The sequence below is a fragment of the Oryza brachyantha genome, chromosome 4 (assembly GCF_000231095.2).
Source record: "Oryza brachyantha chromosome 4, ObraRS2, whole genome shotgun sequence".
NCBI classification, from domain to species: Eukaryota; Viridiplantae; Streptophyta; class Magnoliopsida; order Poales; family Poaceae; genus Oryza; species Oryza brachyantha.
Window position 1 is genome coordinate 4576880 of NC_023166.2, and position 52273 is coordinate 4629152.

The 52273-nt window shown below is 48.6% G+C and overlaps 1 protein-coding gene and 1 pseudogene across 1 annotated transcript; one reads left to right on the plus strand and one right to left on the minus strand.

Annotated features, from left to right (window-relative positions):
• Positions 1–35500: 35500 nt before the first annotated feature.
• LOC102708327 (E3 ubiquitin-protein ligase RHA2A-like) lies at positions 35501–36417 on the minus strand. The gene has a single exon (XM_006652070.3). It carries the CDS (start codon positions 36281–36283, stop codon positions 35939–35941), a length of 345 nt encoding a protein of 114 aa, XP_006652133.1. The 5' UTR covers positions 36284–36417; the 3' UTR covers positions 35501–35938.
• A 510-nt stretch (positions 36418–36927) lies between these two features.
• LOC102719380 lies at positions 36928–43388 on the plus strand (annotated as a pseudogene).
• The last annotated feature ends 8885 nt before the right edge of the window (positions 43389–52273 follow it).

Sequence of the window (52273 nt, forward strand, 5' to 3'; positions counted from 1 at the left end):
AGCATGGCTAAGCATTTCCTAATCCTAATTCTAGTCAAATTAACACTGGGATGACAATAATGATAAATGGGAATTCAACGGATATAAAGGTAATAGCCCAATAGATAAATAAAATAAATAGACTAAAACAATGCATGTTTGAGTGTAAAGCAGGGATTTTATAATCCTAGGATCAATATGATCAAAGAAGGGTGCCACTTGCCTTGCTCAGACCCACGAGGAACTTCCGCGACGACTTCGAGAATGAACAGCGCTGCAACGGGGTCAAAACCTAAGACAAACAGAACAAAACAAGCAAAAGCAGACTATAAAACTATTGAAACAGAGAAAGAAACTATTAAAATAGTTTCTTGACATTTTTCTGGATTTAATGAAATTTGAATGGGCCTAAACGGAGACTAGATGAATTACTTATGAATTTTAGAAGATTAACTGTGTTTTTAAACTAAATAGAAAACCTTATTGAGTTATTGCGCAATTAATTGGAGGGATGATATCAGCAAAGAGGGACACACACTGACAGAGGGGACCCACTTAGCAGTGGGGCAAAGAGAATGACAAAGGGGGACCATGGGCAGGGAGGGATGGCTAACGGGGTGGGGCCCGCGTGTCAGTGGCAGAGATGAGAGGGGGAGGGGCGGCGGCTGACGCGTGGACCCCACGGGTCGAAGAGAGGAGGGGAGGAGCTGACGGGCCAGGCCCGCTGTCCAGGGAGGCAAAACAGAGAGGGGAGGGGGAGCTCAGCTCCGGCCGAAACAAAGCGGCGATGGCGGTGATGGTGCTTGGCCGAGCAGCGGCACGGCGGCGAGGCGAGCGACTGGCGCGATGGCGGAGCGGTGGTCGGCGGTCGGTGGAGGCGGCACGAGCGGCCAAGGGTCGACGGCGGCGGCCGATGGGGAGGCGGTCGGCGGCGGACTCGGGGAAGCGATGGCGACGGTGTGGCATGAAACGGTGACGGCGAGACGAAGGTGGTGGCGGGTGGAGGGGCAGTGACGACGACCGGAGCACGCACGTGGTGCCAGGAGGGCGTCGGCATGGCAGTGGTGCCAGGAGGGTAAGAGGTGGAAAAGGATGGTTGCGGCTCACCGGCGACAAAAATGACGGCGGCGAGTCGGCGTGGAGGAGGCGGAGGTGGCGACGGAGTTGCGTGGCTCGGAGCGGCGACGAGCGGTGGGATCGGGTGGCGACAACAGCCGAGGAAGAGAGAGGCGGTGGCATGGGGATGGTGCCCGATGGCGGCGGCGACAACGTTGGGCGGCGAGGAGGTGGAGTGATGAGGGCGGTGCTCGGCCGCGGCGATTGGCGGCGTGGCGGGCACGCGAGGGGACAGCGAGCGGAGGGACAGAGGGAGGAGGAAAGGGGAAGGAGAGCGGAAGCCCACCGGGAGGACGATGATGGCGGTGAGGGCACGAGGACGACGACGCACGGGCGGCGATTGGCGATGTCCCGAGGCGGCGACGACGGCGCATGGTGGGCGGTGCGAAGAGGAGCGGCACCCGGCGGGAATCGGCGTCCGACGACGGACGGCGACGAGGAGCATCGATGAGGGCAGCGGCGGCTCGAGAGGGCGAAGGGGGAGCAGTAGCGGCCGGGGGGTTTATAGGTGGAGGCCGGCACGTGGGACACGGAGGAGGCGGGGAGGTTGTTAAGGCGGCGGTGTGCGGATGGGGCCAGCAGTTACGTGTGGCGGTTGGCGGCACGGGAAGAGCGGCAGCCGGTGCACGCGACGGTTAGGCAACGCGAACACGGTGCGGTGAGGCGAGGCGGCGCGGCACAACGCGGCGAGGCAAGGGCGGCCGGCGCGGTGGCGGAGCACCGCGATAGGGAGGCGAGGGCGCGACAGTGCTAGTGCGAATGAGGTGGTGGCGTGATCTGGTAGTGACGGCGAGACGGCTCGACGCGTGCAAGGAGGTGACGCAGCTTGGTGCCAGTGCACGGCGCGACAGAGGCGGCGCGTGACGCGGTGGCGACGCGACGGAGACGGAGGCGGGGAGGATGCGTAGGGCGGCGGCTCCGACAGGTGGGCCCTACCTATCAGTGGTCGAGGGAGAGGGGGAGGTGAGCTAAACCTTGGGCACGGGTGATTGGGCTGGCTTGGCTCGTGTCACGCCCAGAAATTCCTCACCAGAATTTCTGAACTTAATTGTGTATTAATTCCCTGTCCAGGACCAGCCAGGGTACACAAAAAGACAATGTTGATTACATAACCATCGTTCTTAGAAACAACTGAAAATTACACTTATTCTAGCGGAAATGCAGCGGAAAGAAAAACAAAGGGGTAGACTAGCTCCAGCGGGTACGGCTCCAGTCCACAGGCAACACTTCGACGGCGGAACAGCTCATTCCTGAGAGGCACCTCCATCGGACTCTGCTTCTAGCTCTGAGTTGGGAAAGTTAAGCAAGGCTGAGTACAAACCACCGTACTCAACAAGTAACACGGACAAGGGGGAAATAAATGATGCATAAGGATTAACAAGGACAGGCTAGGGTTAGTTGCAATAAAGCAGCAGTTTAAACAAATAACAGAGCTTCAAGAATAAAGGTAATTTAGAACGGTAAAGCATAAATAAAATAAGCAGTTGTAAAGTACCACAACACTGTCCAACGTTACACCACGTTGCAACAGGCCCAACCACTACTCAACGTTACACCACGTTGCAGTAGTCCCGAGTGATAACCGATTTATTCAAGTTATTACGGTTCACTAATCACAGTGAAGCTGGGAGCTCGCCCGTAACCGTGGGCACGGCTATTCGAATAGTTTATACTCTGATCAGAGGTGTACTACTGTACCCACAAGACACGACTCCACTACACTTGAACGTGCGCCGACATACCACCACGGCATACCGGAAAGGAGACCGTGATAGGACCCGTTACACAACCCTCCCTATTTAATCGCACCACACTTCAGGTTTCACCCCCTCCTTTACACCAAGTCGGGCAGTCCCCTCCTGTGCCTTGGTAGATCCGGAAGCAGGAGAAGCTTTCGTTACACCACGATTGCCCGTCCATACTCCATCACGCCTACCCTTGCCTAGGTACGTCAAATAGTTCGAAGTCATGCTCCAAATCCCACCTTACCCATTTCGGCATGTGGTTAGCACTTATTTACTTCCAGGGTTTCCCGTGAACCGGTCCTTCATTACCATGGGTGCGACTCTCAAAACCATGCACCCACAGCCCACCATTATCAATATTTTAGTTGACATTAACCCGTACCGGGTAGTGAATCATTATCTCGGCTATTCAGAACTAAGCATAATTAAATGTGATCCCATGAGCTATTTGTTCTAAGCATGGCTAAGCATTAACCTAGGCCTGACTCTAATCAAGTTACCCCTGGTCCAGCAATGAATAAAGTTGGATAAACAACGGCATAATAATAAGGTTTACCCGAAAATAATATAAAGTAAGTACTTTAATTAAAACAATGGATATTTGAAGTAATAAAGCGGGGAATTTGCAATAATGGGTTCAATATGTTCAAGGATGAGTGTCACTTGCCTTGCTCTGGCCCCTGGGAACTTCGGCGACGATCTCGAAGTAAACCGGCTCTTCGGCGGGGTCCGAATCTAAGCGACAAAGCAGAAAAATAAATAAAACAGGCAGAAACTCTACTGAAACAGCAAAAGAAACTATTTTTAATGGATTTTTGATAATTTTATGAATTTAATGAAATTTGAATGGGCCTAAACGGAGACTAGATGAATTACTTATGAATTTTAGAAGTTTTCTGGGTTTTTTAACTAAACAGAAAAGTCCTAAATCAATTATTGCGCAATTAATGGGGCTGCTGACGTCAGCGAGGAGAGAGGAAACTGACGGCTGACAGGTGGGGACCACCTGTCGGTGAGAGAAGGGGAGAGGGAGAGACTGACACGCGGGCCCGGGGAGGAGAGAGGAGGCGGGCGTGGGGAACGACTGACGAGTGGGGCCCACTCGTCAGCGGGAGGGGAACAGAGAGGAGCAGAGCGCGCGGGCTCGGGCGGACGGCGGCGATCGACGGGAGCGGCGGGCGACGCGGCGGCGGCGGCGCACGGCGACGGCGTGACGGCGACGACGGCCGAGGCGGCGACGTACGCGGCGCAACCCAGCAGAGCAGCGGCGACGGCGACTGGCGAGCGGCGACGGCGCGGCACGCACGGGCGCAAGCGACGGCGGCTAGACGTCGGCGACGCGAAGGCGACGACGACCGTGGCGGCCGGCGGGAGGGGCGAGCTTCGCACTCGTCCGGCGACGGCGCGCGACTCGGCGGCGGTCGGCCAGAAAGGGGGAGAGAGAGGGGAGGAGGGTGCGGGTGCTCACCGGCGGCGGCGAGAGCGCGGTCCGGTCGGCGAGGTCGAGGCGGAGGTGGCGACGCGGGTGGGAGCGGGAGATCGGCAACGGCGGCGGAGATCGACGGGTGACGGCGACGGGCGAGACGCGGTGGCGGAGAGGTTGGAGGAGCCGCGACGGGCGCGAGACGTCCACCGGCAACGACGAGAGCCCGGGAAAGGTCAGCGACACCGAGGCGGAGACGATGACGCGGCTAGGCGGCGACGACCGGCGACTGGTGGCAAGATTGCGCGGCGGCGGCGAGAGGCAGCAGCGCGGCGGCGACACGAGCAACGGCGGAAAGTGGGCGACGGCACGCGGCGGCTCGGGATTTATAGGGTGGCGGCACCGGCTAGGGCGGGCGGAGGTTGGAGACCGAGTCGGGGACGACGCGGTCTCGGCGGCGGCCGTTGCGGCGGCGGCACGGAGTCAGACTCGGCCGGCGCGGCGAGGGCGCGAGCTGGCGTGGGGCGGCGAAACGGTCACTGACAGGTGGGCCCCACCTGTCAGTGGCGCGAGAGAGGAGGGAGCGGCGATGGACTTCGCGGCGCGGGCGAGCGGGCGAGCTGGGCCGGAGCCGCGGCCCAGGTGGGGGCGCGCGCGAAGAGGGGAGGGCGGCCAGTCGGCTGGGCCGGCCGAGGGGGAGGCGGTGGGCCGGCTCGGCTTGGCCGGCCCAGGAAGAAAAAGAAAAAGAAAAGGAAAAGGAAAAAGAAAGAGGGAGGAAAATTGGACTTTGGCCCAATTTGAGAAGGGGAAAAAGAAAAGAAAAAGGAGGGAAAACGGAAAACCCCACTTTTGCCGAGTTTTAAATTAATTTGTTTGGCCAAATTTTATACTTCTGCAATTTGAATTTAAATCCAGTTAGTCGATTTGCGAGCCTCAATTTAGTTGAATTAATTCCTTTTAGAGGGATTTTTCCTGAGTTAATTAAGCCAATTGTTACTTACGAATTTCTTTTTACAATTTAGGCTTAGGACGAAACTCCGGGTGTGTCACACCCGGAGTTTCGTCCTAAGCCTAAATCGTAAAAAAAGAAATCCGTAAATAACAATTGGCTTAATTAACTCAGGAAAGATCCCTCTAAAAGGAATTAATTCACTTAAATCGAGGCTCGCAAATCGACTAATAGGATTTAAATTCAAATTGCAGAAGTATAAAATTTGGCCAAACAAATTAATTTAAAACTCGGCAAAAGTGGGGTTTTTCTTTTTCCCTCCTTTTTCCTTTCTTTTTCCCTTCCTTCTCAAATTGGGCCGAAGTCCAATTTTCCTCCCTCTCTCTTTTTCCTTTTCTTTTTCTTTTTCTTTTTCCTTCCCGGGCCGGCCCAGCCGAGCCGGCCCGTCTTCCCGCTCGGCCGGCCCAGCCGCGCCGGCCGTTTCCCTCCACGCGCGCTCCCGCCCGGGCCGCGGCTCCGGCCCAGCTCGCCCGTCGCCCGTCGCCCGCGCCGCGAAGTCCATCGCCGCTCCCTCCCCTCTCGCGCCACTGACAGGTGGGGCCCACCTGTCAGTGACTGCTCCGCCGCTCGCCCGCGCCGCGCCGCGTCCGCGCCCGCGCCGCTCGCCACCTTCGCCTCGCTCTCGCCGACCCGTCCGCGCTCTCGCCACCGCCGGTGAGCCTCCGCACCCTCCTCCCCTCTTTCTCCCCCTTTCCGGCCGACCGCCGCCGAGTCGCGCGCCGTCGCCGGACGAGGCCGTCGCCCGCCGCTCCCGTTGGCCACCGTGGTCGTCGTCGCCTCCGTGTCGCCGACGTCTGGTCGCCGTCTCTTGCGCCCGCGCGTGCCGCGCTGCCGCCGCTCGCAAGTCGCCGTCGTCGCTGTTCTGCCGGGTTGCGCTCGTGCGTCGCCGCCCCGGCCGTCGTCGCCGTCGCGCCGTCGCCGCTCGCCGGTCGTCGCCGTCGCGCCGTCGCCGTCGCGTCGCCGTCGCCGTGCGCTGCCACCGCCGCGTCGCCCGCCGCTCCCGCCGGTCACCGCCGTCCGCCGAGCCGCGCGTCGGTCCCCTTCTCTCTGTTCCCTCTCGCTGACGAGTGGGTCCCACTCATCAGTCGCTCCCCGCGCCCGCCTTCTCTCTCTCCTCCCGGGCCCGCATGTTAGTCTCTCCCTCCCTCTCTCTCTCACCGACAGGTGGTCCCCACCTGTCAGCCGTCAGCTCCCTCTCTCCTCGCTGACGTCAGCAGCCCCATTAATTGCGCAATAATTGATTTAGGACTTTTCTGTTTAGTTAAAAACCCAGAAAACTTCTAAAATTCATAAGTAATTCATCTAGTCTCCGTTTAGGTCCATTCAAATTTCATTAAATTCATAAAATTATCAATAATCCACTAAAAATAGTTTCTTTTGCTATTTCAGTGGAGTTTGTGCCTGTTTTATTTATTTTTGTGCTTTGTCGCTTAGATTCGGACCCCGCCGAAGAGCCGGTTTACTTCGAGTTCGTCGCCGAAGTTCCCCAAGGGCCAGAGCAAGGCAAGTGACACTCATCCTTGAACATATTGAACCCATTATTGCAAATTCCCCGCTTATTTATTTCAAATGTGCATTGTTTTAATTAAAGTACTTACTTTATGCTATTTTCGGGTAAACCTTATTGTTATGCCGTTGTTTATCCAACTTTGTTCATTGCTGGACCAGGGGTAACTTGATTAGAGTCAGGCCTAGGTTAATGCTTAGCCATGCCTAGAACAAGTAGCTCATGGGATCACATTTAATTATGCTTAGTTCTGAATAGCCGAGATAATGATTCACTACCCGGTTCGGGTTAATGTCAACTAAAATATTGATAATGGTGGGCTATGGGTGCATGGTTTTGAGAGTCACACCCATGGCGATTAAGGACCGGTTCACGGGAAACCCTGGAAGTCGTTAAGTGCTAACCACATGCCGAAATGGGTAAGGTGGGATTTGGAGCATGACTTCGAACTATTTGACGTACCCAGGCAAGGGTAGGCGTGATGGAGTATGGACGGGCAATCGTGGTGTAACGAAAGCTTCTCCTGCTTCCGGATCTACCGAGGCACAAGAGGGGACTGCCCGACTTGGTGTAAAGGAGGGGGTGAAACCTGAAGTGTGGTGCGATTAAATAGGGAGGGTTGTGTAACGGGTCCTATCACGGTCTCCTTTCCGGTATGCCGTGGTGGTATGTCGGCGCACGTTCAAGTGTAGTGGAGTCGTGTCTTGTGGGTACAGTAGTACACCTCTGATCAGAGTATAAACTATTCGAATAGCCGTGCCCACGGTTACGGGCGAACTCCCAGCTTCACTGTGATTAGTGAACCCTAATAACTTGAGAAGAATCTGTTATCACTTGGGACTACTGCAACGTGGTGTAACGTTGAGTAGTGGTTGGGCCTGTTGCAACGTGGTGTAACGTTGGACAGTGTTGTGGTACTTTACAACTGTTTATTTATTTATGCTTTACTGTATTTAAATTACCTTTATTCTTTCAATCTCTGTTATTTATTTAAACTGCTGCTTTATCGCAACTAACCCGAGCCTGTCCTTGTTAATCCCTATGCATCATTTACTTTTTCCCCTTGTCCGTGTTACTTGTTGAGTACGGTGGTTTGTACTCAGCCTTGCTTAACTTTCCCAACCCAGAGCTAGAAGCAGAGTCCGATGGAGGTGCCTCTCAGGAGTGAGCTGTTCCGCCGTCGAAGTGTTGCCTGTGGACTGGAGCCGTACCCGCTGGAGCTAGTCTACCCTTTGTTTTTCTTTCCGCTGCATTTCCGCTAGAATAAGTGTAATTTTCAGTTGTTTCTAAGAACGATGGTTATGTAATCAACATTGTCTTTTTGTGTACCCTGGCTGGTCCTGGACAGGGGTTTAATACACAATTAAGTTTAGAAATTCAGGTGAGGAATTTCTGGGCGTGACAGGGTGTGACAAACCTACCCCCCTTAAACGGAATCTCGACCCCGAGATTCGGACGCACTGGCGAAGAGGTGCGGATGGGCGGCCTTGAGCTCATCTTCTCTTTCCCATGTTGCTTCTTCTTCTGAGTGGTGACTCCACTGAACTCTGCAGAATCTGATCACACGGTTCCGAGTTTTCCTCTCACTGGTTTCTAGAATCCGTGCTGGCTTCTCCACATAAGTTAGATCTTCCTGCAGGTCGATGTGCTCGGAGTTGGTCTGTTCTTCAGGCACACGTAGGCACTTCTTGAGCTGCGACACATGGAACACGTCATGGATTCCGGCCATGTTAGCGGGGAGTTCCAACTAATACGCAACTTCTCCGCTGCGTTCCACTATCCGGTATGGTCCCACAAAACGTGGTGCCAATTTTCCTTTGGTCTGAAACCGGTGTACTCCTCGCAAAGGTGTGACGCGGAGGTACACATAGTCTCCTGCTTCGAAGGCTAAGTCCCTTCGACGATTATCTGCATAACTCTTCTATCTGGTTTGAGCTGTTTTCAACCTTTCACGGATTATTCTGACCTTCTCTTCGGCCTGGCTTAGAACTTCAGTCCCAAAAACTTGACGTTCTCCTGTTTGATCCCAGAAGAGGGGTGTACGACACTTTCGCCCATACAATGCTTCAAAAGGTGCCATCTGCAGACTGGCTTGATAGCTGTTGTTGTATGAGAACTCTGCATACGGTAGGTTCTTATCCCAAGTTCCACCAAAGTCGAGAGCGCAAGCTCTGAGCATATCTTCAAGAATCTGATTTACCCTCTCGGTCTGACCATCTGTCTGGGGATGATAAGCCGTACTGAAATTCAGTCGGGTTCCCAATTCTTCCTGCAGCTTTTGCCAAAACTTCGAGGTAAACTGATTTCCTCGGTCAGAAACGATCTTCTTCGGTACTCCATGTAGACACATGATCCTAGCCAAGTAAATCTCAGCTAGTCTTTTCCCCGAGTAGGTAGTTGTCACGCCCAGAAATTTACACCAAATTTCTGAACAATAGCATGTATTAAATCTCGGTCCAGGCATCAGCCCGAGTACACACTATGACAAATTAATACACGGTTCCACGTCTTAAAAACAAATAAAAACAAGTATCTATCGAAATGCAGCGGAAAGAGGAAGACAAAACTAGACCATCTAATCTTCAGCTTCAGCTGGCGAAGACGGCTCCACACCACAGGCACTCTCGACGGCGGACTGAACCTTACCTCAACCTTCGGAACAACCTTCTTCTGACACAGGCTCTGGCACTTGCTCTGGTGGGGGAAAAAGTAAGCAAGGCTGAGTACAAACCACCGTACTCAACAAGTAACACCCAAGAGAGGGAGAATAATGAATGCAATAGGGTAACAAGGATAGGCTAAGGTTAAATTGCACAAAAGCTGCAGTAATTTAGCAAAACAGTAAATAAAATAGACTGAAATAAAAGTGAAGTAAACATTTAAAATAATCATCCACTGTCCAACGTTACACCACGTTGCAACAGGCCCAGACCGCTGTCGAACGTTACACCACGTAGCGACAGGGTCAACCCTCTGTCCAACGTTAAACCACGTTGCGACAGACCCAAACCACTGCCAACGTTACACCACATTGCGCAGGGTCAAACCAGTTCCAAGATTAATAAAATTATTAAAGGGGTTCAACTAATCCCAGTGAGTCTGTCGGTTCGCCCAATAACCGCGGGCACGGCTATTCGAATAGTTTTACTCTGCAGAGGTGTACAACTTTACCCACAAGACATGGCTCCCAAGCATGTTACCATGCCCCAACGTATCACCACGATACCTCAGTACGGAAACCATGATAAGACCTTTCACCCAGCCCTCCCTAGACAATCGCACCACACTTCAGGTTTCACCCCCTCCTTTACACCAAGTCAGGCAGTCCCCTCTTGTGCCTTGGTAGATCCGGAAGCAGGAGAAGCTTTCGTTACACCACGATTGCCCGTCCATACTCCATCACGCCTACCCTTGCCTGGGTACGTCGAATAGGGACAAGCTAGATTACGAGTCTCACCGTTGCCCATTCTGGCTTGTGGTTAGTACGTGTAAGACCTTCAGGGTTTCCCGAGAACCGGTCCTTAATTGCCATGGGCACGACTCTCAAAACCATGCACCCACAGCCCACCATAAGCAATATTTTAGTTGTATTAAACCACATCGGGAAATGAATAATGATAACAACCATTGAAGGTGTACCAAAGTGCAACAATAATTAAATAATAATTGGTGAGCTAGTTGAAGTAAGCATGGCTAAGCATTGACTAACCCTAATTCTAGTCAAATTAACCCTGGGATGACAATAATAAATGGGAATCAACGGATATAAAGGTAAATGCCCAATAGATAAATACAATAAATAGATTTGCATAAAACAATGCATGTTTGAATGTAAAAGCGGGGGATTTTATAATCATGGGTTCAATATGATCAAAGAAGGGTGCCACTTGCCTTGCTTAGACCCACGAGGAACTTCGGCGACGACTTCGGGAACGAACGGCGCTGCGACGGGGTCAAAACCTACGACAAACAAGGCAAAACAAACAAAACAGGCTAAAAAACTACTGAAACAGAGAAAGAAACTATTTTTAATGGATTCTTGGCATTTTTCTGGATTTAATGAAACTTGAATGGACCTAAACGGAGACTAGATGGATTACTTATGAATTTTAGAAGTTTTCTGGGTTTTTTAGCTAAACAGAAAAGTCCTAAATCAATTATTGCGCAATTAATGGGGCTGCTGACGTCAGCGAGGAGAGAGGAACTGACGGCTGACAGGTGGGGACCACCTGTCAGTGGGAGAGAGGGGAAATGGGCGGCTGACACGCGGGCCCGGGGAGGAGAGAGAGGAAGGGGCTAGCGGGGAACGACTGACGGGTGGGTCCCACTCGTCAGCGAGAGAGGACAGAGAGGAGCGAGCAGAGCGCGCGGCTCGCGGCTCGCGGCACGACGGCGCGGCGGGCGGCGACCGGCGAACGGCGGCGCGGACCGGCGGGTATGCGGCGGACGGCGGCGATTGGCGACGGCGGCCGGGAAGCGAGGACGTCGGCGGCGCGAGCAGCGGCGCCCGAGCGCGGCGCACGACGACGACGGCACGGCGGCACGGCGACGGCTGAGGAGGAAAGGGGAGGTGGCGATGGCGATGACCGGCGGCACGAGGGCGTCGACGTCGGCGACACCGACCGGCGACCGAAGGGCGACGACGGCGTCGGCGAGGAGGAGGCAGAGACCGCGGCGGGGTGGCGCGGCTCGGAGCGGCGGCGGAGCAGAGCGGAGGGAGAGGGTGGCTGAGCGGCGGCGGAGCGGAGCGGCCAAGTGGCAGCGAGAGAGGAGAGGAGAGACGGCCTCGACGGCGGCGCGGGGACAGTGACGGCCGGCGACGGCTCGACAGCAGAGCGGCGGTTGGTGGTCGGCGGAGGCGAAGGTGGTGACGAGAACGGCGACGACGAGTCGGCGCGGACGAAGACGGCAGGTGGAGGGGCGACGACGAGCGCCGGCAGCGCACGACACCCAGTGACGGCGCGAGGGATCGGGTGGCAGCGGAGCAGAGCGGAGGAGGGAGCTCAGCGACGGCGTCGCGAGGGAGAGGGGGATGAGATGCGGCGTTCAGCCGGGGAGGCGGCGACGGCGCAGCAACGACGGCGTCGGCGACGACGTCGGGCGGCGACAAGCGGGCGGCGACGGCGACGACGGCGCGACGACGACGACGGCGCGACGACGACGACCGGCGTCCGATGACAGCGCGTGGCGCGCGACCGAGCGCGGCGCACGGGGACGACGGCAGAGCGGCACGGCGACGGCGGGCGGGCGCGGGAAGCGGCCATGCGGGAAGGCGTGGGTGGCGCGAGGACAGCGTGACGACGGCGGAGCTGGGCGACGGTCTGGCAGGGGCCGCTGGCGACCGGCGGAGTCCAACAACGACGGCGCGGGGGTGAGCTCAGGGGTGATGATGAGGGAAACGGGAGAGGGAGAGGAGAAACGCTCACCGGCGGCGACAAAGAAGGCGACGCGTCGGCGAGGGCGAGGCGGCGGTGATGACGCAGACGCGCGGCGGCTGACGACGCGCGGTGACGAGATCGGCCGACGGCGTCGAGACGACGAGCACGGCGGCGGGAGGGACGAAGGGGCGGCGACGACGCTCGGGTGCACACCGGCAGCGACGGAGGCCGGCGGGAGATCAGCGAAGACGAGGCGGCGGTGGTGACGCGGGTGGGCGGCGACGTCCGACGGCCGACAAGAAGATCGGCGGCTGACGGCGACGGAGGGGAGCTTCGGGCGGAGAGGGGAAAGTGGCGGCGGGGCGGCGGCGTGAGGATTTTATAGGTGGTCGCACCGGCTAGGGCGGAGCGGCCGGTGGAGACCGAGTCGACGACGCGGCGAACTCGGCGGCGGCGGTTGCGGCGGTGGTTGCAGCGGCGGCGCGGCGGAGGACTCGGCTGGCGCGACGCGGAGGCGGGGGCGCTGGCGAAACCTGGTCGCTGACAGGTGGGCCCCACCTGTCAGTGGCGCGAGGGGAGGAGGGAGGCGAGACGGACTTCGGCGCGGGCGGACGAGCGGGCGAGCTGGGCCGAGGCGGCCCAGGCGGGAGGAGCGCGCGCGCGCGGGGACGGAGCGGAAGGCCGGCTCGGCTGGGCCGGCCGGGCGGGGAGAGGTGGGCCGGCTCGGCTGGGCCGGCCCGGGAAGGAGGAGAGGAAAAAGAAAACGGAAAAAGAAAAGGAAGGGAGGAAAATTGGACTTCGGCCCAATTTGAGAAGGAAGGGAAAAAGAAAGGAAAAAGGAGGGAAAAAGGAAAACCCCACTTTTGCCGAGTTTTAAATTAATTTGTTTGGCCAAATTTTATACTTCTGCAATTTAAATTCAAATCCTGTTAGTCGATTTGCGAGCCTCGATTTAATTGAATTAATTCCTTTTAGAGGGATTTTTCCTGAGTTAATTAAGCCAATTGTTATTTACGGATTTCTTTTTACGATTTAGGCTTGGGATAAAACTCCGGGCGTGACAGTAGTGTGAACTGGTAGGAAATGAGCGACCTTTGTCAAACGATCAACAATTACCCAAATCGAGTCATGACCGGCAGCGGTCCTTGGTAAACCAGTGATGAAATCCATCCCGATTTCTTCCCACTTCCATTCTGGAATCTGGAGAGGTTGCAATAGTCCTGTTGGCCTTTGGTGTTCTGCTTTCACTCGTTGACAAACATCGCACAAGGCGACATATTCTGCAATTTCTCTCTTCATACTAACCCACCAAAACTTTTCTTTGAGGTCCTGATACATCTTGGTACTCCCGGGGTGAATAGAGTACTGGGTTTGATGAGCTTCTTGGAGTATCAACTCCTTCAACTCCTTGTTATCTGGTACGCACAACCTGTTTCCTATCCAGATTGTCCCATGTTCATCTTCTGAAAAATCTCGAGCTTTACCAACTCGCATATTTTTCTTTAGCTCGGCTATCTCCGGATCATTTGCTTGGGATTGGCGAACTTGATCCACCAAAGTGGGCTGCGCTTCTAGGGCTGCCACAAAACCTTCTTCGACTAAACCCAAATTTAGTCGTTCAAACTCCTGTTGTAACTGCTCACAAACTTCCGTTGACATCGCAGAGCTGCAGTAATTCTTCCGGCTCAAAGCATCTGCAACTACATTTGCTTTCGTTACACCACGATTGCCCGTCCATACTCCATCACGCCTACCCTTGCCTAGGTACGTCAAATAGTTCGAAGTCATGCTCCAAATCCCACCTTACCCATTTCGGCATGTGGTTAGCACTTATTTACTTCCAGGGTTTCCCGTGAACCGGTCCTTCATTACCATGGGTGCGACTCTCAAAACCATGCACCCACAGCCCACCATTATCAATATTTTAGTTGACATTAACCCGTACCGGGTAGTGAATCATTATCTCGGCTATTCAGAACTAAGCATAATTAAATGTGATCCCATGAGCTATTTGTTCTAAGCATGGCTAAGCATTAACCTAGGCCTGACTCTAATCAAGTTACCCCTGGTCCAGCAATGAATAAAGTTGGATAAACAACGACATAATAATAAGGTTTACCCGAAAATAACATAAAGTAAGTACTTTAATTAAAACAATGCATATTTGAAGTAATAAAGCGGGGAATTTGCAATAATGGGTTCAATATGTTCAAGGATGAGTGTCACTTGCCTTGCTCTGGCCCCTGGGGAACTTCGGCGACGATCTCGAAGTAAGCCGGCTCTTCGGCGGGGTCCGAATCTAAGCGACAAAGCACAAAAATAAATAAAACAGGCACAAACTCTACTGAAACAGCAAAAGAAACTATTTTTCATGGATTCTAGATAATTTTATGAATTTAATGAAATTTGAATGGGCCTAAACGGAGACTAGATGAATTACTTATGAATTTTAGAAGTTTTCTGGGTTTTTTAACTAAACAGAAAAGTCCTAAATCAATTGTTGCGCAATTAATGGGGCTGCTGACGTCAGCAAGGAGAGAGGAAACTGACGGCTGACAGGTGGGGACCACCTGTTGGTGAGAGAAGGGGAGAGGGAGAGACTGACACGCGGGCCCGGGGAGGAGAGAGAGGAGGCGGGCGCGGGGAACGACTGACGAGTGGGGCCCACTCGTCAGCGGGAGGGGAACAGAGAGGAGCAGAGCGCGCGGGCTCGGGCGGACGGCAGCGACCGGCGGGAGCGGCGGGCGACGCGGCGGCGGCGGCACACGGCGACGGTGGCGCGACGGCGACGGCGCGACGGCGACAACCGGCGATTTGCGACGGCGCGATGGCGACGACGGCCGAGGCGGCGACGCACGCGGCGCAACCCAGCAGAGCAGCGGCGACGGCGACTGGCGAGCGGCGACGGCGCGGCACACGCGGGCGCAAGCGACGGCGGCTAGACGTCGGCGACGCGAAGGCGACGACGACCGTGGCAGCCGGCGGGAGGGGCGAGCTTCACACTCGTCCGGCGACGGCGCGCGAGTCGGCGGCGGTCGGCCGGAAAGGGGGAGAGAGAGAGGAGGAGGGTGCGGGTGCTCACCGGCGGCGGCGAGAGCGCGGGCGGGTCGGCGAGGTCGAGGCGGAGGTGGCGATGCGGGTGGGAGCGGGAGATCGGCAACGGCGGCGGAGATCGACGGGTGACGGCGACGGGCGAGACGCGGCGGCGGAGAGGTTGGAGGAGCCGCGACAGGCGCGAGACGTCCACCGGCGACGACGAGAGCCCGGGAAAGGTCGGCGACACCGAGGCGGAGACGATGACGTGGCTAGGCGGCGACGACCGGCGACTGGTGGCAAGATTGCGCGGTGGCGGCGAGAGGCGGCAGCGCGGCGGCGACACGAGCGACGGCGGAAAGTGGGCGACGGCGCGCGGCGGCTCGGGATTTATAGGGTGGCGGCACCGGCTAGGGCGGGCGGAGGTTGGAGACCGGGTCGGGGACGACGCGGTCTCGGCGGTGGCCGTTGCGGCGGCGGCGCGGAGTCGGACTCGGCCGGAGCGGCGCAGGCGCGGGCTGGCGCGGGGCGGCGAAACGGTCACTGACAGGTGGGCCCCACCTGTCAGTGGCGCGAGAGAGGAGGGAGCGGCGATGGACTTCGCGACGCGGGCGAGCGGGCGAGCGAGCGAGCTGGGCCGGAGCCGCGGCCCAGGCGGGGGCGCGCGCGAAGAGGGGAGGGCGGCCGGTCGGCTGGGCTGGCCGAGGGGGAGGCGGTGGGCTGGCTCGGCTGGGCCGGCCCGGCAAGAAAAAGAAAAAGAAAAAGAAAAGGAAAAAGAAAGAGGGAGGAAAATTGGACTTCGGCCCAATTTGAGAAGGAAGGGAAAAAGAAAAGAAAAAGGAGAGAAAAAGGAAAACCCCACTTTTGCCAAGTTTTAAATTAATTTGTTTGGCCAAATTTTATACTTCTGCAATTTGAATTTAAATCGAGTTAGTCGATTTGCGAGCCTCGATTTAGTTGAATTAATTCCTTTTAGAGGGATTTTTCCTGAGTTAATTAAGCCAATTGTTACTTACGAATTTCTTTTTACAATTTAGGCTTAGGACGAAACTCCGGGTGTGACAGCTCGGCCCGGGACGGAGGAACGAAGGAGTGGAGGGGAAATAGGCCGGCTGGGAGAGGAGTTGGGCTGCGGCCTTTGGGTCGGCCCGGTGCGGGGGAGAGAGGGGAATGGGAGGCTGGCTAGCGGGCCCGGCCGAGAGGGCAAGCAGGCCGAGGAAAGGGAGCGGGACGACTGGCTGGGCTGGTGGCTTGCTGGCCCGGGGGACAGGGAGGCAACGACGACTTCGAGTGCGGATTGGGTCGCGGCTCGGGAAATTGTGGATAGAACACATATTCGCATGACAGCACCGAGACATGCATGAATCCGACATTCGTATGACGTATCAGAACCGAAACGCAAAGCTATGAACTGTTAGCGGAACAACGACAGGATCTAACGACTCGTTAAATTGAGATTTTAACGACTCGCTAAACAAGGATCCGACGACTTTAACGTAAAACCAATCTTCGTGTACGAAATTGAACTCCGCACCGTAGATCAATCTCACGTTAGTAAATAGATTAGAAAATCTAAGCAATTAAACAGTAGATCAAAGATAGACTGATTCAAATGCGAACATGAGATTTGGTGGAGAGGTCAGCGACGAATTATTGTTGTTCCTCGCTGCTAGAGTAGAAAACCTAAACAATTAAACGATAGATTAATTTAGATTGGTTCGCAAGAATAAAATATATACGAACCTGAGATTCAGGAGAAGGAACCAGCGAACAGCTGCACTGCTGCTAGCTGGACGGGAGGCGGCTCGAGCAGCACAGGAGAGGGAGACGGGGAAAAGAGGTGAGGCTTTAGGGGGTATTTATAGGGGAGAGCTAGAGATAAATCTAGTTATCCATCTCCTATTAAAAGAGAATTAGATAAAATTTTAAAGGGATAAGGAATAGAGTACTAATTAATTGGAATTGATTTTTTAGGTGGAGATAGAGATGGGGTTGGTTTGGCCGTGGGGGAGGGAGAGAAGTGCGGCACTGCATGGAGGTGGGAGAGGAGAGTACGACAGGGGAAGGACGAGATAGGGTTGGCCAAGGGGGAAGGCAGAGGGGAGTTCGGCCAGGGAGAGAAAAAAAGGAAAAGAGAAAAAGAAAAGGAAAAAAAGGAGAAAGAAAGGAGGGAAAAAGAAAAGAAAAAGGAAGGAGGAAAAAAAGAAATTGCCTCTAATTTTGTCGATTTTTATTAGGTCGACTTAAGCAAATTTTATTGATTGCAATTCAAATATAAATCCTGTTAATAATTTAAAATGCTTTTAGGACATTTTAGAACATCCAAAAAGCTTCCAATTAATTTATTAATTAATACATTGTTTTCTCTTGAACTTTAATTAAACAAATTATTTTTAATGTATTATTTCATTGAGTTTTAGCTAGGGTAAACCTCAAGGCGTGACAACCTAGGAGATCGTTCTCCAAGAGTAACATGCCCAAGCGTCACCGCATGCATCCATTATCTCCAAAAGAGCAACACTCAAGAACTCACCAATCTAAACAATCATCCTTAATCTTGATTCTCACTCTAATCGCTCCAGGAGGTGTTTTGATTGGTTGGGGAGACTAGAGAGGTGCAAAAATAGCCCTAGGAGTCTACTAGTTTGAACTAGGAGCCTCTGCAATGGCTAGATCTGAAGATTCCTATTTATAGTGTTGTCACACGTCATGTACCTATTGGGAAAAGTGTCAGGTGCCGGACCGTCCGGCCAACACTTAGGTGATTGCTCTGAGCAGAGGCGGACTATCTGGTCCTGCTTCTATGTAAACTCAAAACCTAGGCTTCTACAATTGACTCGGCTCACTCATGGATACATGTAGTGACTCCTATGACCCCTCTTGATAGTATGGAGTTCCTATGACTCAAAATCGAAAATAAGAAGTCTTCAGCTCTATGAACTCCGCCTAGGATCACGTTAGTCAAACAAATTCGCACAATCCTTGATGAACCGACTTTTCTTTTCTGTAACACGAATTCATTACTGCACAAATACTTGACTAGCATTGTCATTAATCATCCAAAACTCGATTAGGGGCTAGATGGACTTTCAAATGGTATAGACTTGGTCACATCACCCCTCCTTCACGGAAAATCGTCCTTAGTTTTTCCATATGTCGGTCCTCTTCATGTAGTCCATTTAAAACAACTTGTTTCTTCCAATCAAAACAACAGAAACTCGATATAATATGATTAGCAATAACATGTATCTCTAGCTTGCATATTTCATCCACATTGACAGTTGGTTCTAAATTTGAACAGATGTAAACTCTATGCAACGAATATATTTCTTTATCATTATATTTGCCAAATATATGAAAAATAACACTAGTTGGATATGGCAAGTCAGACTTAGCAAATAATTTCTCCTTCAAATTATCGAGCTCACAAAAATCATCAAACTGAACATAGCCCAATGCATTGAGAGAAGATAGCAATTCACGTTCCTCTATTTCACTAGCAATGTGAATAACTTGCATAAAATCAGTGCGGTGAATAGTATGTTCATTCACTAGTTGTGGCATGGATATAAGTGAAGCATTATATCGCACAACTCTTCTTTATCACAAGGAACAACAAATAAATCAACTTGTGATAAATGAATCTTATAAATTGGTCCCACTAATGGTTGCTTTGCTATAGTAGCATGAAAAGAGGACAAATCCAGTTCATTAACAACAGACTCACCTTAAATAGTTTCAACACCATTAAGTATACATTTAATGATCCCTTCAGATGATGGAGGTGCATGGATTTGGAGTGTGAACAATGGGACTAAAAGCTCATTCATGTATCTCTCATATTTTCCGTCATTATGCACTTCGTACGAATAGTTAGTAATAGGAGGCAAAAACATAGCGTGTTTCCTTTTCATGTCCTCCTCTATTTTATTTTCAACATTGCAGGCAAGTTGTAACAAATGAGAAAGAGATCTATATCTTTGACAAGCAAGCATGTCCTGAATTTCTTTGTTAAGCCCAGATAAAAACCTCAATTATGTAGCTTCTTCACATTCATCTAAACCACAACGTAATAAACAAACATGCATATCATGATAGTATGAAGTAACAGTTCTGTTATCTTGTTTTAAACATTATAGTTTGTTGAGCAGAACGTTAGCATAATACATGAGAACATAAACATCCCTCGTATATCATTTTTGGTCTTTCCAAGATTATGGTATTTTGTTATGCCTACAAAGATGTTTCTAATCATAACAAGCATTCGAGACACACATAACCATATGTTTCTCGGACAAGTTATGTTGTTGAAATTCTCTATCAAACGCTAACTCTCATTTAATATAAGCACGAGGATCATATTTTCCTTCAAAATAAGGTAGTCTAGATTTGATCTTAGCTAGAACGTCATCACGTACCTCATTAGCATCATGTTGATCACTCCTCATGTCTCGACGAAGATGTCGACGTCGAGCAAGGTCATCTCCAATAGTTTGGTGTATCCCTGCCATTGTTAGTAGAAAAGAAGAAACATACACAAAACTATGCATGTTCCTATTAACTACTAAGTAATGGAAACCTAAATATCACACACACTCAAGCTTTTAAGCAAGATCTTACCAATGAAAATGGAATAGTGATATACACCGACTCAACCAAGCACCCCAATAGAGGTTGGATGTAATGGTGCCTTGGTAAACACTTATTGTACGACTGGAAGCAAATCTATGTAGCTCTGGGTAGGCTTAAATATGTAGCAAATGCTTAAATCAAATAAATTGGGCCTAGCCCATTTATTCAACAATCCCCACCAAAATTCATAGCTCAGAAGAAATGCTCACAAGACTAATCTTGTTTGTTATACCAGTGTTTCGATGAAGACTATTGTTGACATCAAAATGTGAATGTTGACATGTCACATACGAAGGCTTGGGAGTTAATCTTAGACAGCTCCAGTGCAGGACCTAAATCTTAGAAGATGCGCGGGCGTGCCAGTCAGTTCGATCTTGTAACTAACAAGATGAAAAATAAAACAAGTCGATCGGCTATCGAGTCGATAGGTGAATAAATATCCAGCCGATCGAATATTGATGCTGTATTGGTTAGTCGATAGGATAAACGATTGGCTGTAAAAAACATGGATCGTCTAGAAACTTGATAGAAATAAACTTGAATTAAATATTAGCCAACATAATCCGCCCAATTATTTATTAATCTTGGTCGATCGAACGAGCCCCCGTAACATGAAGACAATATGCAGTTGAGCACAATATGATTATAGGAAACATGAAGATCGATAAGGCTAATAAATAAACCGACGAATTACTTGGAATAAACAATGAATCATATGTTACGATCAGCTAAACCCAACTTACATGTAATTCTCATAAACCAATGCAACATAAATAACTGTCGATTAAGCAAATCAAGCCGATTAGTATAGAAATAACACAGTAAGACAATCGGCTACTCTATTGATGTAAATATGATAAGCATATAGATCGGCAAAAATCATCGGCTATGGACGGCGGACAAACAACCAAGATCTATAAAATACCTAGCCTAGATTGCTAAGAATAATCATAGAAGATCAGACCCAACCGAGACAATTCAAGATTAAACCTAGCAATGTCACGATAGATATTAAACAGATCTAGATTGCTATCAAGCCAATGAGCCGATGACTGGTAACTTATCGACTGGTACTCCGATAAAACAATGAACAAAATACATTGATCTGATATAAACCATCTGACAAATGCAATCTAGCCGAACGATTACCGTCGCCCGGCGGAACGATGGACTTACCCCTCCGCTGGAGATCGAAGCGATGCAGCCCCACGTCAAGTGCCAAGTTCCGCTGGAGTTGAATCCTCGATTAGGAGGGTGGCGATGCGCCGAGAGTAATTGATCTATTAATGTGTAGATGATTTACAATGACCCTGAGCATACATATTTATACCCTCGGGTTGACGCTAGTCCGTGTTGGACACGACATGCGACTCCTAATAGATAAAAAGAAATAACAAACTCCTATGTAGATTCTATCTCTAACACACAAGTCCCGATCGGACTCTAACAACCTTAGAGATAAAGAAAATAATCTAAACTAACTCTAATTAATAGATAAAATTAAATTACACGGACTTTGATTATTCCCGAATCTATCTGTAACATTCTAGGCCTAATCGGACTCTAATTCTTATCCGATCCGGACTCCATCGGCTGAATCCGAATCGTATTCTGCCTGGTCTTCTATCCGATTGCCCTGGTTTCTATTCGATTCGGTGTTTAATCACAGTTTAATTTCTAACGGCAATTATCCAAATTCTAGTGTTAACAACTGTTAAGTTGAACTTTGACCTAGGAAAAGAGCTACACCAGACCACAACTGAACAATGGACTATGGCATGAATTGTCAGTCTTATGCGATCAGGTTTCAGTCATAACCTATACTGATACTAGGCTGTCGTTTGCATCCCTTTTTGTTTGGAGCATATAAGTCAAACTCCAGGCCCATTCATGAGCATCTAGAGATTACCCAAATCTCATAGACTGTGACTAGCAGTCGAACTCATATAGGTCAACATCTTTTCTTTAAGAAAAGCCACTCGGATCACATTAAGGCATAAGCATCTGACCATACAGAGTAGAAGAGAAGTGTATCATCGGCTTTAGGTGCTGTGAACAGGGAGCCACAGGGCTATCGCTGAACAGGGATGGCGCTTGGCAGGAGCAGCAGGAAGACGGCGACGACGACGAGGGCGGCAAAACGACAGCGTGACGGTGACGACGTTGGGCGGAGACCCGGTGGCGGTGGCGCGGGAAGGCGAGGGCCGCAAAACGACAGCGTGGCAGTGATGACGTCGGGAGGCGACCCGGTGGGGGCGGCGCGCGGCCCCTGGCGCCTGCCGACAGTACGCGGAGCCTGGCGACGGCGATGAAGAGGAAAGAGAGGGGGAGAGGGGAGAGGAGTTGCTCGCCAGTGGCGGCGAAGGCAGGGGCGCGTCGGCAAGGCGGCAGCACACACGGCGACAGCCGGCGTTGAGCGAGAGCGGCGGCGGAACTTGGGCATGGTGGCGACGGCACGGTGGAGTCGGACTCGGCCGCCGCGAGGAGGTGGCGATGCCAGCCGACGACGATGGCATCCGGCGGAGGGTGGTGAATGATGGCCAGTGACAACGACCGGCGGCGAGGAGGTGGAGTGGCGAGGGCGGCGCTCGGCCACGACGAGCAGTGGAGGAGCTCGGCGGCGGCGCGAGGCGATCGTGAGAGAGGTGCGAAAGGGAGTGATAGCGTCGGGTGGAGAAGATTTATCGGTGGCGGCTGGCACGTAGGGTGGCAAGGTTGTTAGTGGCACGGCTGGGACTTGGCGCCGGGATATGTTGGCGGCGTTTGGTGCCCGGGGAAAGCAGAGGGATGGTTGCGTTGGCACGAGCAGGATGCGCGTGGCGTGGTCAGGATACGGCGGCGACGCGGCGGTGCAAGGAGCATGGAGCACGGCGCACGGCGCGGTCGACGGCTCGGATGCACGGCGCACGTTGGTGGGGTGGTGAGGCAAGAGAGAGGAGAGCAGCAGCGTAGTAGCGAGAGCGCGACACAACGACGCTGCAGCCAGGAGCGGGCAGGATCGGCGGCATGCGGCCGATGGCAGCGACACGCACAAGGAGGCGGCGACGGTCGCAGGCAAGGCGCGGCAGCCGTGTAGCGCGACGGCGAAAGGGAGTGAGTAGCACGGCCGAGGAGAATTTTGTAGGGCGGTGATGAGAGAGGCGGCGATTGCGGCGGCCGTTTCGGGCAGGAATGGTGGCGAGGATCGCGCGGGATCACGGGAGTGCATTTGGCGATAGTGATTGCGGCGGGTGGTTAGTGAGTTGCACGCGCAGCGGCTGCGGTCGCTAGTTGACGAACGTGGGGCGGGCGCAGGCAGAGGCACGAGCACGGCCGGCGGTGGCAAGACGGATATGCGGGCGCAGCGAGGCAGGGGCATAGCACGAAGGCGCACCTCTGGGTGGTAGAGCGGTGGCATGGTTGGATGCATGGCGGTGCGACGCGGCTCGGCGCATCATGACGGCGAGGCAGAGGCGGTGACGCGTGGTGGCGAGACAACGCGATCTCGGCAGCGATGGTGACGGAAGCCGGCGGCGCGACCACGGCAACGAGACGGCGACACACGATGGTGGCCTGAGGCGGTTGGGTGGACACAACACGCAGAGGGGGAGTAGCAGCGACCGACGCGGCGCACGGTGGCCTGGTGGCTGTGGGCATGCGAGGAAGATGGGTCCGACAGGTGGGGCCTACCTGTCAGTGTCCCGAAGTGGAGGGCGGTGGCTTGGACTTGGCGTGCGCGAAGCGACAGTGGGCCATGGCTCGGCCCACGCGCGGGAGAGAGGAGGGGCCGAAGGGACAGAGGCGGAGGCTAGCAGAGCAGCCCGCGGCTGACAGGCCGGCCCAGTGGATGGGAAGGAGAGAGGAGTGGACCAAGGGAGGCGATGGGGGCTTTGACCGCGTTGGTGGTCACGGCTTGGGGAATTTGCGAATAAAACATACATTCGCAGAACATAACCAAAATGTGCATGAATCAAAGATTCGCACGGCGAATTAGATCTGAAACGTGAAACCGGGAACTAATAGCGGAACAACGACAGATTGAATGACCCGTTAAATCGAGATTTAACGATTTGCTAAACTGAAACTATACGACTTTAACATAAAATAAATCTACACGTACGAAATTGAACTCTGCACTGTAGATCAATCTCACGCTAGCTAATAGATTAGAAAATCTAAGCAATTACACGATAGATCAAAGATAGATTGATTCGCATGAGTAAAACGTATGCGAACCTGAGGTTTCGTGGAGAGATCAGCAACGGATTGCTGTTGTTCCTTGTTGTTCGGCTAGGAAACCTAAACAATTAAATGATCTGTAAATTTAGATTGATTCGCAAGGAAAACAACATGTGAACCTGAAGATCAGTGACGGATTAGATCGGCTTTGGGTGCTGTGAACAGGGAGCCACAGGGCTATGGCTGAACAGGGATGGCGCTTGGCAGGAGCAGCAGGGAGACGGCGTCGGCTGAGTAGAGAGACGGCGTGGGCGCAGCGCGGCTGAAAAAAGAACAGGGAGAAGTGGGGGCTTGGGGGTCTATTTATAGAAAAAAAAAGCTAGAGATCAATCTGGAAATCCATCTCCTATTAAAAAGAAAATAGATAAAATTTTAAAGGGATAAGGAAATAGAGTCTAATAGATTGGAATTTGTTTTGCCGTGGGGGGAGGGACTCGGCCAGGAAGAGGTAGAGTGTGGCACTAGGGAGGAGAGGGAGATCGCACCAGGGAAAGGGAGAGATAGGGTCGTGCTCGGCTGGAGGGAGGAGGACATCGTGCACACGGGGGAGAGGCAGATGAGTTCGGCCAGGGAGGAAAAAAAAGGAAAATAGAAAAAGAAAAAGGGAAAATGGGAGAAAGAAAGGAGGGAAAAAGAAAAGAAAAGGATGGAGGGGAAAAAAGAAACTGCCTCCAATTTTGCCGATTTTTATTAAGTTTATTTGAGCAAATTTTATTGACTGCAATTAAGTTTAAATCCTGTTTATTTTAGAACATTCCGACAAGCTTCCAATTAATTTAATTAATTTATAAACTGTTTTTCTCCTGAACTTTAATTAAACAAATTATTTTTAATGTATTATTTAATTATTTTTAGGCTAGGGTAAAACTCAGGACGTGAAAGTCTCAAGCCCATGTCCCTCGATGCATTGTCTATCACATTACTTGATAGTCCCTTGGTAAAGTAATCTGCCAGATTTTTTGTTGTCTCGACATAATCCACTGCTATCACTTCAAAGTTTTTCTGTTTTTTTTGACATATTTCAGTCTCCTCTTTACATACCTACCTAGATGACTTCATGTTGTCCTTTGAACTGTTCACCTTAATAATCACTGATTGATTATCACAATTCTTTAGAATTACTGGTACTGGTTTATCAACCATCGGCAAATCCATTAGGAGCTCACGAAGTCACTCGGCCTTAGCTGTGGCAGTATCTACTGCTGTGAATTTTGCTTTCGTTGTTGACCTTGTTAAGATGGTTTGCTTGCAAGACTTCTAGGAAACAATGCCACTTCCAAGTGTGAATAAATATCCACTTGTGGCTTTTATCTCATCAGCATCAAATATCCAGTTAGAATACCGAAATTCCCTCCCGTGCCGCAGTAACTGTGGAGCATGGTTACCGTATGGTATCCGTGGATGCCGCAAAAACCGCGATGAATTTGAAAATCAAAAAGTTTGGATCCAAACCTTGCCGGTAAATTCGGTAACCGAGCGGTTTCTCACGGTAACCGCAGTTTTCGTAGCCGAAACCACACGGTTTCTCGTGCTGGCCGCTGCTAATGCATGCCGAAACAATGCATGAGAACGGCGGAAACCGTGCAAAACTGCACGGTTTCGACTGCCAAACCGCGATTACCGGGAGAAACTGCGATTACTGTGAGAAACCGCGGAGAGAAGAATATTTAAAACCAAGAAAATTTCTGAGATGTCAAATGCAAAAAAAATTTAAAAAAAACTGAAAAAGTACAGAAAAATATTTTGTGACCATATTTGTGACATTTAGGACATGTTATAGGAAAACAAAAAAATTTTGACGTGACATTTTCTAAATTTTTGACATTGCGTCACAAATTTATTTTAACGAGTAACAACAACTTCATTTTAATTGTTGTGTCACAAATTTATTTTAACGAGTAACAACAACCGCTCAGTCTGCCAACAGCAAATAAGATATCACCTCGTTGCACTAGCCAAGTACATCTCAACTGATCACTTGCTATTCTTCGGTTTTTTGTTAATAGCTTGCTAGGATCATAAGGAGTAAGTGCTGGGTTGCAATCACTATACCCAAAGCGACTCAAGACTTTGTACACATAGTGAGATTGCATGAGTGTAATTCCACCCTCATTTTCTCTCAGCAGCTTAATGTTAAGAATAACATCAACCACTCCCAAGTCCTTCATTTCAACACTTTTAGACAGAAAGTCCTTAACCTCCTCAATCACATTGAGACTGGTTCCAAAAAAAGCCAGCAGATGTAAGTGTTGTGTCAAACTTCTCATGCCATTGCTTAGGTGTTTGCTTAAGGCCGTACAAGGATTTCAATAACTTACAGACCATTCTCTCCTGACCTTCTAGTACAAAGCCGTCTGGTTGATCCATATGATCTCCTCCTCTAGCTCTTTGTTAAAGAAAGTTGTCTTAAAATCCATCTGATGGATGAGAAGACCATGAGAGGCTGCCAGAGTCAATAGTACCCTAATAGTGGTCAAGCGAGCAACTGGTGAGTAAGTATTATAAAAGTCCTCGCCTTCCTTTTGGGTATAACCCTTGGCCACAAGTCTTGTCTTGTACTTTTCAATTGTATCATCATGCCTAAGCTTTTCTTGAAAACCCATTTGCATCCAACAAGCTTGCACCCATATGGATGTTCAACGACTTCCCAAATACCACTACACACAATCGAGTCCATCTCACCGTGTACCGCTTTCTTCTAATAGTTAGCATCAGGAGATGAATATGCCTCTTCTATGGTTCTTGGAGTATCATCTATAAGATATACAATGTAGTCATCTCCAAAGGATTTTGCAATCCTTTGTCTCTTACAATTTCGAGTATCTACAGTGTTATTCTCCTCACGATTTTCCTCAGATGTTTGATCATTGTGTTCTATCGATTCAAAGTGCTCATGCGATAGAATAGGTTCTTGGCTAGAAGTGCTAGGTGTACACTTCATGGGAAATTCATTCTCAAAAAATGTAGCGTCTCTGCACTCAAAAATTATACCTACATGCATGTCGGGAACACAAGAGTTTACTATTAAGAATCTAAAACCCACGAAGTAGATAGCATAACCAAGAAACACACGATCAACATTTTTTGGTCCAAGCTTCCGCATTTTGGCTATAGGAACATTACCTTTGCCAAGCAGCCCCATGTGCGTAGGTACGAGATATTTAACTTCTTACTTTCCCATTCCTCGAATGGTGTTACTTCCTTATGCTTTATTGGAATTTTATTCAGGACATCACACGCAATCAAAATTGCGTCACCCCAGCATTCCTTAGAGAGTACCGGTATGTCTAACATGGCATTCACAATCTTAGTTAGAGTACAGTTCTTTCTTTTAGCCACCCTATTTGATTGCAGTGAACAGGGTGACGTCCTCGCATGAATGACTTCAAGCTCTTCGCAAAAGGATGTAAACTCATTGAAAAAATACTCTCCACCCCTGTCAGACCACAAACTTTTTGATTTTCCTTTCAAGTTGGTTTCATCTTTTGTTTTTAATAGATACTATTGATGTCAAACCTTGACCTGATGACGTGTCACACACGAAGGCCTGGGAGCCTCTTCTTAAAACGCTCTAGTGCAGGACTTAAATTCTTAGAATGTGCGGACGTTCCAGTCAGTTTGATCCTGCAACTAACAAGATGAAGAATAAAAGAAGCCGACTGGCTATCGAGCCGATAGGTAACAGAAAATCTAGTCGATCGGATGTTGATGTAGTAGTGTTTAGCCGATAGGCTAAGCAATCGGCTATAAAAGCTTGAATCATGTGTTGCAATCAGCTAAAACCAACTTGTATGTGATACTCATAAGTCAATGCAACAAAATAACTACTGATCTAAATAGAGCCGATTGGTGTAAACATAATACAGTAAGGCAATTGACTACTTTATTGATGCAAATGAACATACAGACCAGTAATGAATCATCGGCTATAATAAACTAACAATCAATCAAGATCAATAAAATATCTAGCCAATTTACTAGGAATACTCATAGAAGATCGGACCAAACCAAGACAATTCTAGATTACGCCTTGCAATGTTAGGCCAATGAGCCGATAACTAATCGACTTGTACTCCGATAAAATAATCAGCAAAATACATCAACATTATATAAACTATTTGATAAATGCAATATAATAGATCAGACCGAACCAAGACATTATTAGATTGAAGATGTGTTGATGCTGAAAATGATTAACAACGTATCACACACGAAGGCCTGGTAGTCACTTCTTATAATGCTCTAGTGTAGGACCTAAATTCTGAGATTGCACGGGCGTGCCAGTCAGTTTGATCCTGCCACTGACAAGATAAGTAGTAAAACAAGCCGATCGGATTTCGAGCTGATAGGTTACAAAACATCCAGTCAATCGGATGTCATGTAGTAGCATTTAGCCAATAGGCTAATCAATCGGCTATAGAAGGCTTGGATCCACTGGGAATTCGATACATAAACTCAAGTAGTTAAATAAAAAATGAATCATTTGCAACGATCGGCTAAAACCAACTAGCATGTGATCCTCGTAAAGCGATACAACATAAATAACTGCCGATCTAAGTAAATCAAGCCAGTTGGTGTAAAAATAATGCAGTAAGGCAATCGGCTACTCAATTGATGTAAATACAATGAATATGTAGATCGGCAAAGATCATCGGCTATAAACGATTAACAAATGACCAAGATCTATAAAATATCAATGTTAGGATAGAAACTAAGCAGATCTAGATTGCTATCAAGCCGATGAGCCGATGACTGATAACTTATCGGCTGGTACTCCAATAAAACAATGAACAAGATGCATTGATAAGATATGAACCATCTAATAAATCCAATCTAATAGATCGGACCAAACCGAGACAATATCAGACTAAATATGTCAAATAGCAAATATCAAACCAATGTAAATCACCCAAAGTGGTTGACCAGATCAACCTGAGATACAAAAGTAACTCAAGCTGAAACTGATACGATAATTAGCAATCGCGCAACCAAATTAGAAGATCAGACTGAATTAAGACAGTCCTAATCTAGTCGATACGATTACCGTGGCTGGTGAAACATAGGAGTTACCCCTCCGCCGAAGTTCGAGAGGATGCAGCCCCGCGTCAGGTTCCAAGTTCCACCGGTGTTGAAACCTCGGTGAGTAGGGTGGCGATGCACTCTAAGTAAATGATCTATATTATGATGTAGATAATTTACAATGACACCGGACATACATATTTATACCCTCGGTTGGATACTAGTCCATGCCGGACATGACACACGACTCCTAATAGATAAAAAACAAATAACAAACATGTCCTATTTGGACTCTAACTCCAATCCCTAGTGGATATGATGCGGTTTCTAGTAGATAAAAGAAATAACAAACAAGTCCCGATCGGACTCTAACTCTCCTAGAGATAAAACAAAAATCCTAACTCTAATTAATAGATAAATTTACGCCGCCATGCCATGGACTTCATGATAAATTTACGCCGCCATGCCATGGACTTCATGATAAATTTACGCCGCCATGCCGATACGGTCACTAGGGGCCGGCAGAATGTAGAACTTACCCCTCCACTAGAGATCAAGATGATGCAGCCCCGCGTCAGGTGCCAAGTTCCATTGGTAATAAACGAGGATGGTGGCGATGCACCGAGAGTAATTGGTCTATATTATATAGAAATAGATGTAGTTGATTTACAATGACCCTGGGCATACATATTTATTCTCTCGGGTGGATAGTAGCCTATGCTGGACATGACACAAACGGGTCCTATTTGGAATCTAACTCTAATACCTATTAGGTATGATACTGTTCCCTAATAGATAAAAGAAAACAAACAAGTCCCAATCGGACTCTAACTCTATTAGAGATAAAATAAAAATCCTAGACTAACTTGAATTAATAGACAAAATTATGCCGCCATGCCTTGGTCTTCACGATTCCCTGTTGAATTCAAACATTCCGAATAAAATTTCCATTGGTGATTGCACCTTTCTTATCCGAATCCAATAAGGAATTTTACCAAATTTTGGTGTTAACAGATACACATAGCAAAATCTAGTGCAATCATCTATCAGTATCATGAAATATTTCTTTCCACCTTTAGTGAACACACTGTTCACACAAATCTGAATGAACCAGTTCTAGAGGTGCCAAATTCCTTGCCTCTACTGCGTTGTGAGGCTTGCAAGGTTGTTTCGACTGAACACAAGTATGACACTTAGAACCTTCGACTAAAGTGAATTTTGGAATAAAACTCATGTTAGTTAAGCGCATCATACAACCGAAATTCACATGATAAAGTCATGAATGTCACACATTGGACTCATCATTGTCACAAATATGATTCACAACTTTGTTATTACGCAGTTGATCCAAAGAAAAGCGGAACAAGCCTCCGCTGTCATAACTTTTTCCAATAAAAGTTCCATACTAAGAAACAACATATTTATTTGACGCAAACACAAGTCTGAAACCCTCTCTACACAGTAGAGAGCCGCTAACAAGATTCTTCTTTATTGAAAGGACATGTTGCACGTTCTTGAGCTACACGGTCTTTTCCAAAGTAAACTTCACATCGATCGTACCAACACCATGAACAGCCGCGAGTGACTCGTTTCCCATCAACAAGGAGGAACCTCTGCTGACCTGATAAGAAGAAAACAGGAAAATATCATGAAATACAGGAATATGAGCACAAGTATCAATCCACCAATCAGGTCAATGAAAAACAGAGAAAAAAGTAGCTAAAAAATTACCATACCCCGATGTTCTTCCGCTCTCGCTAACGACCATTTTGGCACATTTCTTATCCTTGCGATCAGAGCAATTCTTGGCTCAATGCCCAGGTTTACCACACACAAAGCTGTCACCCTTGGCCTTTCCTTTGCCTTTCTTCTTAAAAGTAGTGGTAGCATTTGGTTTGACATCAGGCTTGACTTTCTTCTTGTTGTGGGATGCATATGGGTTCTTCTTTTGCACCAAATTGACACTGGAACCTCCCTCTATCTTTTTGCCTTTGTTGCCCTTTGCCCTTGCCTTCTCCTCTCCTGAACACCCAAAGAGCCAATGAGATCAGTCACACTGAACTCCTGTCTCTTGTGTTTTAGAGAAGTAGTAAAGTCCGACCAAGAAGGTGGTAGTTTGGCAATAATGCCACCAACCACAAACTTGACGGGCAACTTACAGCGGTTGTTCTCAAGATCCTTTGCCAGCATCTAAATCTCATGAACCTATTGTACTACAAAACTGTCATGGTAGTTTGGCAATAATGCCACCAGCCACAAACTTGACAGACAACTCACAACGGTTGTTCTCAAGATCCTTTGCTAGCATCTAAATCTCATGAGCCTGTTCTACTACAAAACGGTCATCAACCAGTTTGAAGTCATACAACTACTCCATGACATACAGCTCGCTGCTAGCATAGGAAACTCCGAACATTGCCTCAAGTGCATCCCACATCTCCTTCCCCAAAGGCATGTGCAAATACACGTCCACTATGGATTCAGCCAACACATTGATCAATGTCCCACAGAACAGGCAATCCGCCGACTCAAATTTGGCCACCTCCTTGGGAGAGAGAGGCCTTTCGGTCGGTTTGCCTCGTGAGACAAAGAAGCATTGCATGGATATCAACCACAACGGTGCATGTGTTTTCCATATCTTATAGTTTGAACCATCAAATGAATGTTGTTTTAAAGTAGCAGCAAAACCAATTGCTGAAAAGGACCTATAAAGTTTTTGGAATGTTAGAAATATGGTCACAATTCGGTATACTTTAATCCAAAATAATAAGACAGCATTTATGACAATCATAGTGAATAATCTAGTGAACATACAAAACAAACTAATCATTATGCTTAGTATATAATAAGCATAAACAATCATGTGATAATCATATAGCACTGAAACCATTGCTAACAGACAATTTAAAACAATGAACATAACCAATAGGAGAGTAATAGTCCGCTGGCGTTTGAGGCAGTATAGCCTTCATTGGTGTTGTTTCCGTCGTTATTGCTGCCATCACCGTGTGCACTGCCTCCTCCGTGCACACCGCTGCCATCTCCATGCGCGCCACCATTGCTACCACCGGTTGACATGACGAAGATTAGCAGCAAACAATCGTGCCAATACACTCCCCAAATACCTTAGCACCCGCCTACCCGTGCAGGTACTCTGGCAAATGCGCCCATTTCGGAGGCCTGCTTGTCCCGATCACTCGTGCATGCAAGTGAAAGGACCAGGGAAGCAAAAGAATAGCACAACTCAAACCAGAGCGGAGAGCAAAAAGAATGGAATCTCGTTCGCGTCTGGCCTTGGGAAGAAGAAGGGAAAGAAAATTGAATCAAATCCCACACCCCCGCTTTCCGTTATCAGATTATCGCTACAGATGTTACGAGAGGCAATCACGGAAATTCGAATTTCCTTTCCTTACGGGCGGGGCGTAGGCCGGCCGCCTCGCCTCGCCACACCCGGCCCAGCCCGGCACGCGCGCGTGACAGTCTTCCCTCCATCTTAACTCGTCAATAAGGAGTCTCCAATAACTCCCTTTTTAAGATAAGATACTTCACTTTAAATCTCCCAAGTGGTATTATTGTCTCTACCATTTATTAGGGGCTAATGGTATTTTAATTAAACTTAATTGGGCCTAGCCCATTTATTCAACAATTATCAACTAAGTGTATCCATGTGTCTCAGTAGTCAAATCGATCTATAGAAATATAGTAAATTTGATAAAACCAAATGTATTATATTTTAAGTTGGACAAAACCATAGGATTTTTTACACGTCGCACGTAGCTTCTGGTATTACGATCCTAGAGATTCATAAAGCCACACCATTAACGAATTTCTGGTGTCTAATCATAAATCTAATATAATTTTACATGGAATTTTATAACTCGTAATTATGATGGATAGTTGGTAAAAATGCGATTTTATGAGTCTATGACTATAATACCACTAATTATGTCTCACATACCAAAAACCTTATGGTTTTATGAAACGTGCTCCATAATACGTGTTGTTTTGTGAAACTTACTCACAGAAAAATGATTGAAAACGCTAGTATGTTCTGTCCCTACTTTCTGCAGAATAATATTCTTTCTTTTTCACAAAAAGAATATCTTCTTGACTTCTAAACATGTGTGCACATATATATGGCATATGTGAACAAAAGAAATCATTCTCACTAAGGGCTACTAGCGTATGTCATATCATATCAAAATCATATCAAAAGTATATATCCCCACGTACTTGCTCCCTACTGGAGTGAGTACATACGCTTCTATAATACTTTGCTAATATATGACACATAAACATAAACTCCCAAAGCAAAATAGAATTAAGTTGCAGCTCACCTTGCTAAGTTGTAATTTTCCATATTAATTAGCATGGTAAATATATGATGTGACCAAGCCTATCATTCATACTCACATCAAGGTCAAGATGTTCACGTGCTAGAATCCGATTCGGCCACCCGCTATATTACTGACTTCAAATGGCCACCAAATTTACATACAAGGTTTGTTTTGGCTTCGTGGATATTAGATGGAAAGATCTTGGAGTCATCTTTTCAATGGATCTAGTCTCATCGTCAAATTCCATCCCATTCATCCGCAGATGAAGAAACAAGGTGTTGCATCACCTGTCATGGGCCTTTGGGTTTGTAACTTTGTTTGGGACCCCGGCTCAAGAGGGGCCCTAGTGGGGTGCGCCACAATCTGGTGGAGCATGACCCTAGTTCACTCTTCGTCGTCCTTCTACCTTTATAAATAGTGAGTTGTCCCTTCAGGGTAAGTCGAGTTTTGCTAAATTAAAGTTTAGCCATTGCTAATAGCTTGTAGCGCGCGTGTCGGTAGATCGCCCATCTAATTGTTCTTCGAAACCCCCAACTTATCATTTATATTCAATTTATATTTGCAATATCAGATTGTTTTTATTTTGTTATTGCTTGTTTCTTGATTTGCTTGCAGGAATAAGGTTGACTTGCACCGGCAAGATCAACAACCCAAGGAGAGGTGTATCGATCGCTAAGGCGCAACACAACGTCTTGTTCAGTTGTAGTCGGATCGTCAATGTTTCTCCTAAATTGTAGTTATCACAACTCACCGAAAGATCGGGCTACCCCGTGCACATCACAATACGATTTGTAGAAATATAATCTACACTCTGTAACGGTAGGTGACTACTTATGTGAAAAAAACAGATAACTGATAAATAGCAAAGATGATAGATTTTACACATATAATGATGCACCAGTCCTAAATGCCTGATATAACTTAGATATCCAGATGTAACGTGGAAAACTGAATCATACCCACTGATTAAAGGGACATACAAATATAATATAATCAAAGAAAAGGAAAAGGGAACATGTGAAAGTTAATTGAAAACTAACAAGACAATAACATATGACCTGATTGGTGGTGGTTGGGAACATCGATCGGGAATCGACACGTACACGAACTAAAGAACAAATGAGATCGAAAGAAGATAGTACAATATGAAACTCAAGAACAGGCAAAAATAGCATCCAGTTCAGATGATTTGAATATTTCTCTAGCATATTTGATCTTCCTGCCCATGTCTTCTCCCGGCTCCCCGCCTTTAATCATCTCGCATTGGCAGATAAACGCATCAAGTTCTCAACAAATAAGGAATAAACAAACTCAACAATGATGGTTTAACCTTCAACGAAACAAACCCTGATAAAAATGCTTAACCAAAAAAGCAGACTAGCAGCACCTACCCCGAATGTGGTATATCACACGGTATAAGAATTCAACGGTTTGCAAAAGGGTCTGTAACATAGTGGTTACATAAGGCCTTAGTAGTACTTGAGATCCTAGGTTTGACTCCTCTTTGGAGCGAATTTTTCGGTATTCTAACGGCTTTGTGCTTTCAGTGTGAGATAACGTGCCCGTCGTCAGCGAGGTGCCAGTGGTGACTTCATTATTAATTAAATCTTGCTGACGGTCTTTGGAGGTGCTCGTAGGGATAGAGTTTGCGTGCGTGCGTTCTCAGGGAGAGTGTGCATGCGTTGTGAGCGTGTTCATTATTAATTAAATCTTGCTGACGGTCTTTGGAGGTGCTCATAGGGATAGAATTTGCGTGCGTGCGTTCTCAGGGAGAGTGTGCGTGCGTTGTGAGCGTGCGTTGTACTGTGTTCTAAAAAAAGAATTCAACGGTTTTTTAAGAGAACTGTCATAGGAAATCTAACAACCCACTTATTTAGAGCAATTTTATCTATATGTACTAAAATTTACATCTAAAATTTTGATATCTCAAGTTATAAAGTAACTACGGTTATTAAATTTTACAAAAAAAAATATAGTAACTTCTGGTACTTTCTCAAAAATAATAAATTCCTCTTATATAACCTAATTAATAATTAAGACGCCATTTGAAACGCAAGGAAAGAAAAAAAACACAAGAATTCAAGTATCATGTTTTTTTAATCATACATGAGTTGAGAAAACAGGGAGTTTGAAGAGTAGCCCTTTAATTACACCACAGGAAAAACATGAACAAAGGAAACTTTCCAAAAGGTGTAAACTCCTACTTATTTACCTTTGGAATTGGTCAAAAAAAAAATCTGCCTTCAATGAACTATAGGATAAATCCTAAGAATAACGATTACTTTTAAAATGCTTTGTCAATCCTCCATTTCAAAGGGACCCTAAAACTATCATCTACAATCATTCTCTGATATGTATATATATATAGTTGATCAACTTCCAATACAAAATTTGAAAAAAAAAACTGGTGACGATGTGAGAATAACGACTAATGTAGTAGCATGAAATCGTCATGTTTGCATAAGAAAAGAAAAACAACAGCCAGATTCCACGCGGAAAACGAACGACTAAAATCATTGCGCTTAGACACGAGAGAGACACGTCAGAAACCAGGCACGAGCATGGTAGAGAACCAGATCACCATGTCTTCAGCGAGCGGCTGCTCGCCGGCGTGCTTCGCCGCCGCCGGCTTGTTGCCGTCGACGACGACGTACACCCGGCAAAGAGGGCACGTCCGCCTGCAGGAGAGGAGCCACCGGTCGACGCAGTCCCGGTGGAACGCATGCCGGCAGGGCAGGCGCCTCGTCGCCTCGCCGACGCGGATCCTGGAGAGGCAGACGCAACACTCCGTCGTCGGGCCGCCGCCGTCCTCGCCGGCTTGCTGCTTTGCCTCCGACGGTATCTTGATGCACAGCATCTTGGAGATGTAGGAGAGGAGGTAGCTCATGGTGCATACACATGCACCACGTTGAATTGCAGCGTAATAGAAGGAAGGCTAGCTGCGCAGCCGCTAGCGAGCTAGTAGAGAAGGGAAAGTATTGTAACATCGATCTCGATCGCTGTGGGTGTCTTTTGGTCAGCGGTCAGGTGGTTTAGTTGCTTTGTTTGTACGAGTGGTTGCTACTATCGGAGTGTGTTGAGAGATCCACATTGGAAGGTGCACCTACACCAACTTTCTTTGGCACCAAGCTTGGATGAAAGCGGCTGATGTGTGTGTACAAACAATGACGTAGCACGAAGGAACATGTCGTTCTCAGGGGAGAAAAAACAAATTAGTAGGTGCAAGAACATTAGTAGTTCATTTGTTCATATCTATTGGTACGGAGCTCTATGGTAGCTGCACTTTTTTTTCCAAGAGTTACCAACACAGCTTACCAGGTAATTCATATTAGGCCCGTTCAACCTTGGGCTGGGCCAGGCCAAAAAAAATCCGACCTAATAATACAGGCCCGAGCCCAGCACAAACCTCATGCTTTCTTGTTTCTTTTTTTAAGAAAAAGTCCATCAGAGATTTCTGAACTTTTGTTTTTCGTTTCTTAACCGGAATTCCAAAATTATGTACCCTTAAATATGCATAATCCGTTTAATAAGATGTCTCGACAGTATGGACTTGTTTTTTAACTGTTTTTTATGTGTCCGGTGGGTCCCATATATCAGATTATTTTTTTTTCTCTTCCCTTCTCTTTCTTCCCTTCTCTTTCTCCCTCTCTTCTCTTCTTGTCTCCCGTCCTGGGGGAGTGGGCGAGTCGCGGCAGGCAGGCTGGGGTGGACAGTGGTGGGAGAGCGGCGGTACGGGGCACGGTTGGCGGGCGACGTCGGTGTGCGAGCAGCGACGGGGGTAGCCGGGCTGGGACGCGGACGGTGGAGCTGGCCAAGTTAAACAGGTTGAAATTTGGTGTCAATTTTTGGAAAATTTTCAGGTATAATATCCCGGAGCTGGCCAAGAAGTACGAGGTATACGCCATAGATCTGCTCGGCTATGGATGAAGCGAGAAGGCACTGGTGGAGTACGAGGCGACCATATGGATGGAACAGGTCTGTGACTTCCTAAGGGATGTCGTCAAGGACTGACTTCCTAAGGGATGTCGTCAAGGACCCCGCCGTCATCATCGGCAATAGCTTGGGCTGCTCAACTCCACCGACCAATTCGGTGACCCCAACCGCCCGCTCGAGGAGACGGCACCGACAGCAGAGGAGAGCGCGGTGAGCACGCTCATCATGAAGCCGCTCAAGGAAGCCTTCCAGCTAGTCGTCCTTGGGTTCCTCTTCTGGCAGGCCAAGCAGCCGGCGAGGGTCGAGAAGGTGCTCAAGAGTGTGTACAAGGACACCACCAACGTGGACGACTACACGAACACTGGCGAGGCGTACTATAGGCTGATGTCGCAGTTCATGGCGAACCAGAGCCGGTACACGTTGTAAAGGTTGCTGACCAAGCTGCCATGCCCGCTGCAGCTGCTGTGGGGTGACCTCCACCCGTGGGTCGGGCCGGCCAAGGCTTCTACCAGGGAATATTTTTTATTTTTTAAACATTTTTAATAAATAATTTATTAAACTCCAGAAAAATATTTCCACCGTATGAATCTTTTGGTCACGCCATCCATATTGACGTGACAAAACGGCTTGCCACGTCATTATCGGTGGCCCAATGACATTGGCGTGACAAGACTATCACACCATGCCTCGCCGACTAGGCTGCATGGTAGCGTTGTGTTGCCACGCCACCATGACGAGGCACCGGAGCGTTCAACAAGGCTTCTACCAGAACATATTTTTGGTATTCCGGTTTAGGGACGAAAAACAAACTCGACTTTTGTCACGCCCAGAAATTTACACCAAATTTCTGAACAATAGCATGTATTAAATCTCGGTCCAGGCATCAGCCCAAGTACACACTATGACAAATTAATACACAGTTCCATGTCTTAAAAACAAATAAAAACAATTATCTATCGAAATGCAGCGGAAAAGGAAAACATGACTAGACCATCTAATCTTCAGCTTCAGCTGGCGAAGACGGCTCCACACCACAGGCATTCTTGACGGCGGACTGAACCTTACTTCAACCTTTGGAACAACCTTCTTCTGACTTCTGACTGAAACTCTGGCACTTGCTCTGATGGGGGAAAAATTAAGCAAGGCTGAGTACAAACCACCGTACTCAACAAGTAACACCCAAGAGAGGAGAATAATGAATGCAATAGGGTAACAAGGATAGGCTAAGGTTAAATTGCACAAAGCTGCAGTAATTTAGCAAAGCAGTAGATAAAGATAGGCTGAAATAAAAGTAACGTAACATTTAAAATAATCATCCACTGTCCAACGTTACACCACGTTGCAACAGGCCCAAACCACTGTCGAACGTTACACCACGTAGCGAGAGGGTCAACCCTCTGCCCAACGTTAAACCACGTTGCGACAGACCCAAACCACTGCCAACGTTACACCACATTGCGCAGGGTCAAACCAATTCCAAGATTAGTAAAATTATTAAAGGGGTTCGACTAATCCCAGTGAGTCTGTCAGTTCGCCCAATAACCGCGGGCACGACTATTTGAATAGTTTTACTCTGCAGAGGTGTACAACTTTACCCACAAGACATGGCTCCCAAGCATGTTACCATGCCCCAACATATCACCACGATACCTCAGTACGGAAACCATGATAAGACCTTTCACCTAACCCTCCTTAGACAATCGTACCACACTTCAGGTTTCACCCCCTCCTTTACACCAAGTCGGGCAGTCCCCTCTTGTGCCTTGGTAGATCCGGAAGCAGCAGAGGCTTTCGCTACACCACGATTGCCCGTCCATACTCCATCACGCCTACCCTTGCCTCGGTACGTCGAATAGGGACAAGCTAGATTACGAGTCTCACCGTTGCCCATTCTGGCTTGTGGTTAGTACGTGTAAGACCTTCAGGGTTTCCTGAGAACCGGTCCTTAATTGCCATGGGTGCGACTCTCAAAACCATACACCCACAGCCCACCATAAGCAATATTTTAGTTGTATTTAATCCATATCGCGAAATTAATAATGATTTCAACCATTAAAGGTCTATCAAAGTGTAACAGTAATTAAATGATAATTGGTGAGCTAGTTGAACTAAGCATGGCTAAGCATTGACTAACCCTAAGTCTAGTCAAATTAACACTGGGATGACAATAATAATAAATGGGGATCAACGGGTATAAAGGTAAATGCCCAACAGATAAATAAAGTAAATCATTGGAATACAATGCATGTTTGAATGTAAAAGCGGGGGATTTCATAAACATAGGTTCAACATGATCAAAGAAGGGTGCCACTTGCCTTGCTTAGACCCATGAGGAACTTCGGTGACGACTTCGAGAACGAACGGCGCTGCGACGGGGTCAAAACCTATGACAAACAAGGCAAAACAAACAAAACAGGCTATAAAACTACTGAAACAGAAAAAGAAACTATTTTTAATGGATTCTTGGCATTTTTATGGATTTAATGAGACTTGAATGGACCTAAACGGAGACTAGATGAATTACTTATGAATTTTAGAAGTTTTCTGGGTTTTTAGCTAAACAGAAAAGTCCTAAATCAATTATTGCGCAATTAATGGGGCTGCTGACGTCAGCGAGGAGAGAGGAGGCTGGCGGCTGACAGGTGGGGACCACCTGTCGGTGAGAGAGAGGGGGAGGGAGAGACTGACACGCGGGTCCCACGGGAGGAGGGGCGCGGGGTGACAAACGGGTGGGTCCCGCTCGTCAGCGAGAGGGGAACAGAGAGGAAGCAGCGAGCCCGGCCGGCGACGGGAGCTACGGGCGGCGCGGCGGCGGCGGCACACGAAGACGGCGACGACGGTGCGACGGCGACGACGCGACGACGACCGGCGTTCGGCGACGGCGCGACAGCGACGACCGGCGTCCGGTGACAGCGCGTGGCGCGTGATCGAGCGCGGCGCACGGCGACGACGGCACGGCGACGGCGGGCGGGCGCGGGAAGCGGCCATGCGGGAAGGCGCGGGTGGCGCGAGGACAACGTGACGACGGCGAAGCTGGGCGACGGTCTGGCAGGGGCTGCCTGCGACCGGCGGAGTCCGACGACGACTGCGCGGGGAGAGCACGGCGGCGATGATGGAGGGAACGGGAGAGGGAGAGGGGAAACGCTCACCGGCGGTGACAGAGATGGCGGCGCGTCGACGAGGGCGAGGCGGAGGTGATGACGCAGACGCGCGGTGGCCGGCGACGCGAGGGCGGCGACGACGAGTCGGCGTGGAGGAGGCGGAGACAGCGACGGGTGGCGCGGCTCGGAGCGGCGACGGGCGGCGGGAGGGAGAGACGATGACGGACGCCGGCAGCGGGGCTTGGCGACCGCGCGACGACAGTGACGAAGGGCGGAGATGAAGGTGGTGGTGGGCGGAGGGGCGACGGCGACGCAAAGGTGGCGATTGCGACGAAGTGGGGAACGACGGCGTGGAGACACGGCCGAGAGGGAGAGGGATCGGGGCGGCGCGGAGCATGGCCGGGGAGAGGAGGAGGAGCGGCGCGGCTGGCGGCGAGGCGCGTGCGCGGGAGGCAGAGGAGGATGGAGGGGGAAACTGTGGCGACGACCGACGGCGCGGCGAGGGGCGGTGCTAGGGATCGGCGGGTATGCGGCGGACGGCGGCGACCCAGTGGGTGGCCACGTGAGAGCTGGCGACGGCGCTTAGAGCGGCGGCGCCGAAGGGAGAACAACAGCGGCTCGGGGAGGACGACGACGACGGCGTGACGGGAGGGCGACGGAGCTCCGGCGTCGGCAAGGTCGCCTTGGCGACGGCGAGGCGAGGGTAACGACGGGCGGAGGGGCGACGGAGGACGTCGGCCAACGGCGAGCGGCAGGGCGCACTCGCGATCGCCCGAAGAAACAGAGGAAGGGAGGAGAGCGGGCTCACCGGGGTGGCGCGGCGGCGACGGCCGATGCGACGAGATCGACCAGCGCCGGCCGACGGCGTGAGCGGGCGGCGGCGGGAGCGGCGTCGCACGGCGGCGGCGCACGGCACGGCGACGACCGGCAACCAGCGACGACGCGCAGCGGACAACCGAGATGGCGGCGCACACGGCGCAGCCGAGCAAGGCGGCGGCAGCAGGCTGGCGCGACGACGACGGCCGGGCGCGAGAGGGGACGCGGACGGGCGCGGATGGCGGTGGCTTGACGACAGCCTCGCGAGGGCGACGACGACCGCAGCAGGCGACGGCGAGGAGGAGCTCCGCACCTGTCCGGCGACGGCGTGCGGCTCGACGGTGGTCGGCCGGAAAGGGAGAGAGTGAGGGGAGGTGAAGGGAGAAGCTCACCGGCGGCAGCGACCGTGCGGACGAGACGGCGAGATCGAGACGAAGGTGGTGACGCGGGAGGGCGGCGACGTCCGACGGCCGACGAGGAGATCGGCAGCTGACGGCGATGGAGGGGAGCTTCGGGCGGAGAGGGGGAAAGTGGCGGCGGGGCAGAGGCACGGGGATTTTATAGGGTGGCGGTGCCGGCTAGGCTGGGGCGGCCGGTGGAGACCGAGTCGGCGACGCGGCGAACTCGGCGGCGGCGGTTGCGGTGGCGGCGCGGCGGGCGGAGGAGTCGGGGCGGCGGCGGACTCGGCTGGCGTGGCGCGGCGCGGGCGCGGGCGCTGGCGAAGCCTGGTCGCTGACAGGTAGGCCCCACCTGTTAGTGGCGCGAGGGAGGAGGGAGGCGAGACGGACTCGCGGGCGCGGGCGCTGCGCGGGAGCTGGGCCGAGCGGCGGCCCAGGCGGAGGCGCGCGCGGAGAGGGGAGGCCGGAGCCGGTCGGCTGGGCCGGCCGAGAGGAAGTGGTGGTGGGCCGGCTAGGCTGGGCCGACCCAGGAAGGAGGGGAGGAAAAAGAAAAGGAAGGGAAGAAAATTGGACTTCGGCCCAATTTGAGGAGGAAGGGAAAAAGAAAGGAAAAAGGAGGGAAAAAGGAAAACCCCATTTTTGCCGAGTTTTAAATTAATTTGTTTGATCAAATTTTATTCTTCTGCAATTTGAATTTAAATCCTGTTAATTGATTTGGAACTTCGATTTAATTAAATTAATTCCTTTTGGAGGGATTTTTCCTGAGTTAATTAAGCCAATTGTTATTTACGAATTTCTTTTTACGATTTTAGGCTTAGGATGAAACTCCGGGTGTGACAACTTTAAGTCTAGGATCCCAGTGGACTTTTTCCATAGTAATATATCGCGCCATACTTGGGCTCATATTTTAGGCCTAGATGCCTAAAAAACTTTCAAAAAAGGTTTGGCGAAATCAGATTTCCAAAATTTGGCTTACAAAATTGTCTAATCGAGCTTCCAATTTTCAGCATGTCTTTTCAAGTTTTTTAGAAAATTCCATAGGCCATGTATCAACTCCATTTGAGTTGCAACTTTGTGGTGTGTTTATTCTTGTGCTACCGGTGAAAAGGAAAATACAAAAAAAAAAAGAAAACGTTGATTTCCACTAGTGCCTCGACATCACGATGTGTCCCTTCGCTCCATTTGACCCTGTGCGGTTTTCTATTTTTGTTGAAACTCAGCAAACTTTGTCTTGTCCATCCTTTCTTGCTGTTCACCAGTGTCATACTCACTCCCACTACTATTCTAGGACACGAGTAGACCAGCAACTAAGGACGAGTAACTTTGGATTTTTATTCAGCATTACTATCTGTTATTGAATTATGTACCACTCTCATATTTGGTCTTCCTAGCTCCACATATTACTTCTTAACAACACAGATTGTTGACCCTTGTAATCGTCGGCTACACCTTCCTGGTATCCTTTGCTTTGCTGGTTCATGGCGAATCAGAGCCGATACACGCTGTACAGGCTGCTGACCAAGCTGCCATGCCCGCTGCTGCTGCTGTGTGGTGACCTTGACCCGTGGGTCGGGCCGGCCAAGGCGGCGCGAATAAGGGAGTTCTACCAGGACACCACCATCGTCAACCTCCAGGCCAGCCACTGCCCCCATGACGAGGCATCGGAGCGTTCAACAAGGCGTTGCTCTAGTGGCTCGCCTCCCATGAGTCCAGCAAGCCGGCGGAGCCCGAGCCCTCAAGCTAGAAGGACAGGAGATGCAGAGAAGAGAGAAAGAGAGAGAGGAGAGAAGGAAGAGAAGGGAAGAAAAGAAGTGGAGAGAAAAAAACTGATATGTGGGACCGACCAGACGCCACATCAGCAAAACTAGTCAAAAATGAGTCAATCCTGCCGAGGGGTCTTTTCTGAACGGATTATGTGAGTTTAGGATACACATTATTTTATTCCGGTTGAGGGACGAATAACAAACTCGGCTTTAAGTTCAGTGACCCATGGTGGACTTTTTCCATAGTGTATATCGTGCCATACTTGGGCTCACATTTTGGGCCTTGATGCCTAAAACTTTAGAAAAAGGTTTGGCAAAATCAGATTTTCGAAATTTGGCTTACAAAATTGTCTAATCGAGCTCCTAGGTTTCAGCACGTCTTTTTATGTTTTTTGGAAAATTCCATAGGCCATGTATCAACTCCATTTTAGTTCCAACTTTGTGGTGAATTTATTTTTGTGCTACTGGTGAAAAGAAAAATACAAAAAAAATAAAAGAATACATTGATTTCCACTAGTGCCTCGACACCACGATGTGGTCCCTTGGCTCTGTTTGAGCCTGTGCGGTTTTCTTTTTTTTGAAACTCGCCAAACTTTGCCTTGTCCATTCTTTCTTATTGTTCACCAACGTCATACTCACTCCCACTACTATTCTAGGACATGAGTTGATGTGCATGGAGGTGGCCCGAACTTTCGCTGAGTTATGATAACTATGATTTGGGAGAAACATTGACTATCTGACTACAACCATACAAGACATTGTGTTGCCAATGCAAATCAACCTTATTCCTGCTAGCAAATCGAAGAAACAAGCAAGAACAAGATAAAATCAATCTGATATTGCAAATAGGAATTGAATACAAATGATAAGTTGGGGTTCTGAAGAACAAGTAGACAGACGGTCTAGCCGACACGCACGCTGCAAGCAAGTAGCAATGGCTAAACTTTAATCTAACAAAACCCACCAAATCATGAAGGTGTAACTAGCTATTTATAGAGATGGGAGGATGACCAAGGGTGCCCTAGGGTCATGCTCCACCAGATTGGGGCACCGGGCCCCTCTTGCGCCGGGGTCCCAAATAAAGTTGCAAGCTCAAAGGCCCATGATAGGTGATGCAACACCTTGTTTCTTCATATGCAGATGACAAGAATGGAATTTGGCAATGAGGCTAGATCCGTCAGAAAGAGGACTCCAAGATCTTTCCATAAAGTACTTACGGATCCAAAACAGAGCTCGTATGCCAAATTGGCGGCCGTTTGAAGTCAGCAATGTAGCGGGTGGCCGAATTGGATTCTAGCACTTGAGCATCTTGATCTTGATGTCAGCAATGGTTGTTCCAATGGTAGGCTTGGTCACATCATCCTTCCCTTATTCACGGAAAACCGTCCTCGGTTTTTCCATATGGTTCTCTTCGCGTAGCACATGATTTTCTCCATAGAATTGTGTACATGAAAACAAACGCAACAAACTTCCATCATGCAATATCATTAGTTCTTTAGAACAGAGTTAATCTCCTATGAAACAAATGTACCTTGTAATAAGTATGCACAACAAGATATGCAAGAACTGCATCAAAATGATTCTCTTGTAGCTCATCTCGTGCTGCTTCTTTAGAAATTAAGTAAACACTCGATATGTTTTCAATGGTGTAGGGCAACAATGTTGAGCGATAGTGTCGCTCCCCTTCTTCCAAACTAACCTGTTTCTTTAAATCAAAACAAAACAAACTCGAGATAATATGATTAGCAATAACATGTATCTCTAGCTTGCATATTTTATCCACATCGGCATGAGGTTCTAAATTTGAACATATGTAAACTCTATGCACAAAATATATTCCTTTATCATTATATTTGCCAAATATACGAAAAATAACACTAGTTGGACATGGCAAATCATAAATGGCAAATAATTTCTCCTTTAAATCGTCGAGCTCACAAAAATCATTGAATAGAATATAGCCCAATGTATTTAAAGAAGATAACAATTGAAGTTCATCATTCTCGCTGGACGTGTAAATAACATGCTTAAATTCAATACATGGAGAATCAAGAACAAAAGTGGCATGTTCATTCACTAGTTGTGGCATGGATATAAGTGAATACTTTCACACAACTCTTCTTTAGCACAAGGAGTGGAATGCAAATCAACTTGTGACAAAGGCAACACAAAATTAGGTTCCACCAAAATTTGCTCTAAATTACCATTGATAGTGGAAAAATATAATTCATCAGTTAAACACTCACCTTGAGTAAATTTAGCACCATTTAAGTTACCTTTCAAGCCCTCTTCAGATAATGTAGATGCATCAGCCTTCTCCTTTCATTCGTGAGTGATGGGGATGGCATTTCAATCATATTGTTCTCCTCCTTTTGGTGCATGTTCGAAGCTCCCTGCAAAATGTTAGTGACAGGTGGCACAAGAATAGCTTATTGCACTATTGGGTTATCCAAAAGTTTTCTCTCAACAATACAAGCAAGCATAAACAAATGGTTTATGTGATTATACGTTACATTAGCAAGACCAACCTGAATATTGGAATTAAACCCTTTCAAAAATCTAGTCATTGTGTTCTCATTGCTTTCTTTTAAACCACTATAAGTGATGCAAATTTTAAACTCATGAAAATACTCCTACACAGTTTTGTCACCTTATTTTAGATGTTCAAATTTCTCAAGGAGAGCACGTTTATAGTATGAAAACATAATTTTTTTCCTCATTAATGTTTTGCATTCATTCCATGTTTCAAACTTGTTACCCATAGTATACCATCGAAAAGATGCAGAACCAGTACATTTGTTAATAGCGGCCTTAATCATTTGAGCATTAGAGAAATCATACTTATCAAAGTGTTTGTCTACAGCTAGCTCCCAATCAATATAAGCGGCAGAATCATACTTTCCATCAAAAGTTGGCAAAAGAGACTCTACTCTTGTAAGATTACAGTCATGTACCTTATATGCATCATGTTGATCACTCGCCATGTGTTGTCGTGAGTGAAAAGGTGTATGTTGAGCACGAGCGGCTCCATTCTCCTTGTGTGACCCTACCATGGCTAGTAGCAAACAAGAAACATACACAAAATATATGTTTCTATCAACTACTAGGTTGTGGAGGCTCAAAAGTCACACACACACCCAAGCATTTCACCAAGCTCTTACAACTTCTCACCAATGCACGCTGGATGGCAGCTACACTGACTCAACCAAGCACCCCAATGGAGGTTGGATGTATATATGCCTTGGCAAACACTTGCTCTACGACTACAGCAAAATATGTGGAGTTCTAGGTAGTCTTAAATATGTAGCAAAGAAGTAGCAAATGCTCGAATCAGATAATGCAAAGTTGAATGATAGTTCAAAGTCAAGTACTATGTTGGTCCTAGGCTAGAACGTACTATAGACGCGAGCCTATACACAAACGATACCACAAGATAACACGATACAACTCAAGCATCACTCTGATATATCAAAGCAAACTCAAAGATACAATCTGTTTTTTCTTCTTCTTCTTTTCCTTTCTTTCTTTTTTATGCAGCTTTTTTCTTTTTTATTCTTTTTTTTCACCTTTCTGCCTTTTCTTCTTTTTTAAATATTATTTTGGATTTTCTTTCAGCAGACTGACCAAGGGCTAAGTTGCAAAGTTACAGGGACTCAAAAGTAAATATCAAAAATTATAGGGACCTAAATGTAAAATGTCATCCAAAAATTTGATCTACACAAAAATGGAATTGTGACGACACGACGATTCTGTTTTTGCAAACAGATCTCAAATCCGACACCAAATAAAAATTTTTCCAAATTGTTTGACACTATTAAGAATACTTGATTAGTAAAAGGGAGTTCGGCAATTTTAGGTGGAGGGGTAGATGACCGAAGCAAAGGAAGGAAGGTATCTAAACCAATCTAAACCTTCCTTTATTGTCTACCATGTAAGAAAACAAATCAATCTAGACTCCACTCAAAAGAAAACAAACTAGATACAAACGACGCAACTCCCAAATTGACCAACAAAAAACTTCCGAAACCACAAAAATGGAACCCTGGCACCGAGCTGATTCCATTTTTGTAGGTCCCGATGAAAACAAATATACGACGGCAGCGACAACAATGGTACTATACGTGACCAGAACTCAACATGACTCGACAATGCAACGCAAAACTCAACAATGCAAAAGCTGAAAAGAACAATGCAAGGCACAAAGATGGCTAGGTAAAACATGAACTAATCTAATCTACTATTTTTTTGGCTATTTTCTCGTTTACGGGAAGATAAAAACTCACCGAGCAACGAAAGCTCTGATACCACTTGATGTGCACGGGGGTGGCCCAATCTTTCGATGAGTTGTGATAACTACGATTTGGGAGAAACGTTGACGATCCAACTATAATCGTACAAGATGTTGTGTTGTGCCTTAGCGATCAATACACCTCTCCTTGGGTTGTTCATCTTGCCGGTGCAAATCAACCTTATTCCTGCTAGCAAATCAAAGAAACAAGATATTACAAGATAAAAGCAATCTGATATTACAAATAGGAATTGACTAACCGTTGCAGCATCAATATCTGATCGACTGGATTGTTAGTTACCTATCGGCTCGATAGCCGATCGACTTGTTTTACCGTTCATCTTGTTAGTTGCAGGATCAAACTGACTGGCACGCCCGCGCACCTTCTAAGAATTTAGGTCCTGCACTGGAGCTATCTAAGATTGACTCCCAGGCCTTCATGTGTGACACGTCAGATCACATTTTTGACGTCAACAGGCGCCACATCTTGCTGAGTTGATTGGGAGGCACTACTACACCCGTGTAGTAGATTATTAGGGATAACATCCACTGTTTGTTGTATCTTTTGTGTTTACAACGGCAGGTGATGAAGGTGATAAGACTTCTCAAGATTTCAAGGGTTCTGCCAGTAAAGAGCAACTACAAACTATTACAGAGAATTTTAATAAAAAGGTGAATGAGGCAGTCGCCAAGGTGGTTATCGACGCCCTTATTGAACTCAACCTCAGAAGCACCTTGGATAGGTTGGACAATGGGTGTCCACACTTACTGATCATGTGGTTGCGTTGGAGACGTGTCAACCATCCAACGAAGAAGTGAACGGTAGCAACAACGGAGGTTAGTTGCCAGAAGGCACAGTGTACGATTCTATTGGCAGTGTCGATGAACAAGCTACACGGCATGCACGGCTACGATATCGACTTCGCATGAACATGACAGGTATGGGTGGTGCTCACAATCAACAATACAACTGCTAACAAGGTAATAATAATCATGTGTCCAATGATCCATATGCTAAGGTTAAATTTAAAATACCATCCTTTTCGGGTCACTATGATGCTGAAAAATACCTTGATTAGGAGATGACAGTAGAACAAAAGTTTAGTGCCCACCTTGTGCCTAAACAATATAGAGATAGATAAGCAACCAGTGAGTTTAAAGATTTTCTATTATCTAGTGGATTGGGTTAAATGCAGCTAGAGCTTTACCTACTACATGGAAAGAACTTAAGATAGTTATGCGTGATAGATTTGTCCCTCCATCTTATCATAGAGATTTACGCAATAGACTAATGCATTTAGAGCAAGGGGACAAATCTGTGCAGGATTAGAATGGTGAGCTACAAAAGGGATTGATGCGATGTAGCATAGTGGAGGGAACCGATGATTCTATTTGTCATTTTAACTTGGGACTGAGGCACAAAATTTAGGACATGGTTAATTATAAGGAGTTCAATATTGTCAACGAGTAGTTTCAGCAGGTCAAGAATAAGAAAAGTACACACCCTCACCAACGAGCAAGCGATTATGTCACACCCTGAGTTTTAGCCTAGCCAAAAATGAATGGTATAATGCATTAAAAATATTTTTTAATTAAATTTCAGGAGAAAACATTGTTTAAATTAATTTAATTTAATGAATTGGAAGGTTTTTGGATAATTTAAAATGTCACGAAAGCATTTTAAATGATTAACAAGATTTAAATTCAAATTGCAGTCAATAAAAATTAATTAAATAAATTTAATAAAAAATCAGCAAAATTGGAGGCAATTTATTTTTTCCTTTTCTCCTTTTTACTTCCGTTTCCGTCCTATTTTTCATTCTTTTTTTCTCCATTTTTCCCTTTTGTTTTTCTCCTTTTTTTCTTTTCTTCCCCTCCTAGCCAGCCCAATCCTCCCCTCTCCCACATGGGCCGGCCCACTCTAGCCCGCTCGCACCCCACCACCCTCTTTCTCGCTCTCTCCCTCCTATCGGCCGGCCCACTGCCTCCCCTCGTGCGTGCCCAAGTCTGCGCTGCCTCCCTTCCTCTCTCCGGGCCACTACCACCTATCAGCCCAGTCTCCCTCCTCCAGTCGGCGCCTGCGCCTGCCACGCCCTCGCCACCACGGTCGTGCGCCGCCACGTCCCAGCCACCACTCTCCCTCGCGCTCGCCACGTCGCCGCCTTCGTCTCGCCGCGCCCTGCCTCATCACGCCTCCTCCTTGCGCCCGCCTCGTCGCGCCGCCACCGCTGTGCCACGCTTCGCCTCTGCCTCGCCGCTCGACCACGCTCTTGCTCATGCCAGCGTCACATCACGGACGTGTCCGCCGTATCTCATCCACGCCTCACGCACCCGTCGTCCTCTACGTTCGCCACTCGGGCCGCAAATCTCGTCGCACACATAACGACCGCAAATCGTGCGTCCACCGCCTCCACTGTAATCCCCGCCACCAATTCCGCTCGCCATCACCACCACTAGACCCGCAATCACCACCGCCTCCTCCACATCCGCGCGCCGCAATCGCTGTGTCGGCCGTCGCCTCTTCCCACTATAAATTCCTTCTCGGTCGCCACCGCCACCCCCTTCGCCTTGCCTTCACTCTCGCCCTCCATCGGCTCATGCCGTCGCTGTCAATCTTTCCCTACCGCCTCAGGGTATCGCCGCCGCCGGGGATTGCATCGCCGATCGCCACGGCCGAGTGCCACCCTATCACTCCTCCTCCTCGCCGTCGTTGTGCCGGTGAGCCCATACCCCCTTTCTCCTCCCTCCTCTCTTCCGCCACCTCCATGCACACGTGTCGCGCCGTTGGCCATGCACCATTTCTCCCCTGTCGCAGCTCCCCTCCCCTTCCTTTCCTCGCTGCCTAACGCCTCCATACGGACGTGCGTCGTCGCTGTCCCGTGCCACCTTGTGTCGCCATGCGTCGTTGCTGCCCTTGCGCCATTCTCGCCGCTAGCGCACCACCGCCGCCCCACTCTTTGGCCACCGTAGCCTCACCACACTGCCACTTGCCGCACGCTCTCTCGCCCACACAACCGCCTCGCCGTCGTCCTTTGCTGCTTCTCGGCCGCGCGCCGCTCCTCTCCCCGCCGCTGGTCACCATCACTTCAGTGCCGCTTCACCGCTGTCACCGCTGGAGTGTGCCGCCGCTTCCTCCTCTCCCCGTCCTCTCCGCTCTCTCACGCCGCCGCCGCTCGGCCGCTGCCTCTTCCTCCGCCCTTCCTCCCTTGTCTTGCACCGCCGTAGTCGTTGGTCATCGATCGCTGTTCATCGCCACCACTGCTGTCACGCCGCCGTTGCTGCTGCTCCCCAGCCATCTCACGCCGCTGGCAACATTCCTTTCCATTGTCGCCCCTCTCTCTTCTTTAGCCAAGCCGTGCTCTCCCCTACCCTTTCTGTTTTCTCTCTGGGTAGCGGGCCCCGCCCGTCAGCCCCTCCCTCTCTCTGACAGGTAGACCCTACCAGGCATACTCTGTTTCTCTCACCCAAGCTGTGGGCCCTGCCCGTCAGCCTTCCCTCCCTCTCTCTTTCTCTCTCTAAACTATGGGCCTCACTGCCAGCCTCTCTCTCACCGTGGGGCCGGGCTGTCAGCCTATCCTCCCCTCAACCAACCCGTGGGGCCTCTTGTCAGCCTCCCTTCATCTCTATTGTGCCGCTGACCAGTGGGCCCAGCGCGTCAGCAGCCCCTCTCTCCACTGCTAACATCATCTCCTCCAATTATTGTGCAATAATCTATTTAAGGTTTTTTGTCTAGTTTAAAAACACATATAAGCTTCTAAAATTCATAACTAATTCAACGGTATCCGTTTTAGTCCATTCAAATTTCCTTAAATCCAAAAAATTTCAAGAATCCATTAAAAATAGTTTCTTTCTCTGTTTCAGTAGTTTTATAGCATGTTTTTGCTTATTTTGCTTTGTTTGTCGTAGGTTTTGACCCCATTGCAGCGCCTATCGTTCTCGAAGTCATTGTCGAAGTTCCTCGTGGATCAGAGCAAGGAAAGTGGCACCCCATCCTTGAACATTTTGATCCCATGATTATAAAATCCCCGTTTTACATTCAAATATGCATTGGTTTTAAATGTACTTTACTTTATTTATTTATGTATTGGGCATTTACCTTTATACCTGCTGATTCCCACTGATTATTATTGTCATCCTATGGTTAATTTGACTAGAATTATGGTTAGGCAATGCTTTGCCATGCTTAGTTCAAGTAGCTCACATGTTCTTAATTAATTAACGATAGACTTTTATAGCAGTTTTTTATGGTTAATTTCCCGATGTGGATTAAATACAATTAAATTATTGCTTATGGTGGGATGTGGGTGCATGCTTTTCGAGTCACACCCATGGAAATTAAGGAGCGGTTCTCAGGAAACCCTGGAAGTATTACACATACTAACCATAAGCCAGAGTGGGCAATGGTGAGATCCATAGTTTAGCTTGTCCCTATTCGATGTACCCAGGAAAGGGTGGGTGTGATGGGGTATGGATGGGCATCGTGGTAGACGATGGCCTATGCTGCTTCCGGATTCACCTATGCACAAGAGGGGGCTACCCGACTTGGTGTAAAGGAGGGGGCGAAACCTGAAGTGTACT

Bases quoted from the DNA above. Each gene is read 5' to 3' on its own strand.
- LOC102708327 (XM_006652070.3), bottom strand. From the start codon at position 36,283: ATGAGCTACCTCCTCTCCTACATCTCCAAGATGCTGTGCATCAAGATA.